The 72,089-nt window shown below is 25.5% G+C and overlaps 3 protein-coding genes and 2 long non-coding RNA genes across 9 annotated transcripts; 2 read left to right on the top strand and 3 right to left on the bottom strand.

The window, feature by feature from the left end:
- Window positions 1–11,845: 11,845 nt before the first annotated feature.
- LOC135923829 (uncharacterized) lies at window positions 11,846–16,130 on the top strand. Its single transcript, XR_010571278.1, has 3 exons — window positions 11,846–13,303; window positions 13,361–13,422; window positions 15,807–16,130. It is a non-coding gene; the product is annotated as an uncharacterized LOC135923829 (long non-coding RNA).
- A 3,764-nt stretch (window positions 16,131–19,894) lies between these two features.
- Window positions 19,895–22,922, bottom strand: LOC135931182 (uncharacterized). Of its 5 annotated transcripts, XM_065468108.1 has the most exons (11): window positions 22,785–22,922; window positions 22,565–22,742; window positions 22,451–22,510; window positions 22,299–22,358; window positions 22,147–22,206; window positions 22,048–22,092; window positions 21,947–22,006; window positions 21,866–21,895; window positions 21,788–21,826; window positions 21,684–21,743; window positions 19,896–21,640 (listed from the first exon to the last, which is right to left on the bottom strand). In XM_065468108.1, exons 1-11 carry the CDS (start codon window positions 22,845–22,847, stop codon window positions 20,919–20,921), a joined length of 1,377 nt encoding a protein of 458 aa, XP_065324180.1. In that variant the 5' UTR covers window positions 22,848–22,922; the 3' UTR covers window positions 19,896–20,918. The 5 variants fall into 5 exon arrangements, with proteins under 5 accessions (XP_065324181.1, XP_065324183.1, XP_065324184.1 ...); XM_065468109.1 differs by lacking the exon at window positions 22,048–22,092 and having other exon boundaries at window positions 19,895–21,640; XM_065468111.1 differs by lacking the exon at window positions 22,147–22,206 and having other exon boundaries at window positions 19,895–21,640.
- Window positions 22,923–27,477: 4,555 nt separating this feature from the next.
- Window positions 27,478–30,392, bottom strand: LOC135927482 (uncharacterized). The gene is made up of 15 exons (XM_065463487.1): window positions 30,366–30,392; window positions 30,263–30,325; window positions 30,055–30,223; window positions 29,969–30,004; window positions 29,882–29,929; window positions 29,802–29,837; window positions 29,692–29,763; window positions 29,443–29,478; window positions 29,357–29,404; window positions 29,241–29,312; window positions 29,139–29,198; window positions 28,291–29,094; window positions 27,984–28,248; window positions 27,696–27,926; window positions 27,478–27,493 (listed from the first exon to the last, which is right to left on the bottom strand). Exons 2-15 carry the CDS (start codon window positions 30,305–30,307, stop codon window positions 27,478–27,480), a joined length of 1,938 nt encoding a protein of 645 aa, XP_065319559.1. The 5' UTR covers window positions 30,308–30,325; window positions 30,366–30,392.
- A 10,272-nt stretch (window positions 30,393–40,664) lies between these two features.
- Window positions 40,665–66,231, top strand: LOC135931957 (suppressor of cytokine signaling 6-like). The gene is made up of 4 exons (XM_065469278.1): window positions 40,665–40,862; window positions 40,905–40,999; window positions 52,741–53,114; window positions 65,904–66,231. Exons 1-4 carry the CDS (start codon window positions 40,772–40,774, stop codon window positions 66,004–66,006), a joined length of 663 nt encoding a protein of 220 aa, XP_065325350.1. The 5' UTR covers window positions 40,665–40,771; the 3' UTR covers window positions 66,007–66,231.
- On the bottom strand, window positions 53,712–57,405 carry LOC135922574 (uncharacterized). Its single transcript, XR_010570962.1, has 3 exons — window positions 57,377–57,405; window positions 53,892–53,958; window positions 53,712–53,821 (listed from the first exon to the last, which is right to left on the bottom strand). It is a non-coding gene; the product is annotated as an uncharacterized LOC135922574 (long non-coding RNA).
- Window positions 66,232–72,089: the final 5,858 nt, after the last annotated feature.

Here is a 72,089-nt window from a genome sequence, read left to right as displayed (position 1 = left end):
TTTATTATTAATTAAAATAGTTTTTATATTTTACTATTTTCGACTTCCAACTTGAGTCGTGACTCGTGAATATAATTATATAGTTGAGTCGACTAGAGGACGAATATTTCTATGAACTTAAGTCATCGACTAGAGGACGAATATTTCAAATTTGGTATTATTAATTAAGATATTTTTTGTATTTTACATTTCCTACTTTAGACCTTTATCGTTAAGTTATTATAAATTATATAGTTGTGTCGGCTAGAGGACCAATAGTTCTATGAACTTGAGTCGACTAGAGGACGAATATTTGAAATTAGTTATTATTATTTAAGATATTTGTTCTTATTTACTTTTTACTTTATAGACCTCCAACTTGAGTTGTGAATACAAAATATATAGTTGTCGACTAGAGGACGAATAGTTCTCTGAACTTGAGTTGTCAATTTAAGTCTACTAGAGGACGAATATTTCAAATTAATCATTATTTATTTAAAATATTTGTTCTGTTTTTTACATTTTTTTACTTTAGACTTCTGATTTGAATTGTGAAAACTGAAAAGAATTATATAAATGAGTCGACTAGAGGATGAATATTTCTATTAACTTAAGCCGTCTACTTGAGTCGACTAGAGGACGAATATTTGAAATTTGGTATTATTAATTAAGATATTTTTTGTATTTTACATTTCCTACTTTAGACCTTCATGACTCGTTAAGTTATTATAAATTTTATAGTTGTGTCGACTAGAGGACCAATAGTTCTATGAACTTGAGTCGACTAGAGGACGAATATTTCAAATTAGTTATTATTTAAGATATTTTTTGTTTTTTACATTTTTTACTTTAGACTTTCATGAGTCGTTAATATAAATTATTTAGTTGTGTCGACTAATCAATAGTTCTATGAACTTGATCGACTAGAGGACGAATATTTCAAAATAGATATTATTATTTAAGCTATTTGTTCTGTTATTTACATTTTAAGACTTCCAACCTGTGTCGTGAATACAAAATATATAGTTGTCGACTAGAGGACGAATAGTTCTTTGAACTTTTGAGTCGTCAATTTAAGTCGACTAGAGGATGAACTTCTAATTAATTATTATTTAAGATATTTGTTCTGTTATTTACATTTTTTTACTTTAGACATCCAACTTGAATCGTGAATACCAATTATTTACATAATTATCTTATTCCTCATTTTATTTTATCAAATAAATTCTTATTAACATTTTTTGATTGAATAATAATCTGAAATAATAAAATATTTTGCAGGTATCTGAATATTTTGAAATTATATCTCAACCGTATTTTGAATTTTATATAAGACAGACGTGTGATAATAATCAAACTATGAGATGACGGGTGAATCTTCTTTATCACTCCTCCTCATCTGTATTTAATTTATTTTTAGTATTTCTAGTCCTTCTTTTAGGTAATTATTTTTTTTTATTTCAAATTAATTATTATTTAAGATTCATATACTTCATTATCTTATTCCTCTATTTATTTGATCAAATAAATTCTTATAAACATTTTTTAAATGAATACTATATTCTCAAAAAATATTTCGCAGGTATCTGAATATTTTGATTATATCTCACCATTATTTAAATTTTATATAAGAAAACCATACGTGTGATAATAATCAAAATTACGAGATGACGGGTGAATTTTCTTTAAAACTCTTCCTTAGCTGTATTTAATATATATTTAGTATTTTTATAGTCCCTCTTTAGTCATTCTTTTAGATAATTATTTTATTTTATAATTAATGGTTAATAGCTTTTAAAATATTTAAAAAATCACCTCTTTAGTAAAGAATTATCTTATCTTAATCTAATCAAACAACAATTACATAATTTACTTTATTTTTCTGTTTCTAAATAAGATATAATAATATAAATATAACATAAGAAAAAAATATTATATGGTATAACATAAGAAAAAAATATAAATATTATTGCCATATATCGATATCCCAGTTATTCAAGGATAAACAATGCTTTAAGGTGGATGGTGACATCCTATTTCTTTTTTTCGTCAAGAAATCCACTGTCTTGCTAAAGGCTCTCTCACTCGGCACACTTGATGATTGCTGGGCAAGAAAATCTTTTGCAATCAGCGACAATGTAGGATCCGAGTTAACGCCGCGCCGAGTTTTCTGCGCCGAATTGTCGTGCGCCGAATTTTCCGCCGATTGACGTGAAACTTATAATTTTACTTCCGAATAAGGGTCTATATCATCAGGCATTAGGTTAATGTCGTTCACGTCCTCATTTTTGTCAAAGTTACTAACATTTTCTGAGTCATTCACAGAGTCGAATAAGAAATTAATATACGCCGCAGTCATATAAAAAATAAATCTTCAAGCTATCAATACAAAATATGGAATTTTAAAATACTTTTAATTTTATTTTTAAGTTAGAATTTTAATAAAATAAATATTTAAAATTTAATTATTATTGTTTATTTTTTTTATATCAGTATTTATTCGAATAAGATTAAAATTAATATATGCTGCAGTCATATAAATAATAAATCTAAAACAAAATATTAATACAAAATATGGTATTTTTAAAATACTTTTAATTTTATTTTATATCTTAGAATTTTATTAAATTAATTATTAGATTAAATATAAAAAAGATTCAATACCATGTATGGTATTGTATAAAATATATACAACACATGCATTTTTTGTTTTTTTTATATTTAAAATTTTTTTAAAAAAATGTCATAAAATTGACTCAACTTCAACACATGAGGATCGATTGAATCAATAAAAACACACAATGCCATCCCAGATAAAAATATTTTGTTTAAAAATAAAATATATTTTCAATCTAATCTAGTAAATAATCATAATAGAATTTTTTTTCTTATTTTTTATATTTATAAATTTAAATATAATAAATCTTCTATTTTTTGAGTTTTAAAATAATTTCCGGTATTAGAAAAAGAGGATTCAAAACAACAGACCGGTCATGACACCTTCATTAAATGTGTCAGTATGTCTAGATTTCATAGTATCGCTATATCATAGTTCAGAATTAAGTACGAACTTTCTGGCCAGATTTGTTTAATTTTATCGCTATTTTTTAAACACGTATATTTATTTTTTTCTTCTAATTTTATATATGTATCTTGGACAAGTACATTTGATATTATTAAAATATTTTAATAGTTATTAACCATTAATGACTAAATAAAATAATTACCTAAAAGAGGGACTATAAATATACTTAATATATAGTAAATACAGATGAGGAGGAATGCTAAAGAAGATTCACCTGTCATCTCATAGTTTTGATTATTATCACATGTCTGTCTTATATAAAATTCAAAATATGGTTGAGATATAATTTCAAAATATTCAGATACCTGCAAAATATTTTATTATTTGAGAATATTATTCAATCAAATAAATGTAAATAAGAATTTTTTTGAGTATTCAATCAAAAAATGTTAATGAATTTATTTGATCAAGTAAAATGAGGAATAAGTTAATGAAGTAAATAATTGGTATTCATAATTCAAGTTGGAAGTCTTAAGTAATAAAATGTAAATAACAGATCAAATATCTTAATAATTAATTTAAAATATTCGTCCTCTAGTCGACACAAATTGACGACTCAAGTTGAAATTTTTAAGTACAAAAATGTAAATAATAGAATCTTAAATAATAACAATTAATTTGAACTATTCGTCCTCTAATCTACTCAACTATATATGTATTCACGACTCAACTGGAAGTCTAAAGTAAAAAATGTAAAAACAAAAAATATCTTAATTAATAATATTAAAAATATTCGTCCTCTAGTCGACTCATGTTCATAGAACTTTTCTTCCTCTAGTCGACTCAACTTCAAATATATACTTCTTATTCACGTCAAGACTCAAGTTGGAAGTCTAAAGTAAAAAAATATAAAAAACAAAAAATATTTTCATAATAACTAATTTGGAATATTCATCATATAGTCGACTCATTTATATAATTCTTTTCAGTTTTCACAATTCAAATTAGAAGTGTCATGTAAAAAATGTAAAAAGCAGAAAAAATATTTAATAAATATTATTAATTTGAAATATTCGTCCTCTAATCGACTTAAATTGACGACTCAAGTTCAGAGAACTATTCGTCCTCTAGTCGATAACTATATATTTTGTATTCACAACTCAAGTTGGATCTAAAGTAAAAAGTAAATAACAACAAATATCAATAATAATATATCTGAAATATTCGTCCTCTATTCAACTCAAGTTCATAAAATATTCGTCCTCTAGTCGACTCAAGTTCATAAAATATTCGTCCTCTAGTCGACTAGAGGATGAATATTTTAAGAACTTAAGTTTACGACTTGAGTCGACTTGAGTTCACAACTTGAGTCGACTTGAGTTCACAACTTGAGTCGACTTGAGTTCACAACTTGAGTCGACTTGAGTTCACAACTTGAGTCGACTTGAGTTCACGACTTGGGTCGACTTGAGTTCACGACTCGAGTCGACTTGAGTTCACGACTTGAGTTTGAGTTAGTCGACATATTTGACTAACGACTCGAGACTCTGAGTCGGAGTCTGGTGAACTCGACTTTTTAACAACACTAGTTAGCACATTGTAACATTATCTTATATTTAATTTAGATTTATTAGATTTACGAAATACATATTACATTATACTTTATTATTTATATATATACGTATATATATTCATAGTTCATATTCCTTAGTTTGCATATTTTAGGTTGGTTTCTAACTGTCCATTGGATTTTATATAAATATAAATCCCAAACACAACGTTAACATTATATTATGTATATATTATTTTATATTACGTATATTAGACTATATATATATATATTTGTTTGGACCCTGAATATCGTATATATTTTATACTATTACATATTCTGTCTATTTATTAATTTTATTTATGTTTTTCTTTTAATATTTTGTCTTGGCTAAATTTATTTTTAATATTTCATATTTTTAACTTTCTAGGCGCCACTGTTATATTAATTCGTTTGTTTCTCTTAAAATAAAAGTTTTTCTAATATTGGGCGCCATCGATCTATCTTTTCTTAACATTTAAATTTTTCTCTTTCTTGCTTTTTGGAAATGTCTTATACAACTTGTTATTAATATTTGTATTTATTTATTTAGAGCTTAGTATAATTTATAATTTTGGCTATTGTAAAGTGATTAGGTTATCCCACCCTGAATTTTTCCCCCTTATTATTGTTTTTACTTATTTATTTTAGATTTATAGTGTTTTCAGATTTATAAAATCGTCTGGAGAACTAGAGAAAATGTAGGAATAACAAGTCTGGAAAACTAGTGAATATGTAGGAATGACGAATTTATAAATACTTTTCTTTGAATTACAATGTTAGAATAACAATTTTTTTCTTTTTATTTAATATTTTCTCAGAATTATAAATAAAAAATTTTTTCTTTTCCTTTCATAATTTGATTTTTTACTGAAGTTTATTTACATTAGTAAGTTTATTAAATTTTCCTATAATTATTTTTCAACCTTGATGTTTTACATTTCCTTTCATTTGTAATTCTTTTACTGGCCGATTTACCCGAAGTATCTTTTATTATTATTTATCCTTACAAATCCCCTTCTGAAGTTTACTTCTATTCTATTTCGATTTCCTTTATTTTAGAATTTCCTCCCTCCCTAAGTATAATAATTTTAACGTCAAGAGGCTTTCTGTAATTTGCTACGTCATAATTCTTTAACGTTAAGAAACTTTCTGTAATTATCTTTTAAATTTTAAAAATTTTCTGTTAAAATTTTATTTCCCCCATTTCGTTGCCTACCCAACATAGTCGGATCGAAACAGCAAAGCTCATGCATAAACTCAAGGGATCACTACTTACTACTTATTTCTTCCCTAAATATCAATGGATTATGGAATAAACTCGCCATTTTACTTAGACTAATGACAGATGAAAAAATCGACATAATTGCTCTACAGGAAACCCATGCCACAGGTAACGTTACGGCAACATTTAATCACTATATTCTATACTGCTCTGGAACCACTTCAAACAGCTGGTCAGGCGTCGGGTTTCTGGTAAACAAGAAAATTCACATTCATATAAATAAGTTTACACCTATCTCAGAGATGCGGGCTACTATACATCAACACAAACTATAGGCAAACAATACTGGTAAACATCTACGCACCTCCAAATAGGAGAGACAGGTTACTCTTCCTTGACGATCTGGAAAACATAATCAATACCTTACCCAGAAGATATAACATAATCTTGTTAGGTGATCTAAATACCAGGATTGGTTTGGAGGAGATCTATAAAAGGAACAACATTATTGGAAATGCAGCCCTCGCACAGCCCAATGGGGATGACAGTCGGAAATTGCTTTACTTATGTAGCAGTAACAATCTTAAAATCGAAAATACTTTCTTCTCTCATAGGGAGATAAATACACTCACCTTTAAAAGGGGAAATTACATTTCGCAGATAGACTTCTTTATCTCAAATGTCCACGGCTGGTTCAAAGATGTAATAGCCATGACGAATGTTAACTTTTCCGATCATAAAATGATCAAAGCAAAGATTTTGGTGAAGAATTTATGGGGTACCTTAATCAGATCAAATAACATTCTCAACCAGCCTGCTACACTCCGAAGGCGAAATATTAATTACTTACAAATACCAGAGATCAGAGAACTTTTTGACCGCAGACTATATGAGAAGGCTACAATTTTTGAAAGCATATCCCAGGCTAAAACAGTGGAAGAATGCTGGATGATCTTTAAATGTGACATTCATGAGGCAAGCAAGGTATTAGCAAGAAACAACTCTCTCGGAAGGAATGAATGGATATCCACCACTACTATGATAAAAATTGAGGAGCTCCGTTTAAAAGGCCACTTTGATAAAGAATTGTGGAAATCTTTACAGAGATAGCTTAGAAGTGACAGAAGAATTTTTACGGTCAGGAAAGCACACGAGATTGATGCAGATATGAGAGGAAACAGCCTACAGCAAACTCAAATATTTTTGCAAATCCAAAATTTTCAAAAAACTCCCTTCCATTCGATTGGAAAATAACAAAGTTATAATCGACCAGGATGATCAATTGGCGCTCTGGACAGACCACTACATTAGGATCTTCGAATCCAGGAAACCGACAAGCGTACTATCTGATTTCCAAGCCACACCTCAATATACCTCTCAGTTCTCACTAACCGAAATTTCCTGCACTTAAAAAACTTAGGAATCACAAAGCTCCTGGCTAGTGTTGTTAAACGGCTCGTTTTGAGCCGATTTTTAAAAACGGCTAATTCAATATTTTAGCCAGAAAAATATTGCCTAAGCCTCAAGATTTCTATAATATATATCTGGACCTTTGTACCTTCTATGAGCAAAATCTTCAGGCTTGGGTAATATTTTTTCTGGATGAAATATTGAGTTCGCCGTTTTTAAAAATCGGCTCAAAACGAGCCTTTTAACAACACTACTCCTGGCCCAGACAATAATACTGGTGAACATCTTAAAGCAACATCAGAGGCAGTACCACGTTTCCTGCAAACCATCTTTAATAAAATTTGGTCCACAGGGGTGACACCGAAGGACTGGAATCTATCCACCCTCTGCAACTTCCCTAAAATTCTAAATCCCACTAAATTTGGAGATTACAGGGCAATAGCACTCACCTCTACTGCTTCTAAAATATTTATGATCCTCCTCAAGTTTCGCATTTTACAAACATCGCAAAACCTCTTCGCCAAGTATATCTGCGCCTATCGCCCAGGCAAAAACATTATGGAGCCTTTTCTTGCTCTTAAAATCACATTCAAAAATGTGATAGATATAAACTACCTTTCTTTTTCACTTTTATCGATTTTAAACAGGCGTTTGATAATGTTAATCATGATGCGCTTTGGAAGATTTTATCAGAAGTTGGGGTTGACACAAACATAATCAAGATATTACGGCACCATTATAACAATTTGCTTACCTCATGCAGAATAAACAATAAAATCTCTTCAACGTTTAGGATAAAAAAAGGAGTGAAACAAGGCTGTGTTCATTGGCCAATCCTCTTCAATATAGTTATGAATAAGATAAAAGATACTTTAGACGCTGCAAACCTGCTGGAACTAAACTTATATCCGAATAAGTACAATCTAGAGAACAGGATTATATCCTACGCCGATGATGTGGTAATCATCACCAAGGATTTAGAGGAAACCTCCAATCTTATTCATTTGTTGAAATTGGTGAGCTCGAAAGTCGGGCTTGAAATAAACTTCAAGAAAACCATGATTATGTTAGCAAGACACACGTCTCCCATAGAAAGTATCGATGTTGGGTCTGAGGTGATTAAGGTGGTTACCCAAATAAAATATCTAGGAATTACCCTAGTTAATAGAGGGGGCTGTAAAGAAGAACTCAGGGTAAGAATACAAAAAGCTAGGGTAGCTTTTTACAAGTACTTCAAGTTATGGAAGACAAGGGAGATACCTGCCTTCACTACGTATCTTTAATTCCACTGTGATTCCCATTCTATTATATGGCTGTGAAACATGGGAAATATGCAAAGCTGATAATAGGAAATGTCAAACGTTTATCAACAAGTGTTTAAGGATAATTAACGGCATTTTCTACCCCAGACTAATATCGAACGAAAGGTTATGGAAACAATCAAAACATATTCCTTTCCATATCATACTAAAGAAAAAATGAATTAATTTCTTAGCGCACGTTCTGAGACACCCCAACTGCAATTTGGTTCATGATGCTTTAACTTGGCTTATTACCTGTAAAGGTAAATCATACAGCAGATACAAAACATTATGGCTCCACCGGGTATTGAAAGACGTTGCTGACCTGAACTTAAACTGGAAACAGTTCACCAGACTAAACAAAAATAAAAAATCTATCAAAAAGCTTCTTAAGGTAAAATCTGGGTACCTGAGATGATATCCCCTATCCGTTACTTCACCCTTACCCACAACTATACCCTTCCTCTCCCTCAGCCACCTCAAGAGTACAAGTTTTCTTTTATTTAAATAACATATTTTTTTTTATTAAATGCGAATCTTTAAACATTAACTTAAACGAGCCTTCCCCTATCCAATCATAGTTAGATAAAATTAGGACAGTAGGTATGGGTGTGGGCTGTCTTATTTGGCCCTGTCTCTTTCTCAATCAGCCCATAGACGTTTAAACGATAATCCTTGGACTATTGTGCGTACAAGTACCTACGGCTTGCCCACAAACGTGTAAAGGGCTTCTTATATTTTCTTCCCCACCTTAATAAATCCAATTAGATGGAAATGAGAAAAACCTAGCATAGCTCTGTTGTTCCTACAACGTTGAGAGGGCGAATGCGCTTTATCACGTATCACGTAAAATTTAACAGTGGTATTTTGAACTTGGCGATTTCGTGTGGGAACCAATTCCACAAGGAGATTCACAAATCACTTCCATAAAACCATACCACATCACTCTATAACCATATCATTACAAAATTCAGATAAGGCCACTTCCAAACACGACGTTTTTTCAAAGCGATAAATAACAAATTAAGCTTAATAGATGTGTGCTTCCAAACCAAACGATTTTTTCATGCATACGATTTTGCGATTATTTTAATAACAAACTAGCTTGATTTTTTTTAACGATTAAATGGCGTCTGATACAATTGAAATGAATAAGTAATTTTTTTATTCAATAAATGAAATGATTTTAGAGGAAATTTTGTATCTGAATTGATAAATTTTGTAGAAGATCATGACGATTTATGGAACCAATCTAATGATAATTATTCTAATAGATTATTAGTAGATGAACTATGGACTTTATGTGCTAAAAAGTAAAGACTTTATATTGAAAATATTGACTATTTTATAATAATAATTTTTAATTAACAGACTTTTTAATTAGATACTTTATTAGTAAGCATGGAATATGAATTTTAATAATTTATATCTTTATTTAAATAAAATTATTTTTTATCCTTTATTATTTACCAGGCTTGATTCATCCCCAAATGTCTGTAAATTAAAATGGAAGAATTTGAGGGATTCTTATTTAAAGGAAAAGAGAAAGAGAGAAGAAGTGCATTCAGGGGATGCTGCAAAAGCTAGCACTCCATGGAAATGGTATGATTCACTATCATTTCTTACTACTTCCACCACACCAAGAAAGACACTATATAATATCACAGATAATATAGAGAATGTAAGACCTGTAAAAAGGGCTAGAGTAACAAAAGACCCAATGGAAAGATATTTTGACAAAATGTTAGAAATTGATAATGACCCAGATAGATTATGGTGCCTGTCTTTGGTTGATAATGTAAAGAAGGTGCCAAATGAAGTTAAGGACGCCATGAAAATTAATGTGCAAACTCTTATTTATAATTATATAAATAATATTATAGTAGAAAATGATGATGTTTAAATAGTTATGTATTATTTTATAAATTTAAATTAAAATAAATGATTTATATACACATACATAAGTGATTTATATACACATACAAAAGTAATTTATTAATTTATATACACATACAAAAGTAATTTATTTATTTAATATATAATGATAAAATGTTAAATTAAACATATATTTAAGAATTAAAATAGTCTTTAAATAATTCTCTAATTTCTCTTGAATTAGAACTTGAAGCATTTAAAGATCTACTATACAGATCTCTTTCTTTATAAATTATACTTACTTTTCGTTTTTTTTTATAATGTCTCATAATAAAATATCTAGTTATAAGACATTTTTAAAAAATCAGCTGTAAAATATAAATCGTTGCTGTTTGGAAGTAAAAAATATTGCGAAAAACGTGCCTCGGAAAACGTTTTGAAAAAACGTCGTGTTTGGAAGTGGCCTAACGGATAAAAGTTCCCTTGACATTGAGAGCATGGAGGTTATTTGTTTTGATGATTTTATTTTATATTTTAGATACAAACATTAAAATTTTAAGAATTCCATTATTACTGCCAAACCACTAAATAATTTCAATATGTAAAGGCAACTGAATTATGACAATGAGTTATCCTTTATATCAATACTAGATGAAATTAGAGGTTGGACAAAATTACTTAGATTTCTTTAATTTCAATCACAAGTTGCTTTCTTTTTATGATGATGATTTCCTTAATTTCAGTCACAAGTTGCTTTCTTTTTATGATGATGATTTCCTTAATTTTAGTCACAAGTTGCTTTCTTTTAATGTTGATATGATACTTTACTTATAATATCTTTCTTTTAATTTTATTTTATTTAGTAGCCTTTTTATTTTAACTTTATTTTGATATTATTTTAATTTTTATTATAGATGATTTAACAAATAATAATTAATTTTAATATTTATGAACCTCTAATATAATTTATTTTAATAATTATTATTTTTATAAATTATCTGGAAGGTACTATTTTTATATCTTTATATTTTACTTCTTTCTTTGCTATATTCATTAACTTATTATGAAACTTACAGCTCAGGTATAGTTTCACCATCTTATAACTTCATAGTTTCTATTAAATTTTATCTTATTCCATTAAATTTTATCTTATTTTATTTTATTAAATTTTATCTTATTCTATTAAATTTATCTTATTCTATTAGATTTTTTATTTTTATGATAGACGTTTTCATTTTATATTTATTATTTCTGTTTCATAAAATATATTTTTTTATAATTTTTATAGAATATTATAACTTTTATAGAATTTTTGTCTAGATAAACAAATAGAATATATTTACTTTTATATTATAGAATTTTATATTTTTATAATATTTAACTTCCCGATAAATATAATTAGTAGACAAAATATTAGAAATCTACAAATACCAGAAATTAGAGATAGGTTTAACCATAATTTTTGTGAAAAGGTCATTAGATTTGAGGACATAGCCCTATCTAAAATGGTTGAAGAATGCTGGTTAATTTTTAAAGAAGATATTCAGGAAGTCAGCAGGGCCTTAACAAATAACAATGCCCCGATTAGGAATGAATGGATATCAATGACAACTTCAATGATGATTGAGGAGCTTCGCTGCACAAATTACTTTGATAGAGAACTATGGAAAACCATCTAGAGGTCCTTAAGGAGTGATAGAAGAATCTTCATAGCTAGGAAAGTCTTCGAGGTTGATGAAGATATGAGAAAAGGTAGACTATTTAACAAACTCAATAATTTCTGCAAATCAAAAAAAATTTTTTTGAGAATTACCATCGATACGGTTAGAAACAGCAAAGTTATATATTTTCAGGATGATCAAATGTCCCTATGGACAGAATGAATGTCTTTGAATCTAGAAAACCCACGATAGTTTTTCCGGAACAATATACTACCTTTCAATCTGTCCCATTTTACACTGGCTGAGATATCTGCTGCCCTAAAGAAACTGAAAAATCATAAAGCTCCTGGACAGGACAATATAATGGGGGAACAACTGAAAGCTGCATCAGACGCGATACCACGTTTTCTGCCCATTATTTTTAATAAGGTATGGTCTTCTGGGATAACTCCTAAAGATTGGAACCTATCAATGATGTGCAATTTTCCAAAGATCCCTAATCCCATCAACTTTCGAGATTATAGGGCTATAGCTCTCACCTCTATTGCGTTTAAGGTCTATATGGTCTTACTTAAGACACAAATTCTACAAACATCACATAATCTTTTCGCGAAATACATCTGTGCCTACCATCCAGGCAAGAATATCATGGAGCCTTTCCTTACTCTCAAAATTATAATTCAAAAATGTGATAAATATAAATTACCTTCTCTTTTTACCTTTATTTCTAATTTCAATTGATATGAACACATTCTCAATTATTGATAGTAATTATCAAGGCTTACATTAAAAATGTTAAACTTAAAATTAGCCACCACCCACCCTTAAAGTAATTAAATTATTTTTGCAGTTCTTGGGTATAGGCTTTTGTTTTGCCCATTTCTTTTTGTCTATTAGCCTATAGACGTTTAAGTAACAGTTCTCGGACTGTTGCGCGTACAAGTACGTGCGGCTTGCCCACAAACGTGTGAAGAGCTCTTCATTTTTATCCCCTTAATTAACTATCCAGTTTGATGGATTTTTGAGGAAAACCTAGCGTAGCTCTGTTGTATCCACAACCAGAGGGCGAAAACGCTTTTATCACGTATCACTTGTTTTTTGTAAAGCCCGTTTAATGCAGCCTATAAAGGGTATCGGTCCGATCCGTTTGTCCGTCTTTTGTCATTATACCATTTCGCTTCAATATTTCGAAAAATTTCCTAGAAAATTTACATAAAGTCTTTACTTCAATACTGCATGGTAAATTATTTAATATGCAAGATTTTAATATACAAGATGTAATTTATTATTTTCTAGATATTTGCAAGTATTTGACTGCAGAAGTATTTTAGGGATCAATTTTATCAAATCAAAATTTAGTTAATATATTTTATTTTTAATTTTATTATAGTTAATCAAAATTTTGTTAATATATTTTCTTTTTAATTTTATTATAATTAATCAAAATTTTGTTAATATATTTCTTTTTAATTTTATTATAGTTAATCAACATTTTGTTAATATTTTCTTTTTAATTTCATCATAGGTAATCAAAATTTTGTTAATATATTTTCTTTTTAATTTTATCATAGTTAATCAAAATTTTGTTAATATATTTTCTTTTTAATTTTATCATAGTTAATCAAAATTTAGTTAATATATTTTATTTTTAATTTTATTATAGTTAATCAAAATTTTGTTAATATATTTCTTTTTAATTTTATTATAGTTAATCAAAATTTTGTTAATATTTTCTTTTTAATTTTATCATAGTTAATCAAAATTTTGTTAATATATTTTCTTTTTAATTTTATCATAGTTAATCAAAATTTTGTTAATATATTATCTTTTTAATTTTATCATAGTTAATCAAAATTTTGTTAATATATTTTCTTTTTAATTTTATTATAGTTAATCAAAATTTTGTTAATATATTTCTTTTTAATTTTATTATAGTTAATCAAAATTTTGTTAATATATTTTCTTTTTAATTTTATCCAGGGATGTGAACCCGGACCCGGACCCTGAACCCTCCTGGACCCTCGTATTTTGGCTGAACCCGGACCCGGACCCTTTTAAAAAGTGAAGAATCCAAGGGTTCAGGGTGTTAAAAATTTTTAACTTAAATTTTTTTTTTTAATTAATGTAAAAATATAATTTTTAAAAAAATATAAAATTTTTATAATTTTATTAATTTAAAAAAAAATAATATAAAAATTTTTATAATTTTATTAATTTTTTTCGTGGAATCTCCCTAAAAAATAGTCACTTTAAAACTATAATTGATAAAGCAAGGGATGTTGTAAAATATATAAGAACTCCCACAATTGTTAGAATATTAAAATCCATGAAAAGGTAAATGGCAATTTTAGAATGCACAACACGTTGGTCCTCTATGTGTATGATGCTAGAGCGATTATTAAGTTTGAAAGATTTCTGTAATGATTTTATCATAGGAGCATGTGAAATCATTTTTTCAGAAGATGATTGGAATCAAGTAAAAGAGCTTACTAGTGTGCTGGTTCCTTTAAAAATAACAACAGTGCATATGTTTATCGGATTTTTATGGCATATGGTTAAGATGTCGATTAGAGTTAGGGAGATTAACAAGTTCTTTTTCAAATGAAGTATTAGAAAATACGAAAATAAGAGCAACAATATTTAAAAAATAGTGTTGTATATGCTTCGATATATTTAGACCCGCGATATCAGGTTTTATTAAGTAGTGAGCAAAAACAAATGGCTATAGACCATCTTGAAGATTTATGGCATACCCAAAACTCTATTATTTACAATACATTGGTGGTTACAACAATATCTACTGGTTGTAGCGATAAATGATAACGATATTGATGATCTGGAAATTTTACTATTAGATAGAGAAAAAAATTAAATTATCATCTGATAGAAAGGAGCAAAAATATCTATTGTATCTTTAATAGAAAAGTTCTCGGAATTTATGCGAATAAATAGAGATGCAAACATTTTAAAATTCTGGGAGAAAAATTCTTCAATATATCCAGAATTATATACCTTTTCTAGAATCGTCATGGCTGTACCGGCGACACAAGTACAATAATTTATGTATTATAAAAATGACTATCTATTTTAGGTAAGCGTAGAACGTGGATTTTCACGTGGAAATCTGAAGGATGATATTTTAGAAGATATCATGATTGTACGATTGAATATAATATTTAAAATATACATTATCTCATTTCGAATTATAAATGTGTATATATTGAAGTATAATAAAAAATGAAGAAAAAAAGTCTTATTTTGAGTCATTATTTTTATGTTTCCTCTGAACCCGAACCCTGGACCCGGGTCCTTTTTAAATTTATTACCGGACCCGAACCCTGATCCTTTTTTTTGTCGAAGGGTTAACATCCCTGATTTTATCATAGTTAATCAAAATTTTGTTAATATATTATCTTTTTAATTTTATCATAGTTAATCAAAATTTTGTTAATATATTTTCTTTTTAATTTTATTATAGTTAATCAAAATTTTGTTAATAATTTCTTTTTAATTTTATTATAGTTAATCAAAATTTTGTTAATATTTTCTTTTTAATTTTATCATAGTTAATCAAAATTTTGTTTATATATTTTCTTTTTAATTTTATCATAGTTAATCAAAATTTTGTTAATATATTATCTTTTAAATTTTATTAAAAATAGTTCATCTAAATTGTGATATAATATTATCCTTTAACTTTATTATAAATAACAAATTTTTTTAAAATAAATTTTTCCTTAAGTATCTGGCAATCAGGCTGGTGATGCAGACATGAATGTGGTGATATCTGGGGTCTTTTTGGAAGAAGTTCAAGATCCTTTAATCGAATCTTAGAACTACCTCTACATTTCCCATTCTTAGCTGAAAGTTTTATAGATGAAGAAGATGTAGTAGATACCTCCATTGCAGCTAATAGCTCTGATACTTTTCCAGTAATAGTTAATAGCATTCAATCTTAAATATCGAACAACCATATAATTTATTTTTATAATGTGTTACAGTTTGAGAAAATTAATATTAACATTGTATTGTGTGAAATTAAATATTATATTTTATTAAAAGATATTTGTAGCTTTTTAAATTTATTGTTCATTTGAAAAAATTGATAATTTGCGAAAATTATATTTCATAATAAAACTATTTATACATATATTTTTGTATCATATCTAAACAAGTGTATGGGTGGAGATAATAAAGGAAATACAAAATATTAATTTCTAATCCTTATTTTATTCAAATAATCAATTTTGATAATATATTTCTGACGCGATATCTTTTTTAACTTAAAAAAATTGATTAATTAATTAATAGACTTTTCTTATGTCTTGCTCAATCATAGGTTTTAATTAAATAGGTTAATGGTAAAATTAAATCAGCCATCGGCAGGTGCTCAACCCAAAGTATGATACGAACAATAATTATAAAATCTCTTTCAAAAAATTATGAACAAACCTAATCTAAACGGATTTAAATATTAGCAATTATAAACATAGAAATAATTAAACATTTTTGATTTAAGATATTAATATAAAATAATTTTTTAATGTGATTTATTGGATGATGTTAACTTTGCAAAATTTATCTCTCCACAGTTATAGATCTACCTAAATATATATAGACATTCCTCTATCAATGTAAAGTTTAATATAGCTTCGAATCGGAAGGGCTTATAAATTTAAACTAGTTTAGTTAGATATTGCCTATCGAGGGAAAGCAACTTGCCGACGAGATATATATTCTAATTAAAAAAAACTTTAACTGAAGATCATAATTAAAATATTTGGGTCTAAAGCGGACACATAGTATATGAGGAGAGAGAGAGAGAAAAACTAAATAGATAAGGTGCTGTAAGATACTCAAAATTTATCAATCGAGCAGATTAAAAAGTATTTTTTGAAATGACTTTTCCCCTCTATTAAGCTTTTACAGAAAGTTTGGGTCATGTTGGGTCTTTTAAAAAAAGATTTACCAAGCATCAAGATAAAAAAAAGCTTGCAGGCATCTAGTTATTATGTTATAACAGAAAAACACTCTTATAATCAAAGTTGGCCATACCGCGAATACTTGTATCTAAGATACAAGTTCCTTTTGTATCTTGTACTCAGTATATTTTTAACAAGATACTAATATCTGTATCTAAGATCCTTTTTTCTGAAAAGAATCTTGTATCATTTTCAGTTTCTTGGCAAAAGATACAGATTCTTTTCAATATTCATGCTCAAAATTTCTCATATAAAAGTATATATATTATTTTCTTCGAGAATCTTGTATTAATTTCCTTATTATTTTCCGCCATGTTTTAAATATATTGACAACCAAAATTAGCTGGGAAATTTACAACTCATAGGTAGATAGATAAAAAAATAATAATACCAACACAAAATAAATAACGATCATATTTTTTATATAAATGTAAATCGATAGAATATCGTTACCAATTTTATATGATATTTTTTAATTTGTAGGATGATTAACACTCATAGCAGTGAAGAAGAGGGTAGTGAAATTTAAATTTTGGTAATAAGTTCCCCTGAATCAAATCCCAATCTTAAAATTATTTAAATTTTTTTAAAATAAAAATTAAAAAAAGACAATGTACAAGCTTTATGTAAAAACCTGTATAAACAAAAAAATGATATAGGGTTAAACACAAATTAATTTTGATAAACATATGAAAGTATATTATTTATGAGCTTAAAAGGGGCATAGGTATCTTAAAAAATCAAATTTACAATGTTTTCTACCTTTAATAACAGCTGCCCAAGATGGTATGGGCAAAAATTTTAAGAAAATATATTCCTATGATAATAATATAATGAGACATTTTATCACATCCATATTCTGAGAACTTATGGATTGAGTCGGATGCAATGATATATATAACTATAGATTGGCGATTCATTCATTCAATGCATTATAAAAGTGTCCACATATTGTAATCAGCTGTAGCGCCATTTTGTAGTTTGATTATCCATTATTTGTCAGCAAGAAATATTAATATATAGAAAACAAGGGTTAGGGTCCGCCAGATCGTATGAACATTTATGAAAAAACGTCAAATGACCTAAAATGGCCACAAATATATTTGAAGCGATTTTAATATTTGTATAATTTTGAAATGATGTAACAGATTAGACAAATAAATTAAAATATACTTTTTATTTTAAATAAAATTAAATATAAATGTAAATTGCTAAATGGTAATTAATATAGATTATATACAATTAATATTATAATAATTGTATATAAAATATATGATCATATTTTATATTAATAATAGAAAAGAATATATTAAAAAATTTAATTAATTAAGATAATATATTATAAATTGCAGATAATTTACAATATTTTAGAAAACTCTTCTAGATCTATTAATATATAACAGACAGCATGATTATACTATAAATATATCTTTAAATCAGTGACGAAGCAAAATAAAAAAATGCTTATTTTTTTTATTATATTTTTTTTCCTTACTTAATTAATGTTTAATAATTGTAATTATGTTATTGAAAATTTATTATGATGATCAGAGTTGTATAAAAAGTATATGCATCTATATACTATTTCAAAGGTATCTGTTTATAGATACTTTTTAAGATATATTTTGATATACTTTTATTTAACGCCTTTTTATCTAAAAAATAAAAATATTTAGATGCAAATTTTATGTTATATGTATGAGCATATAATTTAAATTAATATATATTATAAAAATATTAAGACAAATATAATAAAAAAATATATATATAATATTAAAACTCATATATAGAAATTTTTTTCCCATTATCTATAGATATCAGTTCAAGATTGTGAAGGATATTCTTATCATGCAAAGGAATTTATAAATCCTTGCTTAGACATGACGCCTATTAATTATAAACAATACCCAGAGTTGGGCAGGTCATCCGGAAAAAGAATCTAGATACAGATTCTTTGTGAAAAAATGAATCTTAGATATAGATACTAATATCTTTTTCAAAATATCAAAAAGATACAAGATAAAAGATACTTGTATCTTTTATACTTCTAAATTATCATTACCAATTAAATTAGAATAGTTTGTAAAATACAGTTTTTATTATTTATTTGTGAAGAACATAACATTCATATAATAAGAATGAATATTTACAATAATTACTAAAATATCTAATGATGAGTTGATTATAATAATCAGGTATTTTAATATTAGTATTAGCCCATTCTTAGCATAGATGAAGGGAGACTAGTATTTTTAATGGGAGTTGAAATATTAATTTGCAAAAGAGTATTTAAAATAAATTCATTATTTTATAAGATAATCAAATTTTTCAAATATTTATAATTGGACTTTTGCCGTTTCGGCATACTTAACATTGTGCCAAAACTAAATAACCTTTCAATTGGAGCTGATGAAGGTATTGCAGTATTATATTTATAAAAAATTTCCCATTATATTCAAATCATACTTATTAAAAATTTTAAAAAGATACTGAGTACAAGATAAAAATATTTTTGACTTCGATTGAAAAAAAGTTATTAAAAAATTTAAAATCTAGCAATAACTATTATAATTCTGTGTTTGATCATTTTACTCAAAAACAAAAACGAATTATACTTATTTATATATTTTAATCTTTTTATGGTTTGACTAAAAATAAAAATTCTATTGCTTCCCTAGTAGTGAATTTGACGCTTCGTCACTGCTTTGAAACTATATAAATATTGAAGTTTATCATAAGTACTCTAAAATTTAAGTGGCACGCTTTTACCTGGTAAGAAAATTCAACTTATTTAAGAATGAACATAAAGTAGTAATAATAATTTTAGGGATTTATTTATTATTTATGTCATAAAAAATTTTAAATATATAGTATATATTTTGTAAACAATATTAAAAATAATATATTTCCATTGCGATTATAATAAGTTAACATATTAGTATAGCGCTATATAAATATGATTAAAACATGGTATGGAAATTTATTAAAAATGGTTTAGTGCGTGTTAACTATATAAATAAAATGTCGATGACGAAACAATATGATAAGGTATATGTAAAAAAAAATTAAAAACTATAAATTTTGAAAATGACGTATACCACCTCTGTCAAACCCGACTATAAATACTCGGATTAATAGTAATGTTATCCTTTATTGACAATATAAAACAATATAGTTAGACAATGGCAGAAAAATTAGAGTGATTTGATTTTTTTGAATATAAAAATTTTGATATTTTTTCCAAATATTCTATAGGGGTAAAAAAACCTCCACAGTATAGTATTATATTTTCCTTAATTTTATCGTCTAATATACAATATTTTTTTTTTCTTTCCGTAACCTTTCTGCCATCATCTAATTGGATTAATTTCAAGTCCATATCTTGTTCTATAATTTTTATGGTGTCAATAAAGAGATAAATATTAGGATGCGAATAAGGAATGTATTCCCTTAATGAACGATGAAACCCTTCTACATGGTTATTCGTCCTCACGCCCCTAATATCAAATGTATTCCACATTTGATATTTAAATTTTGCATTAAAATTAATCCAAGTATTTTCAAAATAGTTTAAAAAATCATGTATTGAATTTATTCTAAAAACTTCAGCTTGTCGCCGAAGATCGTTAATTAAAAATTGCACATCCCTTTCTAACAAAAAAGGAATGGCCATTATAATTCGAAAAAATTTTTTTATTTCAATATTTTGTCTAAATAGTCGGGTTAGATGACTATCTTGAATGCGCCTAATAACGCACTGACAGAAGTGGAAATAACAGCCCTTAACTATAATAGTGAGAAAAACAACTTTAAGGGCTAAGTATACGCCAATTTCAAAATCAATAGTGGCAAACGGGGGGAAAAAAATAACCCTAAAGATAAACAATGATTTTTAATAATAAAAACATATTTAAATAAGTATTTTTATATTTATCTGGCAATAAAATATATACACAAATAATTAAAGTATGATTAATTAAAATAGAGATAGTATAAAATTGTTTAAATAATTTAGGAGAGGCATTAAAAGTACCGTCTAAAAAAATTTTTTCAGCCAAACATAGGCGTGATAAAAGTTTATAAGTTGTAAAAATAAATATTTTATTATCTTCACTATTAAAAAGTAAAAACTGTCTCCGATCAATTGTTAATTTGTGTTCATCATGTAAAATAATACTGGAATTATTTATAGGGAATGAAGGTCTAGTTGACTGAACAACTCGACCCATTATAGATTTCACCGCCAAAAATGTTGGCAAAGTCTTTGGATGATTTATACAATATAAATCTAATTTTCTTGTCCTCATGACTTTTTGATAAATTTTTAGAATACTCAAATGAGTATCTATATTTATTTGGTCTTTTAGAAGATTTATTGTTACAAGAAAGTGGTAATACTCCTCATCATCGAGGTGGTTATGTGTTTGGGTCACAGTAAAATGTGACCCAAATTTACCCCTACCCTTACAAGTATTCTTTCGGCATTTGTAATATAGGTCGCCGAAATCATGGCTGTATAAATATTTGTTATAATATATCATTTTTTTGTTGTTTTTTGATGTTATAAAACTATATTGATTGTTTTGAATGATAGCTATGTTTAAAAATGATATAAATATCTATAAGATACTATTTACTTGGACTATTGATAATTCTGTTATGGGCATCTATTTCTTCCATTACCTCTGGGTTCATAACTTTGTTAAAAAATTGATAGCACAAATATATAATTGAAATTTACTTGGACTATTTGTGATGTCCAAAACTTGTAGATTAAGAGCTTTAAAAAATTATTGTAAATATATATATGATATTTTACTTTGGCATTCTGCAGTGCATACATTTGATGCTATAATATAAATACACATGATTCAGTAATTAAGTTTTTAATTTTTTATACTTGGTGAAAATAATGATATATTTGTCTGTGTAGAGGCGTCCATTAATAGAGCATTGTCAGCTAAAATATATTTATATGAAATATTTAGCTATAAAAATCACTTTGTGTTGATATCGATATATATCTTTTCTTAGGGCAATCAAAGTCTTAAAGAAATAAAAATTTGAGCATATAAGATAATATAAATCACAATTATTTACCTTGAACAGGGAGTTTCATAGATGGACCTTGAAAGTCAGAGGTTAGACTTAGAGAATCATCTAAATTGGAATATTAATTGGATAATATATGGTAAAATATTTATACCTATAATTTGAGTATTTAAAATAATTTATAAATCACAATTATTTACCTTGAACAGGGAGTTTCATAGATGGACCTTGAAAGTCAGAGGTTAGACTTAGAGAATCATCTAACTTGGAATATTAATTGGATAATATATGGTAAAATATTTATACCTATAATTTGAGTATTTAAAATAATTTATAAATCACAATTATTTACCTTGAACAGGGAGTTTCATAGATGGACCTTGAAAGTCAGAGGTTAGACTTAGAGAATCATCTAAATTGGAATATTAATTGGATAATATATGGTAAAATATTTATAACTATTTACTTTGAATTGGCTTGCATGTTTCTAAATGTTTTACAGTGATACTAAATTCAGTATTACTAAATTTAGCTCTTCCTCCACATCTTCTTCTGCATGTGTAATATATAGCGTTCTTTCCATATTTATGGAAGATATAATCATATCCTGCATAAATTATGCAATCTTTATTTTTACTAGTTTTCTAAAAAAATTAATTATTATATGCAAATTAAATAATATATACTTTAATTTCCAATTTTCTTATTGATAATTGTTGCGATTTAGCATTAATCTCTTGGATTTTCATAATTATTTTGGGAACAAACTACTTTGGGGGTTCCCACACGAAATCGCCAAGTTCAAAATAGCCAAATATTTTTGTACGTAATTTAAAACACCACAAGTAACATAATATTTCCTATATAATAAAATACAAATATATAATATAGTGTAATATAATAAAATATATAATAATAATATAAATTAATAATATAAATTAATAATATAAATTAATAATATAAATTAATAATATAAACTAATATTGTAATACACTATAATACTAAAATAATGTAATATTATAATGTGTAATATAATATAAAATATACAATAATAATTTAAAACCAATATAATATAATACCATTATAATATAATACCAATATAATATAATACCAATATAATATAATACCAAAATATAATACCAATATAATATAATACCAATATAATATAATACCAATATAATATAATACCAATATAATATAATACCAATATAATATAATACCAATATAATATAATACCAATATAATATAATACCAATATAATATAATACCAATATAATATAATACCAATATAATATAATACCAATATAATATAATACCAATATAATATAATACCAATATAATATAATACCAATATAATATTATACCAATATAATATAATACCAATATAATATAATACCAATATAATATAATACCAATATAATATAATACCAATATAATATAATACCAATATAATATAATACCAATATAATATAATACCAATATAATATAATACCAATATAATATAATACCAATATAATATAATACCAATATAATATAATACCAATATAATATAATACCAATATAATATAATACCAATATAATATAATACCAATATAATATAATACCAATATAATATAATACCAATATTATTATGTGTAATATAATATAAAATATATAATAATAATAATATAATACAAATATCATATAATACCAATATTATAATGTGTATTATAATATAATACCAATATAATATAATACTAATATAATATAATACTAATATAAAATAAAATAAAACTAATAATATTATACTAAAAAGGTACTACATTCTAATACTATAATTAATCTTCTAAATATACATAATATAAAATAAAAAAAAAAATCCTAATATAAGTATAATATAATAAAATATATATAACTAATAATGTATTACACTAAAATATTATTTAATGTAATATTATAATATAATAAAATCCTAATATAAGTGTAATATATTATAAAGTATATATAATTATATAATATAATATATTTTAATATAAAATATTTTAATATAAAATATATAATAATAATATAAATGTTTTAATCAGGCGTCTTCAATAATATTTGAAATGTAGTGGATGGTGGTCATATTGATTCGGAAGTATATGAAACTCACTTGTCTTACTAGAAACTATAGGAATAAATTTTTTTAAAGGTTTATATTGATTAATAAGTATATGTAACTCACTTGTATTACTAGAAACTATAGGAATATATTTTTATTGATTCATAAGTATATGTAACTCACTTGTCTTACTAGAAACTATAGGAATAAATTTTTTTATTGATTCATAAGTATATGTAACTCACTTGTCTTACTAGAAACTATAGGAATAAATTTTTTTTAAGGTTTATATTGATTCATAAGTATATGTAACTCACTTGTCTTACTAGAAACTATAGGAATAAATTTTTTTATTGATTCATAAGTATATGTAACTCACTTGTCTTACTAGAAACTATAGGAATAAATTTTTTTAAGGTTTATATTGATTCATAAGTATATGTAACTCACTTGTCTTACTAGAAACTATAGGAATAAATTTTTTTAAGGTTTATATTGATTCATAAGTATATGTTAATCACTTGTCTTACTAGAAACTATAGGAATAAATTTTTTTTAAGGTTTATATTGATTCATAAGTATATGTAACTCAATTGTCTTACTAGAAACTATAGGAATAAATTTTTTAATCGATTCATAAGTATATGTAACTCACTTGTCTTACTAGAAACTATAGGAATAAATTTTTTTAAGGTTTATATTGATTCATAAGTATATGTAACTCACTTGTCTTACTAGAAACTATAGGAATAAATTTTTTTATTGATTCATAAGTATATATAACTCACTTGTCTTACTATAAACTATAGGAATAAATTTTTTTATCGATTCATAAATATATGTAACTCACTTGTCTTACTATAAACTATAGGAATAAATTTTTTTTAAGGTTTATATTGATTCATAAGTATATGTAACTCACTTGTCTTACTAGAAACTATAGGAATAAATTTTTTTTAAGGTTTATATTGATTCATAAGTATATGTAACTCACTTATCTTACTAGAAACTATAGGAATGAATTTTTTTATTGATTCATAAGTATATGTTTATCACTTGTCTTACTAGAAACTATAGGAATAAATTTTTTTTAAGGTTTATATTGATTCATAAGTATATGTAACTCAATTGTCTTACTAGAAACTATAGGAATAAATTTTTTAATCGATTCATAAGTATATGTAACTCACTTGTCTTACTAGAAACTATAGGAATAAATTTTTTAATCGATTCATAAGTATCTGTAACTCACTTGTCTTACTATAAACTATAGGAATAAATTTTTTTTTAAGGTTTATATTGATTCATAAGTATATGTAACTCACTTGTCTTACTAGAAACTATAGGAATAAATTTTTTTTAAGGTTTATATTGATTCATAAGTATATGTAACTCACTTATCTTACTAGAAACTATAGGAATAAATTTTTTTATTGATTCATAAGTATATGTTAATCACTTGTCTTACTAGAAACTATAGGAATAAATTTTTTTTAAGGTTTATATTGATTCATAAGTATATGTAACTCACTTGTCTTACTACAAACTATAGGAATAAATTTTTTTATTGATTCATAAGTATATGTTAATCACTTGTCTTACTAGAAACTATAGGAATAAATTTTTTTTAAGGTTTATATTGATTCATAAGTATATGTAACTCACTTATCTTACTAGAAACTATAGGAATAAATTTTTTTATTGATTCATAAGTATATGTTAATCACTTGTCTTACTAGAAACTATAGGAATAAATTTTTTTATTGATTCATAAGTATATATAACTCACTTGTCTTACTATAAACTATAGGAATAAATTTTTTTATCGATTCATAAATATATGTAACTCACTTGTCTTACTATAAACTATAGGAATAAATTTTTTTAAGGTTTATATTGATTCATAAGTATATGTAACTCACTTGTCTTACTAGAAACTATAGGAATAAATTTTTTTATTGATTCATAAGTATATATAACTCACTTGTCTTACTATAAACTATAGGAATAAATTTTTTTATCGATTCATAAATATATGTAACTCACTTGTCTTACTATAAACTATAGGAATAAATTTTTTTTAAGGTTTATATTGATTCATAAGTATATGTAACTCACTTGTCTTACTAGAAACTATAGGAATAAATTTTTTTTAAGGTTTATATTGATTCATAAGTACATGTAACTCACTTATCTTACTAGAAACTATAGGAATAAATTTTTTAATCGATTCATAAGTATATGTAACTCACTTGTCTTACTAGAAACTATAGGAATAAATTTTTTTAAGGTTTATATTGTATCATAAGTATATGTAACTCACTTGTCTTACTAGAAACTATAGGAATAAATTTTTTTATTGATTCATAAGTATATATAACTCACTTGTCTTACTATAAACTATAGGAATAAATTTTTTTATCGATTCATAAATATATGTAACTCACTTGTCTTACTATAAACTATAGGAATAAATTTTTTTATTGATTCATAAGTATATGTAACTCACTTGTCTTACTAGAAACTATAGGAATAAATTTTTTAATCGATTCATAAGTATATGTAACTCACTTGTCTTACTAGAAACTATAGGAATAAATTTTTTTTAAGGTTTATATTGATTCATAAGTATATGTAACTCAATTGTCTAACTAGAAACTATAGGAATAAATTTTTTTATTGATTCATAAGTATATGTAACTCACTTGTCTTACTAGAAACTATAGGAATAAATTTTTTTATAGATTCTTAAGTATATGTAACTCACTTGTCTTACTAGTAACTATAAGAATAAATTTTTTTATTGATTATATTTTCGGATTATAAATTTATTAAAAAAACAAAAGTACAATTGCATATATACGTATATCTTTTGTAAATATAAAAAGTATAATAAAGTACAATTTCATATATACGTATATCTTTGTAAAAATAAAAAGTATAATAAAGTACAATTTCATATATACGTATATCTTTGTAAAAATATAAAAAAGTATTAATATTTATTATATTTTTGGATTATAAATATATTAAAAAACAAAAGTACAATTGCATATATACGTATATCTTTTGTAAAAATAAAAAGTATAATAAAGTACAATTTCATATATACGTATATCTTTGTAAAAATAAAAAGTATAATAAAGTACAATTTCATATATACGTATATCTTTGTAAAAATATAAAAAAGTATTAATATTTATTATATTTTTGGATTATAAATATATTAAAAAACAAAAGTACAATTGCATATATACGTATATCTTTTGTAAAAATAAAAAGTATAATAAAGTACAATTTCATATATACGTATATCTTTGTAAAAATATAAAAAAGTATTAATATTTATTATATTTTCGGATTATAAATATAATAAAAAACAAAAGTAATAATGCACAATTTAATATATATATATAATTTAATCAGAATAACTTGAATATATATTAGATGATTGAAAATTAACTAAAAATGATATTTTATCTAAAAAGAAAATAAATTTAAAATTTCTCTATCATACATAGACGTTAAATTGTCTATTTTATGATTCAATCTTTCATAAGTGCGATTTGCCCGCCGAACAATCGATCCATTATGAATTTGTATCAATTTAATATCGTTCGAATTCTGATTTTCGATCAATATTTTTATTAGGACGTACACATTCGGATGTGCACTGCTTGTTTTTCTTTTTAGGGCATGATGGAACCCCTCGAGATGGTTATTTGTGCGGGGCCCATCTACATGATACCTAATAAATATTAGAAATATTAGAATGATTGATTACAATTATTTTAAGTTTTTATACCTTGTCCATATAGTTTGGGGAAATAAGGCAGTTTCACCAAGCCACGTATGATCCATATACTCCATAAAACGAAGTAGGGATGGATTGTTAGTTGCCATTGAGTAGCAAGATAAAAGTACCTCGGCCAAATGCTCCTCCTTGCAAAATGGTAAAGTTGTCATCCGCCTAACAACTATATGGACATGGGAGTCGTTCAGGTAGTCCCTAACTAAACCCAAAGCTTGACATTTCCGCCATAAAGCTTGAGAATAATGGAAGAAACATCCTAAATATTTTAAATTATAATTTTCATATATTATAATTTAACCTTTGATCACTATATTTGGGAATACAAATCGAAGAGCAGATATAGCTGCCGCCTCAAAATCTGTTTGGCCAATTGGAGGATTGAAATTAATACCTTCACGGGTACAAAAATTTTTGACTATATGAAAAAGTTGAATATATGTCTCCCTTGATTTATCTGGAAGGAGAGCATATACAACTGGTATCATGATGTTTTCATACATCACGTGTATGGTATAGAGCTGACAATATAATCTCGGGACTATGTAGAAAGTTCCGTCCATATATATTGTCGTAGCAGCTCCCAACAATTTTAACATATCCGTAGTCCCAAAGACCAATATCCTATTAGATTCAGTAGGGATGTGAAATCTTTGAGATCTGGTAGAGGTTGCATATACAGGCGTTAATATTATATCCTCAATTGAATGAGGCATGGAAGGCCTATATTTCTTTAGAAGTCTGTCAATATGACCCCTAATTGATATAAAAGGAGGGATTGCCTCTGGATAATTTTCGATGTGAGTAGTCTCTAAACATCTAATATCGATAGTTTTTTGATAAATATTCATCCTTGTTTCGGTAGGATTTTGGGCAATAGTTCTTTCAAGAACTTCTCTTGTTTTGAGGACCTCAAAATACCCGACATCAGGTTGGTGTTCATGTACACCTGATGAAATGTAAATATGGTCATATTTACATTTTGCAGGACAGCCTTGTTTTCTGCAACGGTACTGAACTACATCCCCCCTTTCATAGTGAAAACGATAGAGATATTCTCGATAAAAGAGGAATGGTTTTCCCTTTTGACCATTAACAAATTGACCTTTAATAACATATATATATTATATCATTATATTATATTTTTACCATAAATGTTTTGATTTATGTCAAGCATAGCATATGCCGCATCTATTATTTCAAAATCATCTATAGTTTATTTAATTTTATTCAATAAAAATATTTAATTACCATCTACATTAGGCAATAAATTTAATGGTGGGCTTGAAGAAGAATGCAATTGTAAATGTGTTACTGTAGCATCTTTAAAAATAAATGATATAAAATAAAATATTGTATTATTATACCTCCTGTTGTCCTAATTTGAGGTATTTGGGGGATAAGATTATTATTTGCTAAAAAAATATTAAGTTTAATGAAAATTTTAAAATACATTGTAAAGGAACAGGGAGCCTTGATACTGTTGCATCTTTAAAAATAAATTATATAAAATAAAATATTGTAATAATATACCTCCTGTTGCCCTAATTTGAGGTATTTGGGGGATAAGATTATCATTTGCTAAAAAAAATATATTAAGTTTAATAAAAATTTTAAAATACATTGTAAAGGAACAGGGAGCCTTGATATTGTTGCATCTTTAAAAATAAATGATATAAAATAAAATATTGTAATAATATACCTCCTGTTGCCCTAATTTGAGGAAATTCGAGGACTCTAATTTGAGGTATTTGGGGGATAAGATTATCATTTGCTAAAAAAATATATTAAGTTTAAAAATTTTTAAAATACATTGTAAAGGAATAGGGAGCCTTGATACTGTTGCATCTTAAAAAATAAATGATATAAAATAAAATATTGCAATAATATACCACCTGTTGTCCTAATTTGAGGTATTTGGGGGATAGGATTATTATTTGCTAAAAAAAATATTAAGTTTAATAAAAATTTTAAAATACATTGCAAAGAATTAGGGAGCCTTGATACTGTTGCATCTTTAAAAATAAATAATTTGTTACAATATATGAAGAAGATATATTCTTACATTTACAAGTGTCAATATGTTGTTTTGTAACAACAATATCTACTAGTGAAAGCTTGGCTCGACCCCCACATTTACATCTACATATTAGGTAAATGTAATTTTGACCATTGCCCTTGATTAAATATTCATAGCCCAAATAGACAATTACATCATTGTTTTTTTGGGTTTTCTAATAAAAATATATAATGTAATAATAATGGTAATTTACTTTAAATTGAATATTTGGTATCCTGGAATAATCTTGTAAATTCATATTGATGCAAAAAGGTTTCTGTTAAATATTATAAATAAAATAATCCTTTCTAAACAACTTTGGCTTATTTTTTAAATTTTAGCGGCCATTTTTTGAAGCTCTTTTTGGGGATGTTTTGAGGGTGTTATTGGACGTTTTGGCGATTTTGAACATGGCGATTTAGTGGTTATACGACTTTGGGAACGAACTATTGCAAATTGGCTTTTTTTTGGGAACGAACTATTGCAATTACGACAAAAAACCTATTTCCTAAATTTTCATACGAATTAGAGGGACGATACCAAAACGAGTCTACTACGATAATTTAGTTTTAAAGGTTTCGATTTATGATATAATATTTTATAGTATCTTTTATTCTTAAATTTTCATAAGACTTTTTTTATGAAGGTGGTCTAGGTGATTATATTTAAAAAATAAATCTAAGACTAACCCACCTTTTAATTTTTAAAAATATAGTTTAACCTAATCCTGCATGGACTTATAAATCTTATGTTAATGCATCTTAGGATACATGCAAAACAGATCTTTTAATATCACTTTTATTATTTTATTTAGATAATGGGAGTGTGCTGTGTTCATAATTGTAATAAAACAAATAAAATAGAATCTAATACACATATTTCTTATCATAAGTATATATATTATTTTTTATATGCAACATATTTATTACATAAAGCATTAATAAGCTACAAACATTGAAAAAAAATCCTTATTTAGTAAAAATATAAAGTTTTCTCATTTTTATTGCTAGGACAAATAATGCTTCTTCCTCTTGAGTTGATAAGATTTCTATTTTGAACTTTGCCTAAATATTTTTCTGGATAAAATATTGAGTTAGCCATTTTTAAAATACATATTTACTATGATACAGTTTCATTTTAAATATTTGTAAGAAATATGTAAACCATATATATATTAATAGAGGCTCTGCCAATCAACAAATTTTCACTGATTCATAACTATATTACTAATAACTGATCTGATATTTATATTGATTTTTATATACTATCTATCTTTGTATCAATGTCATAAATATATCTTATATTTTACTCATTATTATTCACCTATTTTTAAATATAGATTTCCATTAAAATCCAAATAATTATTGGAAAAATGGTTACAGGCTATAAATAGGAAAAATTTTATGCCTAATAAATATAGTATTATTTGTGGAAGGCATTTTAAAAATACTTGTTTCATTCATACTTTATCCGGAAAGATTTTATTGAAGGAAGATTCAATTCCATCAATATTTAGTATATCTAAGCCACTTCATGATGTATGTTAACAATATCATTACATAGTTAAAACAATATTTTAAAATGTATACTTTTTAGAAAACGAATGTTTATTCAAATAACATACACCATTAAAAAGTGATATATTATATGAAAATGATCCAATTATACATATAATAAATGATCATAATTATTCCGCGACATATGAAACATTAAAAAGAAAAATTATTTACCACAAGGCTATTATTAAACGCTTAAAAAAAGGGCACATGCTTATTATAGGAGCTCAAAAAAAGGAAAAAATAAAATAATCAATTTACAAACAATAATCACTTCACTAAAAGATGAAAATTTGTTATCAGATGATGTCGAAAATATTATAGACAGGCAATTTACAGGGACATCTTCTATATTCCTTAAAACACATATACACAGTGGAGGCATCTCAAACCCACAAAAAAATATATACTAGTGAATTCCGTCAATTTGCATTGACTATGCATTTTTATTCACCTAAGGCTTACAGATATCTCAAATCACACTTTTGTATGCCTCCGGAATCCACATTAAGGGCATGGAGTCGCAAGATTGAAATTATGCCAGGTTTATTATAATAATTTAAAAAAAATAAATTAAATTAAATAAAGGTTTCCTTTCTATTTCATTTACTTAAATTAAAAGCTACCAAAAAAAAATCAGAAAAGCAGTTGTATTGTGTACTTAGCCTTGATGAAATGCATATTAAAACTCAAATAGATTATGACCCCCACAAAGCAGAATATCATGGTTATGTTGATTTAGGTGATGGGACAAAATCAACAAAAGAAGATAAATCTTGTCCAGAAGCAACAAAGGCACTGTTTCTTATGGCTACCTGTCTTAATAGCAGCTGGTAAATGCCAATAGCCTATTTTCTAGTTTCACAAATGAATTCAGATATCCTAGCTATTTAGTGAGAGTTGCATTGTTCAATCTAAATAAAACAGGAATTATCTGTAAGGCCATAGTATGTGATGGATGTGCTGTTAATAAAAAAATGAGCAAACTGCTTGGTGTTAGTATGGATCAGTGGCGTAGCTACGGGGGTGGTTTTTAGGTTTGGACCCCTCCCAGAGCAAAATTTTTTTTTAGATTTTACGTTCTAAAGACTTAAAAGTGACTAATACCATTAATATTTATATTTTTCAGGTTTTGATGTTTGTGGAAGGATATTATATTACTATTGAAATTATTCTGGATAGTATTATTATAAAGTCATTGAGAATAATCGACTAAATTATAATAACATATTATTGATGCATTTAAAAAATATATTTATTATATATTATCGAAGATATGGTTATGATTTTGCATTTTATATGTATGGACCCCCTCTAAGAAAAATTCCTAGCTATGCCACTGGTATGGATCCTGATAATATCATTCCATATATTGAGCTGGAATTTTATAAATCGGAAAAAATATATATGTTACTAGATGTTTGTCATATGCTCAAATTACTTAGAAATCTATTAGCGGAGTAGGAAATTTTAATAAATGAATCAAATGGAGAGGTAGCTAGCTATATTAAATTTGATTAAATATTTATTTTGTATTTATAGATAATAGATTGGAAGCATATACAAAATTTACATAAATTGCAGGAGTGCGAAGGTTTACGTGCTGCAAATAAATTGCACAAAGCACATATTGCTTTCCACAAACAAAAAATGAAAGTTTGATAATAAATATATAATTATTAAATATTTTTTAAAGGTATTCGATCTGCTGTTCGCATTTCATTAATGGCGAAATTGGATACTACAATTACAGGAAATTGCATTTCCTTAGATAACACTCAATTAATATGTTCAAATTTTCAAAATAATCATGACGATGATTTTAATTCTATCAAAACTATTTCAAATCCAATAATACCCCAGGCATTATCTTATTATTTTAGCCAAACAAATCCTCATATCCCGAAATTATCATTATATTTAGATAATTTAACAACTTATATTTTGGGATATATAGTACAACAACTTATTAAAGAAAAAAAGGTACGATGTGATGTTTGCATTAATGCAATGGTCAGTGATTCATATATTGATAATAATATAAATAATATGCTCATAAATTTTAAAAATAATGGGGGGTTAGTGATTCCTTCTTCTAGTATGTCATGCAGAATTTGTGAAAGTTCATTTAGAACTTATCAAAATGATATTAAACATAAAAATATTATTAAAAAAATGGAAGTGTTGGTTTTTTCCACAATAATTGGTACAAATATTTTTATTGATCTTACTGAACATATTAATGATGAGATTGGTTACAGCCATTTTCAAATTCTTGTAAAATTAATTGTTCAAAGGTAATCATTTATTAGTTTTAATACTATTTTTTTTAAAGATATTTAAATATTAGATTTTTTCATTTTGCTGACTTGAGAAACCAGGAATTGAGAACTGGTGTGAGGCAAAATCTTACAAAAGCATTACAATTTAATAATCATTAAGTCATGTAAATTAATATTTATATCTTCTTTTATTTTTTAAAAATTATATTGTATAAAGAACAGGCCTGATATAAGACATATTATAAAAATTATGATATTATATATAATCTATGCTAATGTAAATATATTTTATTTTTTATAGGTAATGATAGAATCAAAAAGGATGAATGTTTATAATCAAAGATAATATGAATGTGAATCATCACATTATTAAAAATACATTTTGTTTTTTAAAGTGTAGACATTTATATTTTTATATATTTTGTATAAACCTTATTTAAATGATTTATATAATAATTTATACTCATGCAAAAAATGTTATTATTACACTATGTTTTTATTGAAAAAAAAAAAAGATGTTTTCATTTGTCATTTATAATTAAGATGAAATAATTAAAACAAAAAAAATTATAAATGATTATTACAATAAAAATTAAGTGAGATGAGCTCTCAACCCATCTTTTAAGATGGTTTAACTTATTTCATCTAGAACACATAATCCAAAAATTTTTTTAATTGACAGGATTTTTTTTTATAAAATCTTATTTTCTTAACGTAATTAATTGATCTTCATCTACTTTTAGAGTATATCTTTGGTTCATCCTTTATAATAAAATCAATAAATACAAAATAAAAATAAGTTAAAAAAGTAAGAAAAAAATTAACATTGATTTCTCTTATTAGTAAAACAAAATTTGTAGATTTTATTTAATTATATCTATACAGATCTTTTATATAAATTTTGATTATTATTTTAAGGTATAAATTACTTACCTAAAATTAAAAGTACCAGCAACTACAATAAATATTGGTGCATCATTTTTATTTATTAATAAGATATGAATCATAAAATATTATTATATTTAATAATAAGGATTCCATAAATGAACAATAAGTGGATAGTAAGATTTTTTTTGAAACATCAAGTGAATTTGATAAGCTATAAAAACTAATTTTATTAGAAAAATTAACAAATATATATAAAAAAATAAATGATTTTAATATTTGCAATTAATATGTATAAAATAAATTAGACTTTCTAATAAATGATTGGGGGTTAAATGGTTGAGGAATGTTTAAAAATAAATTTATTTTTATAATAATATTAACTAAGTAGATACTTTAATTAAAACTATGATTGAAAGAAGTATTTTCTTGATTGAGTCAAAGGAATCTGTGTCATAAGTTTTTTTGGCAATTATATATAGGCAGTGGACCTTATTTGGTTGAATATTTGAGGGTGTATTAGATATAAGTATGGAATATTTTGTATGGGTATAATTTTGGTGATTTTTGCTTCAGTGATATTGTAGCAATCTATGTTTCTGAATAATTTCTGGGTGAAAGTAATTTAATGATATTATGTACTATTATTGTATTAAATGTTGAGTTTTTTTATTTTAGAGAATACCAATGTAATTTAATTGAAGATCAGTTGAGGTTAGGATTCATTTAATTATTTTACATAATTACATTATTAACAAATTATTAGATATAAAATTGTTAAATTTTTAAAATTTATTATTATTATTGAGGATTTGATCAACGTACAAGCTACAAAATGGCGCTACAGCTGATTTCAATAGGTGGACGTTTTTTTATGCATGATCGTCAATCTATAGTTATATATATCATTGGTCGGATGATAAAAAAAAATACTTTCAAAATATATTATTAAAACAATCCCTAAATATAGTACCAAAGAATATAATCAAGCTCAAACTATAACACCAATAGATTTGACAACTAATAAAGAAAATGATGATTATTTTTCTATTGGTGAAACAAATGTTGCTGAGTTTAATAATACAAACGGGAGGTTTTGTATTATATTCAGAAAGTCGAAATACATTATAAAAGCGAAATTATTATCCTTCAATTAAGGAAATTTTTTATAATTATAATACTGCGATACCTTCATCAGCTTTAATTGAAAGGCTATTTAGTTTTGGCACAATGTTAAATAAGCCGATACGGGAAATGTCTAATGATAAATTATTTAAAAAATTCGATTATCTTATAAAATTATGAATCTATTTTAAATACTCTGATTATTATAATTAACTCAGTATTAAATATTTTATTAATTATTGATTTTCTTATTATATGAGTATGTTCTTCACAATAAATAAAAAAAAAGTGTATTTTATAAACTATTCTAATTTAATTGGTAATGAATTTAAAAGCAGGGATGTGAACCCTTCAACAAAAAAAAAGGGTTCGGGTTCTGTAATAAATTTTTAAAGGACCCGGGTCCAGGGAACATAAAAATAATGACTCAAAATAAGACTTTTTTTTCATTCATTTTTATTATACTTCAATATATATACACATTCATAATTCAAAATGAAATAATTTAATATCTTCTAAAATATCATCCTTGAGATTTCCACGTAAATTAGACAATATGTATTTCAAAGAAGAAAATCCACGTTCTACGCTGACCTAAAATAGATAGTTATCTTTATAATATATAAATTATTGTACCTGTGTCGCCGGTACAGCCATGACGAATCTAGACAAGGTATACAATTCAGGATATATTAGAGAATTTTCCTCCCAGAATGTTAAAATATTTTTATCCCTATTAATTCTCTTAACTTCTAAGAATTTTTCAATTAAAGATACAATCGATATTTTTTTCTCCTTTCTATCTGATCCTGATGATAATTTTATTTTTTTTTCTCTATCTAATAATAAAATTTCGAGATCGTCAATATTACTATCATCATTACTATTGCTACAACCATTAGATGTTGAAGCCTCCAATATATTGTTAATAATAGAGTTATGGTTATGCCATAAATCCTCGAGATGGTCTATTGCCATTTGCTTTTGCTCAATACTTAATAGAACCTGATATCGAGGAACTAAATATATTAAGGCATACACAACACTATTTTTTAAATATTGTTGCTCTCGTATTTTCATGTTTTCTAAAATTTCGTATGAAAAGGAACTTGTAAATTTTTCTAATTCTAATCGACATCTCACCCATATGCCATAAAAATCGGATAAACACAACTGTTCTGACTGCAATCGTAATGTAGTAATTTTCAAAGGAACCAACGCCCTAGTAAGGTCTTTGATTTGATTCCAATCATCCTCTGACAAAATGATTTCACATGATCCTATAATAAAATCATCACAGAAATCTTTTAAACTTATTAATCGCTCTAGCATCATACAGATAGAGGACCAACGGGTTGTGCAATCTAATATCGCCATTGCCTTTTCATGGATTTTAATATTCGTACAATTGTAGGAGTTCTTAAATATTTAGCAACATTCCTTGCTTTGTCAATTATAGTTTTAAAGATATTATTTTTGAGGTAATCATTAATAGCTAATTGTAGTGTGTGGGCTGCACATCTGATACAGTATATCTTCGTGAAAAAATCTTTAATTATCTCCGGTATGTCAAATTCACTTATGTCCTCAAAATTATTATCATCATTATCTATATCTATATCATCCATTTCGCCCAATGAACATTCATTTAATAATTTAATAGATTTGACTAGATTAGCACCATTATCCATAGTAATGGTATAAACGTTTCTTAAAGGAATATGGAATTTATTTAAAGTTACTATTATCATTCTTTTTATATTTTCAGAAGTTGAACTTTCTTTAATCTCCTTCATTGCTAAATTTCTTAAGATTATATTATTTCCTTTAATATATTGTATATTTATTCCTAAAATATTTCTCCCTAATCTTTGGGCGGAAATTTGTTTTTTGTTTCTTTTATAATTTTTGCTTGTATTTTTTTCGATTCATCAACCACTAAGTCCTTAATTTTAAAACGGTTAATTGATGTTCCAATTGCCTTACTAATAGGATCAATAATTTTTTTTAAAACCAGAATCCTCAATAATATTGAAAGGTCTTCCATTTATTGTAACAAGCTCAAATAAAGCATTCATCAAATTCTCCTCAGACATTTGAATATGAATGCTTTTTTTAAGCAAAATTTTTCAATATTATTTTGATCCTTCTTTACAATACTGATAGTAGTAAACTTTTTAACAATGTCTTCTTCCAAAAATTTGGTTTTTCTATTTAAATATTCCTCAAAGATTATAGAATGATGTCTTTTTAAATGTCTTTCCAGGTTAGTATTGTGTGAACCTTTTATCATTATGTGGCAGATTTTGCACTCAGAATCCCCTTTAGTTGCATTATAGTACTCTAACAAAATATCTTTTACTTTCATACTAAAAAAACAAAATTTAATTTGTTTAAAACTTAAAAGTATAGACACATAGGATGCATATATTTTTTATTAAGGCTGCATCAAAATCTTAAAAATATAAATAAATTTTGAAGAAAAAATTACATAATCTATTTTTAATGTAAAAATAAAAAATGTGTTCAATTTCATTTTTATAAAAATTTTACAAATTGAAATTTTTAAAAAAATTAGTAAGTACAATTTTTCTTATTGCTGTTAATTTGTATAAATTTACTACCCAAATGATTATAGCCTATTATATTAATATATTTTAGTGTCAGAAAATAATTATGGAAAGCATAAGAGTGCACAGGAACCTCTGGTGCAAAAATGACTTAAAAATTAGATATTTTGTAGAAAATAGGAAAATTTAGGAGGAAATAGGAAAAAGAAAACTTGAATTATGATCAAGTGAAAAAGAAATTTTAATATAATCTGGTAAAAATATAAAATTATAATTTAAAAGGTGCTGGAAAATTATATTATTTCAATCACAATTTTATTAACTCAAATATAATAATTATATATATATATTTTATAGAAAGATTATCTTTCAAAATAGGTTATATTATTGGTTTTCCAACTGTTTATTAAATATTGATATAATTATTCACAACATAGTATTTATTAAGTATCTAAATAAAATATAACTATTATCAAATAATAGGTTCTTAATAACTGAAAGGTAATATAAAATTAAATATTTATATAACTTTTATTTTAATTATACTAATATTTGAATCATATCAAGCATTTTGAATATTTTAATTTTTTTAAAACTTAAATGTGTCCAAGTGTTTTGTTATTAATTTGTGAAAATTTTAAAGATTTTTTCAAAATATTTTGGATGCAGCATATAACTAATTTTTTGATATGATTAGAATATATTTGATAACTTATAATAAAATATATATTTGCAAAACACTGCCAATTTTGATTCATTTAAATTTACTGCTTAAAAAATCATAAGATATTAATAAATTAGCCTTTAAAATTAAAATATTATTACTTGCAGTACAAAATAATTCCAAATATTTCACTTTCAAATCAAAATACAAGAATTTCTAATAAGAGCAAATAAATTATCACAATTAAAATATTATTACTTGCACTACAATAATTCACTTTCAAAAAAATCAACGTATTTCTATAACATAGCATATTAATAAATTTACATAATAAAATATTATTACTTACACTAGAAAATAATTTATGGTATCAATCTCTAAATAAAATGAAATGAAGTCCAGGAAGAAAATCAAAAGAAAAGCGCGAATATAAAATAAATGATTCCACGAAAAAAATTAATAAAATTATAAAAATTTTATATTATTTTTTAAAAATAATATTTTTACATTATTTAAAAAAAATAATTTATATGTTAAAATTTTTACCCTGAACCCTTGAACCCTTTACTTTTTACAAGGGTTCGGGTCCGGGTTCGGGTTCAGCCAAAATAGGAGGGTTCAGAGGGTCCGGGTCCGGGTTCACATCCCTGTTTAAAAGTAACTTCTATTTAAGATACTCTAATTAAGAAAGTATCTTTTATATTGTATCTTTTTGATATTTTGTAAACGATACTAGTATCTGTATCTAAGATTCATTTTTTTCACAAAGAATCTGTATCTGTATCTAGATTGTTTTTCCAGAGGACCTGCCCAACTCTGCTTATAATTAAATGACTTATTTTATTCGAGTATTGCATAGATTCCAATTTATTTACATTTAGATTAGCTCTAATGTTTTTTTAATCATCAGCTTTTAAAAATATAGTATTGTATAAAAATTAATATTATATCACATCATAATTTTAAATCCTTATGTCTGTCTTCTGACATTTTTGGCATAAGACTTTTTTTCACCTGACAAATCAACGTGTATGACAGATTGTTTATATTCTGGTATTAACGAAAATGATTTATATAATTTATTTATTATTGATGCTTATATAATTAAATATTTTTTCTCTATTATATATAGTTATTGAATATATTATATATAATTAAATATTACTTTATATAAAATTAAATATTACTTTATATATAATTATTGAATATTTTATATGGTTTACATAATTAAATATTACTTTATATATAATTATTAAATATTTTATATATAATTAAATATTACTTTATATAAAATTAAATATTACTTTATATATAATTAATTATTTTTATATTAGTAGTTAAATATTGCATAAATTTACAAATTTGTTTTTAATTATATTAATATCAACAAATTTTATAATATATTTTACTTTTATTTATAATTAAGCTTTTATATTAGTAGTTAAATGTTGTATAAATTATCATATAAATATTTTATTAATTTAATAAAATTGAATAATATGTTAAAAATGTCTTGTTTGTATTCACCATCTTTCTTTTTTATGTCGCGAATTCAGCTGTGGTAATATTTAGGCCCCGAACCGGTTTACCGATATTTCGGACCAGATGTAACAATTAACTCTATTTCGGATAAATCATTATATGCTGCAAACGAATAAAAAGAATGGTAAAAGTTTGTGGTATACCATATGTCATTCTCAAATTTTCAAAAATAAAGATTGTGAAAAAAATAGTAATCTTACTAATTTAATAAATGTAATATTCACTGGATTAGAGAGTTATGATACAAATTATCAAGCTAGTATGCAAGTGGATACTTCTATAAAGAACTCTAACAAAAAGTTACATTCTTTGAAATTTTTAGATGAGGTATTTTCATCCTATAATATATTTATCTTTATTATATTGTATATTTTTTATTAAAATATCTTATACTATGTGCACAAGCATCAAAAAAAACTATACATACAGATAGATTGGATTCATTATAATGACTGATCTCCATTCCATAAAATTAATATAGCATTTAAAATGTTATTATGTTCATTACAATTTAAGCTATTTTGATGAGATTCACATTTAATGTAATGGAGCTAACACTAATATGAATATAAATTAAATACACTTTATTTTTCTTTAAAATAAATAAAAGATACTTCTAAAATATGTTTTAAAAGATTTAAGAAATATATAAAATAAAACAAATATTTTTTATAGTAGATTCTTTAAAAAAAATCTAGTTTTTCTTAAACAGAATTGCTGTAATTGGGTATTATATTTAGATATAATTTTATTAATGCCAGTTATAAACATCCCCTTTTAAACCCACAGGTCCTGGGTTTAGAACTAGCTTGACCAGAAATTCTACAGATAAATCTTTTTTGCTGAAATCAATCTAATAACACCCTTTCCCCTCCAGTTCTCAAAGTATTCATTTAAAAAAAAATTCAATATTTAAACCTTTGGGTGACCAATATCCAAGGATCCTTTTTAATCAATAATTTATATTTAATTTAAATAAAATATAATAAAATATTGGAGTGGGTATGTAAATCAAATAACTAGGAATATTCATGTTTTGATTCAATCAATTTATTTAAATTCAAAATCTTTTATATATAATATTTAGCATTAGTTAAAATATCAATTACATTTTATACTGATCATTATCAACAATTCAACATCATTCATATATGATATTAATCTAATATGAAATAAAAGAATAATCATTTTACAGTGTTAATCATCTTAAATCATTTGCTTACAGTGTTAATAAATAAATATATCAAACTATTAAGCCAAACAATAATAGAAATCAGTCCGTAAAGTAATATGTTACTTTACTGTAAAATTAAGATAGGTTTTTTATTTTATTATTCATTTTATTTTTAAAACGTAACATATCAACATAGTAACTAAAAATAACTTGCAACCTATGTATTAAAAAAATCATGAGAAATATAATTTAAATGCATATCAAAAACATTAATAAAAAAGAAGTTAAAAAGGGTCATATACATCCAATGACATATAATAATACCTAGACTTATGATGCATTCATAATAATGCATTTTAAAGCATCATTATACACTAATTATTCACATATATATAAAACGACTATTAAATTGATAACTTATTTCCTTATTATCTCGATGATCAGGCAATTCTTTAATAAGGTTGTCAGACGTAGGAATAAATTGGCCTCATTTTTAATAATGATATGGGTAACCAAAATGGCGTCCCCAGCTGTTTTCATTGATGTACACTTTTAATGAATGCATCGTCAATATAGATATTTATGTCGTATACATCTGGCAATAGCCAGAAATCTTTAAATAATTTAAAATTATAATGTATAATTTTAAAATTGATTTGTTGTTTGATCAAAAAGCTCTTGAAATTGTTGTTTTATGGCTTCTATTTGTTTTAGCCTGTTTTCCGACCAGTTTGTTGATACTCCGATTAGATTTAATATACACGGACACTCCCTTTTTTTCAAAAAAACATTTCTTAATTATAAATGATAATGCTAAACACAATGCATACTTTGAGATTTTATAGAATTATTAAAATAATAAATATAATTTATGAAATATGTCAATCTATCCTTTTTTTCTTGTATAATAGTGCGCACAAATTGACCGTTTCAAACGCTGCGTTGCAAACGCAAATAATGCATTTCAAATGACAGCGTGCAAATGGTAAAATTACCGTTTGGCGTTAGCAACCATTTAAATAATGCATAGGGTTTGCCTTTTTTTAATACTTTTTTAATTTTTAAATATTATATAAAATGTAAAAATTTAACTTACTTGATTATATCTAATGGAATATCTAGAAATTAAAGAAGGCAGACGATAATATAATTTTCAGACAAATCCTCTTAGAACTTAGGCCTAATTTATAGGAACATTGTTATGTTCGGGCGTTTCATTATTACAAAAATAAGCCAATAAATAGGTATAAATATAAATATGAAGCATGATGATAACGCTATGATAAAATTTGAAGCGATGCGTTGATAAAAAAATATGCAATACGATTATAAAAATAATAGCAAATTCGATAAAAAAGATATATGATTATTTCTTAAATATTATATAAAGTAATTATCTCTATAGCTTTATATTAAATTAGTTTTTAAAACTCAATCAGCTGTAATAACGCTGCGTTAAATATTGCAACGCTTGAACATAACCCCTTTACTATAAATTAGGCCCTAGTTAAAAAATGAATCGACCATATTTATAAAGACCACCATTTAAACAAGGGATGCGTTACGTTTTTTTAATTAAAAAATTATGTAAAAACACACTCAATTTGTGCTTAAGATAACACCTAGCAATCAATGCCAATTTTGATTATTTCTTGCGAAATTAAGGGCCATATTTTACCTATTTTTTTCTAGTTTGTAAGATCCAAGGACAAAATATAGCAGGCACACCTGATTTGCCTGAGTAATATTATTTTGTTTATTTCATATAATAAACATTAAAAAAAATTATTTACTAATCATTCATTGATTCTATTAAATTATAATATTAGATCATCCTCAAAATCATTGTCAAGATTATTTAACTCTAGACCATATTCAGTAAATATTGGAGGCGTTATCTTTAACTAGCAATTGGTTTATCAGAAATCCCTACTCTATATACTTCTTCGAATAACTGGAATTTTATCAAATGAATATGGTCCAGGAATTCTTCTATATGCCAAGGCTCTTGCTTGCCTTTTAAGGGTTTATCGTTTATTCTTTAAAAATAATTTTAAAAATATATATTACCCATTGAGCAGTTATTCCCATAAAACTACTGGATTTTTAGACCAAAAATCTGCCATGATGCAGATATATGATTAATAAGATACTTTTTAAAGTATTTACTTTTCTCAAAGTTTTCTTCTATTCTGTTTTGCAGAGACCTCTTAAAATTTTTTTAAATGATTCAACAATACTAAGAATGGCTAGTATATCATATTAATATTTATTTAATTATATAACTTTCCATCATTGTAACTAATTCTAGCTGTTCAACTAGGCTCATAGGGTGTAAACCCTTGACATAAATTCAGGCTGTTCAACTAGGCTCAAAGGGTGTAAACCTTTGTCATTGTGTGATCATTGGTTTTATTTCATTAATGCCATTACAAAGAAAAATAAAAATATTGAAAAAGTAAACTCCGTCTGGCTATAAAAAAGAAAAGAAGATCCTATTTTTGACTTTCGATCGGATAATAAAATATAAATTTTAGCCAAAAATAGAATTAATGAGGCTGAAAAAAGAATTTATGTCCGAAACATTTTGACGAAGTTTTGTATCTCTTATTTTCAAAATCATTTATTGATCAAACATTCATTTTAATTCTTATATTTTTATTTCGGAAAGTATTTGCTGAATTAACATGCTATATTATCAAAAAGCAAATTTTTAAATATAAATTTTTTGGCGAAAAGACTCAGCTCCTTCACAAAATTTGGAAGAGGTCTAAAAATAAAAAAAAATAGCTTGAAGGGCTAGTCTCCCCCTACTCATTACACTCCTGGTCATCAAGCATCTTTTAAGATGTTAAAGTTAGTGTTGTTATACTGCTCAATTTGAGCCGATTTTTAAAAACGGCTAACTCAATATTTTATCCAGAAAAATATTATGCAAGCCTAAGTATTTTGCTCATAGATGACACGTAGGATTGAACATCTATTGGCGAAATCTCGACGCTTAGGCAATATTTTCCTGAAAAATTCTATCATTCTGATAAACATTTTGTAGTAGAAGGCCTAATTTTTTTGATTTAGTTCAATTAATTGTTGGGAATGCTTTCTCTGTTATATTAAATATTTCTTATTTCTTTAATTAGGATTATTTTTATAGCTTTAAAATATAACTTAAAATTATAAGAGGAAGCTTTGCTTACACTAATTATTTTATTTTTTGTTTTACTTAATTTGCACATAATTGACATAGTTTCTATATCTGGATTTCCTTTACCTTTAAACATAAATTACTTATATTAGTTAAAATCATATTCAAATATTTCAGTAGCTAGTCTTGCACTTTCTATCTCGAGCTCCCCCCTTTTTTTTATATTTTTCAAAATAAAATGTTTATATTAAATTTAGTATATTTATGATTAAGAATAAGATGCCATTTTCTAATATTTAAATAAATGAATGAAAGAAGTAAAAGTAATTGAATCAATTTAATTTTTCATAAATAAAATAAATTAGTTATCGTCATTTAAAAATATTATTAATTAGAGCTGTGCCTATCCACAAATTTTTCACCAATCCGATTATATTGATTTTTATTTACCATCTATCTTAATATCAATGTTATAAATATATCTATATTTTCTATTTTAAAAACTAACTTTCACGAATGATTAAGAGTATTTTATTTTTCATAGTTAATATTCTTATTTAAAGTATTTGCAAAGTTTATGGGTGAATGTAGTGTTGTTAAACAGCTCCGTCAATTTTTAAAAATGGCCAAGTCAAAATTTTTACCAAAATATTGCCTATGCCTTGAAATTTAGCCAATAGAAGTCCAAACCTTTCTGATATATGTGGGAAAATTAAATGACTTCTTCTCCGTTTAATGGCGATTTCCAGGTGTTTCCCCTCCCTATAATTTTACTTTTCCATTTTTGAGGTCCTGAGCATCAGTATTTGTAAGTTTCATCTTTTTCATATCCGCCGTCCTTCCATTTAGATATTCCAGTTGTTTTTAATACCACTACCATCAATCACCATTTATCTTTCTATATTTTTCAAACATTTAACACCTACCACATCCTGCCTCTTTTTTGCCATATGCTTTGCCACCCGGACCATATTTCCCATTCCTTTCGCGCATTCTGTTTCTTTAGCAAACTATTGCTGCCTTTCTTCTTCTTTGGCATTTCTTTACGTCACCTTGTAAATATCGTTATCATTATTTTCTTTACTATTATACCATTCTTTGAAACACTTCCGTTTCTCGTCCACAGCTTTTGCTACCTTAGGATTCCATTACCATGTCTCATATGTTTTGGCCGCCATTTGTCCATACACATACCTCCTCAGTTATCCTTACCCAGGCTTTCTTCATGGCCTCCCACTTGTCATTTACGTTATATGCTTGTGCCACCTCCGCCTCTCTTATCGCCAATGTCATATTGAATTCACGTCTAGTACTCTCCTTCAATTTCCAAACCTTCAACCTTATAACAAACTTTTTTTTAGCGATACTGGCTCCTTTAAAAGTGAGATCTCCTATAACTAGTCGGTGCTGATTGTGGGAAAAATCAACTCCGCCTCTCTTATCGTCAATGTCATATTGAATTGATGTACTCTCTTCCAAACCTTAAACCTTGGCACAAACTTTCTTTTAGCGACTGGTTCCTTTAAAAGTGAGATCTCCTTTAACTAGGTGGTGCTGATTGTGGCAAAAATCAAGTATGGTTAATCGTTTTTAAAATTGGCTAAATCGAGCCGTTTAACAACCTAACTGAATGTGATTAGTTAGAGTTTTAAAATCTTCTTTTTTTCAAATAATATGGCAAAAAAAAATCGTGTAAACTTTATTTAACCCTTCAATACTCCGGTGGGGTGTAGGAAACCCCAGGCATGCTGGAAATGCTATTGCATAAAAACGGTTAATTATCATGATCTGGATTCTTCAGTAGCTTCATCAAATATATCTTAGAATCTATATTCCAAATTTCACATATTTTGGTTGAGTAGTTTTTAACATATAAGCATTTTGTGACTGCTTGGGGTTTGTGAGACCCCACCGGAGTAAATTCGTAATTTTTTTTAAAATTTTTTTTTTAAAACTTTTATAATTATAAATATATACCACTATATTATAAAATTTATTAAAACGAAATTTGAATATAAGATATTTTGAATGAGATATATAAAATTGAAAACACAAATATTTTTTCTGGTGGAGTTATTTTATGTTTTTTTTCCCCAACAAACTCATTTTTAAATTATTTCTATCATCTACTATGATTTTTGCAGATTCTGAAAGTAAATATAAAATATATAAATGTAATATTTTTTTTGAGGTGATTTGGATAATATAATTAATAGTGAGGATGAAGATTTTATGTATGATAGTGATCATGATACACAATCTGAATTAGATGAAGAAGAAGATATATTAGCTGAAATAGATAATAAGCTTAAGTATTATTTAGGTAAATATAAAATCATTTATCATAGTATATTTCTCTTTAAAATTAGCTAAAAATAAGGTTACTCAATGGAAAAAGTTGTAAGTCAAAGTTATAATCAATATGAAAGTTCTACAAAAGAAGTTGATATAACTGAATTCAAAGCATTATTGGGAATTCTTTATTTAGCTGGAATTTTTAAATCTAACTATCAAAATATGTCTGATTTATGGAAATCTGATGGGTTTGGAATTGATATATTTAGAGTAACAATGCCTCTTAAAAGATTCAGATTTCTAATTCATACAATGAGATTTGATGACATACTAACAAGAGAAGAGAGAAAGGTGGTAGACAAAGCAACACACATTAGAAATAAATATTTTTGTCAAATATGCAAAATAAATTTATGTTTAGAACACATTAATATTTTATGTAACAAATGTTTTGATTGTCAAATTTAACATATTTCAATGTTCAATATTTTTTTTATATTTGAATTTATCAGTGTAATTTTTTTTTAATATTGAAGAATAAAGATCCATGTTATGAATTATCATGGATAAGTTATTTTTTTAATTTTTAATATCCAATTTAAAAAAAGTAAGCTTTTTTTTAGAAAATTTTGGCACAAATTATAATTATCCTCACCATCTTTAATCTAAACTTAAGAAATAAAAATAAATAAATATTTTATCAAGTTTAAGGTTAGTTCTATCTTATATTCAAATATTAAATCAAAATAATAAATATAACTGGACATATATACATTTGAAATTGGGGTCTATTAAACCCCACCGGAGTACTAACATCATTATTTTCACCGGAGTATTGAAGGGTTAAACATTACAACAAATAAATTGTATATTAGTTCCTTTCATTTATTTATTATTAAGAAATTATTTATAAAATAAAAAATTATATGATTATATATACAATTATAAAATAACCAAAACAATAAAAAATATCGGATCGGATCGGGTTTTTAAAAAAGATTGGCCCGACCCTATATTTTTTGAAAACTTTAAATATCGGTACAGATCCGATATTAAATATCAGCATGGCCCTATTATATAATTTTTTTTAAATTTTTAGCTCGAAAAAAACAGCGGTATTAATTGGTACTTTTTTTTATAAAAGTAACGTCGCTACTAAGCCTAATGCGAATTAGGCGATTGGATTCGTATTTTTAGAATACAAGTAGCACAATTATTCGATTCGAATATGTCAAATACGTGTATTAATTTAAAGATAAACAGTTAATTTGAAATATAAAATTTGTAAGTATAATTGAAATATTTAAATTGTAAAAGTAATTGAAAGGTTTAAATTGTAAGCAAATTAAATGACAATTGTATGAAATAATTATTGATGGTATGTAAATTTTAGTAGTATAAATAGTGAGATCGAAAATGTAATAATTGAAGAAAAGGAAAAGTTTTATAATTTTTACTTTATATTTGTTTTATATTTTACGTTTTAGTTTTATTTATGTTATTTTAGAATGATTTGATTAACTATATTATTTTAATGAATTAATTTGTCATCTTCAATTCTTGTTCATAATAATCACGACTTTAAACAGAATAGAATATGAATAATAAGAAAAAATATTCGTCGAATAGTAAATTTTTATTACTAGTGGATTTTTTCTTTTTTAAAAATTTTTCATTTTTTTTAACTTCATAAAGAAGTAAAACATTTAATTATTGATTCCATGTCAAAACAATCACTTTACAACCCGACCATCTCAAATTTTGTTTAAATTTGGTGTTTAAGTTAATAAAGTATTGTAATTGACGAATCCAAAATATTATAGTCTTAACTCTATTAGAACCGGAGATATAGGGCTTCAAAGTGGGTCAACTTGGTCATTTTTCGAAAAAAATGATTTTTTAAAATTGAGATAACTTTTATATTAGATGCACTATGTATATCTATTATGGCTCATTTTATAGCCCTAAGTAAACTCTTGAACGTATGTTAAATAAAATTAATTTTCAGTTTATATATTTCTTTTAAATTGCGGTTAAAAATTTGTAATTTTTTAAAATGTTAGACTAAATTTTTTTCCCCAAATTTCAGATATTTTGTAAAGAGTACTAAGAACTGTTCATATAAAAAATTTCAAAGTGTGGGGGGGGGCATAAAATTAATTAGAAAAATCTCATTTTAAAAAAATCCGCTAGATGGTGCAAGAAATTTAAAATATTTATTTTAACAATATAAAATCTAAGAAATTTTTTTTTATTCCATAATAAAATATTTATCGAATAATTAATAGTAAGCATATAATATAAATATTTAAAATAATTTTAATTAAATTTCCTTGAATGATAACCACCATTCATTATCATATAAACATGTAACATACCCTTTAATATCTTTAGTTGATATTTCGCTTTGTATTTTGGATTTTTTCTAATTTGGCTTCAATAGCACTAGAATATTTTTTTGTATTTATTTGTGATAAATTAACAGGATAGACTGCATGAATTTTTTGAGTCCCATATATTGAAAAAGCTCTTGAAAATCGTTCCTCTAAAAATTCTTGCTCATCTTGGTATTCTTTATGGGATGTATGGCGAATTTAAAGAATTCAGAGATTTTATTTGATTATCATAAGGACGTTGTACGGTTCCCCCTATTCCATCGCAAACATTTCCCATGGACAGTAGGAAAAAAATGCCACTCTGCTGGGATGGCGAAGTCCACAAATTTATAAAAATTTTCCTATTTTTATATTGCGCCGCGGACCCATCGGAATAATAATAAATGTATTTTGGCTCAGATAAAAAGTAATTTTTTAGAAAATTTATCATTTTTTTTGGAATAAATGAAATAAACAAGTGTTATGCACCAGCGACTCGGATATGGCCACATAACTTATATGATTTAATACATTATTTACTTTATAATATATACCAAATGGATGTAGGGTAACCTGGAAAGTGGCCCAGTGATAACTTTGGACTTCATCTTGAAGTATAAAAGAATAATTTCAGAAAAATGCAGATAACCAAATAATGATCTAGCTTTAAGTTGTTTTTAAGAATCTGATGGAATCTATTTTGCTGTTCAGTAATAAAAGAATGGCGAATCAAAATAAATATTTTTTCAAATAAGAAATTAAGAAATTCGTCAGCAGTTTGTGTTAGGGTGTCTAGACTGGTTCTATTTACAGTTTTCCATTGCTTGAACGTTATCCTGTATATATCATGTGTTAATAAATTTTCTAATTTAGCCCTTAATACCATGACATTCGCTAAAATAACAGGCTGGCAGTGGAGGATTGCAAATCATTTTTGGAATTATGTCTTTGTAAGTCTATCTCAAAATCCCTATTTTTTGTTAAAGTTGCTAAATTGCTACCTATTATTAGCAACTTAACATTCTGATGGATTAGGTAGACACAAACCGAGTGAGTGCCACTTGAACCTGGCATTATGCAATTTTTAGGGCGCAATGAGGCAAATTTTGAAAATCCGATTTTAAGAGAAGGGTAGATAGTTTTAAAATTTATATAGATTTCTTTTAAATTATTAAGAATTAACCGTTTTTGAACTTTAATCCTTTCATCATTTTCAATTATAGAAACGCAATCTTTTTTTCCTGGCAATAATCTACTAAATTCATCATTTAAATAGAAACTTTTTACAACGTCAACTGTGTTTTGATCTATGGTTTTACCTGCCTTGGGATTAGGAGTTGAAAGAATCCCCTTTTGACTATGAATGTATTTTGAATTACTGATCATATAAAACGAAGCGTAAAATTGTTTATTAATTTTGTGAATGCTCCAATTTGGAGGTAATGTCGTTAATAATTGATATTTTTGTGTTTTAGATAATAATGGATAATTATTTTTCATATGAATTATCCAATCATCGCTATCATTTTTATTCATCTTTGGTCGAAGAATTTTGCCAATAGCTTTTGAAATTCTGCTGAGCTTTTTCTTGGGATATTTTTTCTCTTAGTCTCTTTTTTTTTTTTATTGGAGAATGCCCCATTTGATTTAAAGTAGAATTTAAGGATTCTAAAAAAGTGTAGGTAGTTGCGCATTGTCGTCATTAATTGGATAATCATTGGAAAAAATATTCGAAAAATTGATAATTCAATTAATTTCAAAGAAATTAAAATTATTTTAAATATTTATATTATACGCTTACTATTAATTATTCGATAAATATTTTATTATGGAATAAAAAAAAATTCTTAGATTGACTTATTTATATTGTTAAAATTGATATTTTAAATTTCTTGCGCCATCTAGCGGATTTTTTAAAATGAGATTTTTTCTAATTAATTTTTTTGGCCTCGCTTTGAAATTTTTTATATGAACAGTTCTTGGTACTCTTTACAAAATATCTGAAATTTGGAAAAAAAAATTTACTCTAACATTTTAAAATTTACAAATTTTTAACCGCAATTTAAAAAAATATATAAACTAAAAATTAATTTTATTTAACATATGTTCAAGAGTTTACGTAGGGCTATAAAATGAGCCATAATAGATATACATTCATAGTGCATCTAATATAAAAGTTATCTCAATTTTAAAAAATCATTTTTTTCGAAAAATCCAGTTCTAATAGAGTTAAGACTCTAATATTTTGGATTCGTCAATTACAATACTTTATTAACTTAAATACCATATTTTAACAAAATCTGAGATGGTTGGGTTGTAAAGTGATTGATATGGTAATTTTTTAAATATTAATAATATATATATTTGTTTAGATAAGGTTATCAAATCATTGGGTTTTATTTCGCTTGTCATTTTCTGTAAATTTTTATACACAAATTACAATTAGCTTAGTTTACTAGAATCCTTAAAGCTGTTAATTTAAAACCATATCTCTTTATAATTTTTTTTGCAAAATTTTTTAAAGATTTTATAATCTCAGAATCATGAAAGATTTAGATCAAGATTTTAACCAAAAATTTAAATTACAAAAGATTTTGTTATATTAATAAAAATTCTGAGCAAAATCTTTAAAAGGTATTTAGGCCTCATTTAACCTTATGACAGCTGACTCAGTTTTAAAAACTAATTTTCTATAAATCTAAAATAAAAATAATTATTTTATACAATATTTAAGAAAAATCATATACCCTTTTATCGAATTTGCTATTATTTTTATAATCGTATCGCATATTTCTTTATCAGCGCATCGCAACATGTTTTTCAAATTTTATCATAGCGTTATCATCATACATTTCATATTTATAAATTTATACCTATTGGTTTAATTTTGTAATAATGCTGCGTTAAATAACGTAACGCATTTACTATAAATGATGCCTTACTCGAAATTTTTTTTAATAAAAAGTTCTTCAAATTTTATGTTTTTCGAAAATCTAAATTATATGTAGATCTTCAAATAATAATTTAAACTTATATTATAATTTATTTTATATGAAATCTTGCCTCTGCAAATTACAAGTTTGGTTGGTATTGGGGTCCTTTGACATGGATTGAGGCTGAAAAACAATTAAAAAACAGTTCGGAAGGTTCTTTTTTAATCAGAGATAGCACCGATGACTACCATTTATTTACTCTTAGCTTTAAAACCAATGGAAAAATTTTCCATTTTCGATTGCAAAATTTATATAATTATATGGATCTAATTAAAAATGTAAAAAATTCAATATGGGAATGTCTTCTGCTTGGCAATGATGATAACAATTTGTTTTACAAGCATTCTATTAAAGATCTTCCTACCGATATTTGTAATAACCCTCCTATCCCTTTAGCGCTATATCTTGAAAAGCCACTAAATCGGTTTAATAAAGCATATTCTCTCAAATATGTTTGCAGGTAAAATAATTTAAATATAGTAATTATATGAATAAGTATTGAAAGTTTTTACTCAAATGGAATAATTATAAATGTTATATGACAGGAATATTTAACTGCGGTTACCGCACGTCTTTTGAGGAGAGAAATCCGGAATTCACGGGCATTGTCATAAATTTTTAGTTATTTGACAAATAATTAAGATTAGTTGTTTATTTTTAAGGAATAGGCTAGTGACCAATTTTTATTAATTTTGGATTTTGGTATATGGATATAAGCAATTTGTATTATTATAACTTAATTTAATGAACTTATTTTATTTTTCCATAATTTGTTTACTAGAAGTTTATTGTTCATTTTACCTCCCCCTAAGCAAGAAAGGAAATCCATATCAAGATTAGAAAAACAGGAAATAGAAATCATTATTAAAACAAGTTAATTCAAATCAAAATTTTCAACAAATGGAATTCTTTATTTTTATTTTCAAATATAATAAAAATAATAAGATAAGATATTTTGACAATTTTTAATTTTTTTGTATTGAAAATAGAACATGAAAAAATATTTAATTATAAAAGAAATTTGATAATGCATTAATTTAGGGGAAACCTGATATGGCAGGTATTTTGTTTTGCTATTGCGATAAAAATTTTATCAAAGATCTCCAAGCATTATTGCTGAATTTAGGGTATTAAAAGCCCAATTCAGGTAGATTTTTTTAAAGAACCCTAGCCGAAATTGATAAAAATTATAAAATTTTTCATATAAAAATTAATCATCTCAGTAAAGTAATAATACCTAAAATGCGTCACAACTATATCTAGAAAGCACTTTTCCCAATCAAACATGGCCTCCACTGCCTGCCCTTTATTAAATTTAAAAATAAATTTCAAAGATTATTGAATATTTAATATAAAATTTATATAACAAACTACGTTATTCTGCTACTTATGCTACAGGAAGAAAAAAATCAAAAAATGTCCTACAAGATTGAGCCTTCGACATCAAGCTGTTACAACATTTTTTGGAGCTGGAAAAGCCTCTTTTGAGTGCCCTTGGATAAATATCAGAATGTTCTTATATTTCATCTGAAGCTGATACATTATTAGATTTAATATGGCTGCTTATGTTTTTCATTGGAATGTATTAATTAATTTACACAAATTTTTGCAATATTTTTCAAAAAAATCATATGGATTTGGCTGAAGTTATGAGAATCGGAATATTTTTATAATACAACTAAGAAAACTAAGAGATAATATCGACCAAGAATTTCTCCAGATTTATGTGATTGTTGAGGTGAAAACAAAATTATATGATTCTGAGATTTGCAAGCCTCGACTCATCGACAAACAATCGTTCCAATATTAACGTGGGCTCAATTGAGGATTACATAAAATAACCGTTTTTATTCCACTTCTGGATACAACTCAAATCAATGAACGATTTGTGATTCATTAAATGGCTCTATCCAATTTACAAATACTATATTTTATAACTCCATCTATACCTACAAAAATACGAATCGAATAATTCATTATTCGTATTCGTTTAAATCAAATAATTCATTATTCGTATTCGTACGAATAATAAAATGATTATTCGATTCAATTCGAAAATTTTATTTAACCATAAATTAAAAAAGATAGAATATTAAATTTATTTTGTAAAATTTAACTATGGAATAAAGACACAAATTTTATTAGTAAGATAATATAGAAAATATATATGGTGAATTCCATATCAAATCAACAAAAAAAGTCGATTTTCTACCCGACCCCCTTTAATTTCTCTTAATGTATACTGGTAGTATATACTATAACTAAGAAAAAAATGAAATTTTATTTTCCAACACAGTTTACCCGCTAAGATATGGCCGTTTAAAGCCCAGTAAAATGGTACATTTTTGACAAAATGCCTCATTTATTTTCAAATATCTCGAGAAATAATTATGTTAGAAAAATAATTTAAATTTTGTTTTGTAGCTTAATAGAAGTTCTTTAAAATGACATAAAAATAAATATCATGGACATTTTATTAATATCGAAAAACGGATGTGTAAAACCTGAAATTGCCATAGAAAAAAAAATCAAATTTTTTTTTCTGTAGATAGATATCATACTGCTTTATATTTATAAAAAATCTTAGACTGGGATGAACATGGGTTTAGGAGTTATCACTCTTTATATGGCTAAAATTGAACAAATTTAACATTAATATCATCTATTTTAATTTAATGAATAGTTATAAAATAATGTTAATTTAAAAATTATGTCTATATGATAAGCCCTATAAAAAATAATTTGAGAGGTGGCTGGGATAATGAGCTGTTTAAAACTTTAGTTAAATTTTATCTCGAAATTAAAATTAATTGACAAAATAATTTTTATTTTATTTAGCTAAAAATAATCTACCAAAATTGAAATTCAACAATAAATTTTCCCCCATATATTCAAAATTAAAAGAAAGGCTTAATATATTATTTGACGAGAATTCTATAGATTTTAAAACATTCAAACAATGTATAGCAGTTGATCGAACTACCCTCGAAACATTGACAAAATCCGCTGACGAATTTGTAGATTATTTAATTGAATAATTAAACAATTTAATTCCTAATTTGTTTATAGCTTCACGATAATCATTAATTCGAAACTTTTTAAAATTCAGTTTAAATGTTGGCGAATTCTTAGTTATTGCAGACTTTTCAGAAAACTATGCATTTGTAGTGCAGAACCATGCACAAGGATTTAATCAGACTAATAATCAAGCCACTATCAACTCTTTTATAATTTATTACCGTGAGAACAACATAAAAAAACAATGTAAATTTAGTGTTATATCAGATTGTTTAAAACACAAAGCATGTGCATTTTATTTATTTTAAAAATTGATCGTATGCTTGAAGGAAAGATTTAATAGTGTTGCTAAAATTTATTATTTTTGTGATGGAGCAGTAACCAATATAAAAATAAAAGATTTCATTAATCTCTACAATCATGAAAAGGCTTTTGGGATAAAGGCTGAGTGACATTTTTTGAAACCGCACAAGGTAAAAGTCCATGCGACATTTTGGGGGCCGTTACTAAACGGTTAGCAGCTCGAGCAAGCTTGCAACGTCCATATGAACATCACATATTGACAACAATGGATTTATTTAATTATGCAAGAAATAATATCGATGGGGTAAATTATATATTTGTGAGCAATAATGAATATATGAACATAGAAAGTCATCTTGAAAGCAGATTTTTGAGAGCAAAGAGAATTTCTGGAACACAAAATTCCAAGATTTTATTCCCCTAGACGAAAACAAAAGTCATAATTTATTAAAATTCCTTGGATGATTATAATATATGATATATTTTAATTATAAATTTTTGATTGTATTATATGTAATGCAAATTAAGGCAAATAAATTTATAAATATGTTTAGAATTATTTTGTCAAGTAACTTCGAGACAAAATTTAACTAAAGTGCTAAACAAAGCTCATTATCCAACACCTCTCAAATTTTTTTTATAATAAAAAAAAGTAAGGGCCTATCATTTAGACATAATTTTTAAATTAACATTATTTCATAACTATTCATTAAATTAAAATATGATGATATTAATGTTAAATTTGTTCAATTTTAGCCATATAAAGAGTGATAACTCCTAAACCCATGTTCATCCCAGTCTAGGATTTTGTACAAATATAAAGCAGTGTGATATCTATCTACAGAAAAAAAAATTTGAAAAAATACCTTTTTTTCTATGGTCATTTCCGGTTTTCGATATTAATAAAATGTCCATGATATTTATTTTTATGTCATTTTAAAGAACTTTTATTTCTCGAGATATTTGAAAATAAAGGAAAGGTGCATTTTGTCAAAAATGTACCATTTTTCCGCGCTTTAAACGGCCATATCTTAGCGGGTAAACTGTGTTGGAAGGTAAAATTTCATTTTTTTCTTAATTATAGTATATACTACCAGTATACAAAATTTAAGAAAAACTGAAGGGGGTCGGGTTGAAACCTTGGTTGATTTGATATGGAATTCACCTATATAATTTTTAATATATAATGTAGTAAAATCAATATAATATTCATATCATGTAGAAGACAAATATACCAACAACAAATTTTTTAAACAAAAAGATTTTGCAAAAAGTAAAATTTATGATTTCTCCATCATCAAACGACGGAGAAATATCTGGTTTGACCACCATTCTTGACTGGATGGCTACTAGTTTATTATAATTGTATATGTGTTATAAATTGCATATAAAAATAAATACTTTCTTCGTCCATCATATAACAATTTTCGGAAGTTAATTTTATATTATGAAGTTATTCGAATAAAAACAGCCGTTAACAACAATTTTTGAAATATAAAATGTTTCATCATTATTCCACTAGGAAATTTTATTAAATAGGAATAATTGCAAATAATTCCTACTAATAAGATATGATTATTTTTCAATATTATTATTTTAATCGAATAATAGATAAAAAATTATTCGACGAATAATATATTTTCCTTATTCGAATTCGATTCAAATTTTCGAATCGAGTCGAATATCGAATAACAAATAGTTCGTTTTAGGTATAAATCCATCTAATCAAATCTTGATATGGAAAAAATTAAATATTTAGCTAAATTTTATTCAGAGGATATAAATGTATCTGAAGGCTTATTTAATTTCAAAATTTTATAAAAAATTAATTAGTATAATCCTCTAAGAAGCACAGTGAAAGCATTGCATACTTTAAAATATATTTATGATTTCCTTGTGATGTAAACGTTACCTCAAAACAGAAACGCGTTACTCGTTACGTCAAAAAAAGGAACGCGTTACCGTCACTGTTACCTTGTGAAAAAAGGAACGCACGTTACTGGCTATTCAGCACGTTCGTTACTTAAAAAATTAAATAATATAAAAATTTCCTAATATAATATAAATAAAATTATACAAAAATAATATATTATAAGATAGGATATTTTTATTGATTTCCAAAAAAGATTGTGATCAACACATCTTTCACTGTGTTAAACACACGTTTGGCGCAAAGCATGGGAGGATTGTATTGTGTTTGATAATAATCATTTTAATTGGGGGGAATTAATTAAAAATTAAAGAATAATCCTTATTTTGAAAATAACTATAGATCATCTTCAAAAAAATTTTCATTTAGATCCCAAATTTTTATTTTTATCAAAAAATAATCTGGTATGTGTTTTAATTTTTAAAGGAATCACAGTCAGTTTTTTCTTTGTCATTATTTTATCAAACGGGAATAATTCAAGCTTTCGCTGACCTATAAATTTATCCAGGGCTAATTTAATTAGTGGGTGAATTATTGATTATACTATATATTCATCTTTATAGATTTGTTCGAATCTATTGAAAATAAATATAATCAAAATATAAATTATAAACAATATTTTAATGAATACCTTTTATCTATGTCTTTCAGGATTGCCTTAATAGGTGGCTTACAAAACTTGAAATTATTTAAAGTAATTTTTTTAAGTTTTAATATTATAACAGTTATCATGGGAGTGAGATATTCCAAATTTTCTAAAATCGAAGAGCCGTAACAGGGTCTATAACATTCATATATATATATATGTCGTAATTTTTAAAGGGATCATGACTATCCGGGATCTTCACGGGATTTAAAGGGATCCCTTTAAAATTTCAATTTTTTAAAGGATAAAGAACTATACGGTATTATCACTGGGGCAGAGATTGACCTCCAGTTGAATAAATCTTTTGATTAGCTATCGAATGATACCCTATACTAAACATATCTTATATCATAAGGCCAAAAAAAACAAAATTGAAAATTAAAAACGCTACGAAACTCGTAGAAAACGCTTTTAAAATAAGATTCCTCTTTATCACGATTAAAACGTGATAATCCCGTATTATCATTCCTTAATTATCAACCCTAATTTTTTAGTTATCCCTTTAAATCCCGTGAAGATCCCGGATAGTCGTGATTCCTTTAAAAATTACGACATATACATATCATATTTTTTAATTAATCCTAACCATACAATATATATATGAACGACCTGTTGTTATCTGTAAATCTCTGCAATTTGTTCGCAAGAGATGTCAATGGTTATTCTCATTAATAAGACCATTAATTTCACGGAATTATAAAAAACTTATTATAACCGGTTTAATCGGATGACTGCCCTTATTTATTACACAATTGAGGAAATATTTGAGTTGCACTTTGTACCCTTAATTTTTTTATTGGCGTAAAAAATATTTCATATTGGGGCCAGGGCAGGTTAAATCATCTTCACCTGAGAAATATGTACAACTGACATAATATATATAAATTAACATATCTTGATTGATTCAATATTATATTAATTAGTGTAACAGTTTTGACTGAAAATTTAACAACAAAAATTTTAAATAAAAACGAAGGAATTTGGTAGTTGATCTTATTACTCGGCTTAAATTATTTATAAAATTTAAAAAATAAATAAAAAAATTTTTATAATACAATAAAATATGTTTTTTCCATAATTTTTTAAGAAAAATTTTAAAATAACGAGTAAAGACGTTACTTTACATCACATTTATTCCAAATATATTAAAATTACATTAAATTTTGGAAATGATATCAATTAGTACAATCACAAATGAGAGGACCTTTTCTTCATTTCAGTGAATAAAAACTATCATATATGTATATCGAAACATTAAACAATATTCTTTATTCTTATCAATATCATAATTGTATATTTTCTTTATTTTCAAAACAAAGGCTATAATAATATTCTCAAGATTCCATTTAAATATAAATATATCTTATAACATCTATAATTACCGTGTAATATTTCATAACACCTAATTTAATAATCTTTTTATAAACAAAAAAAATTACATTATATAAAAACAATAATCCTTTCTTCTCGAAAAAGTATATTCAAATACGTCCATATCTGTCAATGTCAATTACAATCGACAGATACAACAAAAACCTATCTCAAAATTACGAAATCTTAAAATCGATTGAATGGACTAGCTTTACTTAATATACGTCGAGATCTAATACCTAACACAACAAATTATTAAAAAATACCCAATATCAAAGAAGATTAAATTATTTATGAATGATATTTTGATTAACTTTTTAAATCATTATAAAATGTTTAATTTTATATTTTATTGTGATTTGCGTACCGGTTTATATCTGGGTTAACAAGACGGTCAATTGACCTGAGGAGTATTTGACATAGTCAAATATGGTTGAAAATAGAATTAATACATGTGATTACAATGCTGCTTATTTATTGGGTCCTCAGAAGTTAATAAAGTATGAATTAATTGTAAATTATATGGAAAGAAGTAACTTCGAAACAATCAGATTCCAGCCTCAAATTAGTGGAAATGGCTTTGCTCAACATGCCCATTAAGAGAAGTGACATTACTAATAATTCCTAGTTCTGCTTCTTCAGAAAGAAATTGGTCATCGATTGAAGTCTCAATAACATTAAAATTGATTGAATAATCAAAACAAGACTCTGCCACGGATAGCGAAACATTAGTTATTGATTGACAATGAATTTAAAAAATATATAAAATTAATAATATAGATTCATTTTACTATTATTTACAAAATAAAGTTAATATTGTCTTAAAAAACATTTATTTAAATTTAACCATATTTCACCGGTCAAATAGGTCAATTAACCGAATCGTATTTGATCGGTCAAATACACAAATCTGATTTATATAGCTATGATATTTATTAACTGTAATTCGCTCTTAAATATTTTGTATTTTCCAATATTTTATTCGAAATTATCATATTTTCAAATATGTTTGTTTCCAATAAATTTTATAAGATTAGTTCTAATAAATTTTTAATTCTTCAAAAAAATCATTTCAAATTTAGGAAAAAATTACCCCCCCCCCCCTAACCTTAGAGAACTCTGGCTACTCGCCTGAGTTGTTTATGTGTTGTTATAAATTCAGGTAATGTACAATTTTGTTTTGTCTTTTATTTTGATTCAATGTTTAATTTTTGAAATCAAGGAGTAGAAGCTTTATGAAATAAACAATAAAAAATAAAATACTTATATAACATTACCTACATATCGCTAACAGGAAATCTTAGGTAATTTTTTTAAACATATTTTCCTTAAGATAAAATTATAACTCCACTAGTTTCGAATTCAGTACGAATTTCTTAATTAATATTATCAAACTATAACAAGATTTCTTACCAAAATTAAAAACAATTTTGGCAAATTAGCTTGATGTGCTTGGACAAACGAATTAATAATTCACTATTATTCGTCACTAATTTAGTCGAACTCTGACTAGTATTAATATATTTTTAATATTATTTTACTATGGCTCTGTTACATTTGTATATTACAGTATAAATTTGATTTTTGAAACATTGACGAATAAATAAAAAAACATATTTGTATTTTTTTTTAAACTTTATAAAAAAATCAAAGCTTGTAAACTATTTTTAAACTATCCCCGCAATCAACTCCATTGAAAACTTCTTTGGTTTTAAATAAAATCAATATCAGTTTATATATCCTAAGCCAATTAAAAAATCCAGGTAATGACAATTATCGAAAAGAGAATCATATCTGTTCCTTTAAAAAATTTAATAGATAATTACCAGAGTTGTTAAAAGTTACTTTTTAAATGGATCCTAGATACAGATACATCGTCTAAAAATGTATCTAGATACAGATACAGCTTATAAAAAGTTATCTTGATACTGATTTGAATAAACCTAAATTAGGATTCTATTGTGAAAATTCAAGAAATGATCTAAAAAATTTATTGACTCGATATCACATTTATCAAAATATAACTAAAATAATGATTTTTAGATATTAATATAATTTATGATTAATATAAATAATTATTATATATCATTAATAAAATAATATAATATATGATTAAATGATTATAAATAATTATTAGATTTCAGTAACAACCACTGTCTGTCGGCAAATTATATTTTTTTGTGGAGCTAATGTTTTGATCATTTTTATAAATGAAGGATTTTCAACAATTGAAAATGGTTGATTGCTATCTATAATAAAATCAGTTATTAAATCATCTAAAGTGGTTTGGGTTAAAATCTGAGGTCTCGGAAAAAAAATCAATGGACGATGAGCCTAGTCCAATATTTTCTTTAATAGATTTTTTTCTTCTTCCCCTTTTTTATTTAGATTAAGAGTGTTTGATGTTTTCTCTTAAAATTTAAAATTAAAATTGTAAACATTTATTTAGTATCTATACCCTTAAATGTTTTACAATTTTGCAAGTTACAATTTTGCAAGTTGAGATAATGCTAACTGAAATTTGCATATTTTTCGGTAGACATGGCAAACATTTTACTAACAGATTTGTTTTCTTTATTTTGAGATATTATTTTAAAATATGGTCTATAAATTGGCCATGGAAGAATGTCATTTTCGTCATCAATATTAATCTTAAATCAATATAATAGAATAAAATAAAACACCAATTCCATTGCAATTAAAAATGGCAAATTCCTTGAGATGGATTGTAATATCAGAATTTGCTTGTTATTGATAACTCGGACATAATATTTAATTAATATTTATATGTTCTTTTTTATATATAAGTTTTAATATTTTACATATATGGTGAATTCCATATCAAATCAACCAAAAAAAGTCGATTCTCAACCCGACCCTCTTCAATTTTTCTTAAATTTTGCATAATGGTAGTATAAACTATAACTAAGAAAAAAATGAAATTTTACCTCCCAACAAGGTTTACTCGCTAAGATATGGGCGTTTAAAGCGCGGAAAAATAGTACATTTTTGACAAAATGTGCCTCATTTATTTTCAAATATCTCGAGAAATAATTAAGTTAGAAAAATAATTTAAATTTTATTATGTAGCTTAATAATAGTTCTTTAATATGACATAAAAATAAATATGATATAAATTTGATGAATGTCCAAAACCGGATGTATAAAACCGGAAATGGCCATAGAAAAAAAAGGTATTTTTTTTTTCGAAATTTTTTTTCCGTAGATAGATATAATACTGCTTTATATTTGTGCCAAATCCTAGCCTGGGATGAAAAAGGGTCTAGGAGTTATGACTCTTTATATGGCTTAAATTGATCAAAAATATCTTCATTTAATGAATACTTATGAAATAATGTTTTTTTTAAAATTATGTCTAAATGATAGGCCCTAACTTTTTTTTATTTTTAATTGTTAACATGTTGTGACTGAAAATTACTTGATAAAATAATTCTAAACCAATTTATAACTTTATTTTTCTGAAATGCATAATTACATATAATATAATAATTCATAATTATGTTTACAATATATCATATATTAAATTATCTAAAGAATTGGTATAAATTTTGACTTTAATTTTATTTTCATCAAGGGGAATATAAGCATGGTATTTTTGTGTTCCCGGAATTCTTTTTGCTCTCAAAAATCTGCTTTCTAGATGATTTTCCATATTATTGTATTCATTAATGTAATTTACTCCATGTATATTATTTGATGCAAAGTCGAATAAATCCAATGGTGTCAAAATATGGTTTTGATATGGCAGTTGCAAACTAGCTCGAGCTGCTAGCCGTTTTGTAATACCTCCTAAACTGTAGTACGGACTTATTCCATGAGCTGTAGCAAAAAAATGCCACTCGGCCTTTATACCAAAATCACATTCATGATTATAGAGATTTATGAAATTTTTTTTATTTTTATATTGGATTACGGCCCCAATCAGAAAAATAATAAATTTTGGTCAATGTATCAAATCTTTCTTTTAAAAATAAGATCATTTTAGTTTGAAATAAATAAAAGGCACAGGCATTGTGCTTTAAGCAATCTGATATCACCACTAAACTTATATGTTTTATAGTGTTGTCCTGACGATAATAAATGATAAAAGGGTGAATAGTGGACTGATTATTTGTCCAATGAAATCCCTGTGCATGGTCTTGCACTAAAAATGCATAATTTTCCGAAAAGTCAGCAATAACTAAGTATTCGCCAACATTTAAATTAGATTTTAAATTGTTTTGAAATAATGATTGTTGTGATGCTATAAATGAATGTGGAATCAAATTGTCTAATTTCTCAATTAAATAATCTAGGAATTTATAAGCTGATTTTGTCAGCGTTTCGAGCGTAGTTCTATCAACTACCAACCATTGTTTAAATGATATATAATCTATTGAATTCGTATCAAATAATATAATAAGTCTTTCTTTTATTTGGGATGATCCAGGACAAATTTACATTTATTGAAGTAACATCCAGGCTGGGCAGGATTGCAAAGACTTTGTGCAATACAATGTTTATAATCGTTTATTGGAGGATAATTATAATGATCATTATTGTTTGTAAGCTGTTTTAATTTTCCCCCTATTAAAATAAGCTTAAAATTTTGGTGTAGTGTGCAGATACACATGGTATGTGTGCCTGGACCACCTGCTAAAACACAGTTTTTGGGTCGTAAGAATGCAAATCTATTCACTCACAATATGTTAACAATTAAAAATAAAAAAAAGTTAGGGCCTATCATTTAGACATAATTTTAAAAAAAACATTATTTCATAAGTATTCATTAAATGAAGATATTTTTGATCAATTTAAGCCATATAAAGAGTCATAACTCCTAGACCCTTTTTCATCCCAGGCTAGGATTTGGCACAAATATAAAGCAGTGTTATATCTATCTACGGAAAAAAAATTTCGAAAAAAAAAATACCTTTTTTTTTCTATGGCCATTTCCGGTTTTATACATCCGGTTTTGGACATTCATCAAATTTATATCATATTTATTTTTATGTCATATTAAAGAACTATTATTAAGCTACATAATAAAATTTAAATTATTTTTCTAACTTAATTATTTCTCGAGATATTTGAAAATAAATGAGGCACTTTTTGTCAAAAATGTACCATTTTTCCGCGCTTTAAATGCCCATATCTTAGCGGGTAAGCCTTTTTGGGAGGTAAAATTTCATTTTTTTCTTAGTTATAGTATATACCACCAGTATGCAAAATTTAAAAAAAATTGAAAGGGGTCGGGTTGAAACCTTGGTTGATTTGATATGGAATTCACCATATATATAATTTTTTAATATTTATATTAATATTAAGTTATATGCTCATATGAAATAAAATAAATTTTACATTCAAGTATTTTTATTTATAATATAAAAAAGCAATAGAAGTATATCAAAATTATCTTAAAACAAATACAGATACCTCTAAAATAATATCTAAATACAGATACTTTAATCAAAAATCTATCTAGATACAGATACCACATTTTTATATCTAGATACAGTATCTATATACTTGTATCTAGATACTTTAACCAATTACCCATGGATATATTTTTTTCTTTATATTATAATCGTGCAATGCAAATAGAAAAGTAAATGTAATTCATCTTTGATATAGAATAAATATACATTTAAATAAAGATTTAACAGATTCATTTTTGAAACTATTATATAAAAAAAAGAAAAGTTAAAAAATTATCATAATTTCAATAATAATTTTTCTATTTTTAAATTAATTAGAAAGGTTTTCCAATTTATAGATAAAAACTTATTTTGAAAAAAAAATCGGTCACTTAACAAACTTTAAAGAAAAAAAATTAGTTGTTTTAAATTTTAAAAGTTTAAATTTAAATTGTAAATGTGTTTTTTTTAATAATGCTTGCAAAAAAATAGCTTTATATGGAGAGGCAGATTATTAATAATGATTAAATGTAAAAAATTTATTATAATATATTTAATTTTAAGGTACAAAATACTATCTATGATTAATAGAGATCAATTACATGAATTGAATATTCCTGACAGACTGCAAGCTTATCTGCGTGATCCGAGATATTTAATTGAATAATTTATATCAAGAATCTGGAACAAACCTGAGAAGAAAATCATCAAGCTATCACATTTTTGAAAATTAATACCAAACATGTGTTATTTAATATCATCCTAACAAGCGATGATATAAAAAACCTTTACTTTTGTTCAGTTCAATTTTATACTTTTAATTTACTTTAAGATTATAAAATTCTAAATTGTTTTATATATTTCATCGTAATAAATGACAAATGGATTTCAATGCCGTTCGTAATCTAAAACATTACGTAAATTTATTACATAATTATAAATACAAAATTTATTATTTATCAGAGATCGTACCATTTGCACGGCCCGAATTTTTTATTTTAAAAATATATTACATTTATTTTTAATTTTATAGCTAACGATTTAAAAGATAAGGTCCTGCCTTGGTATTTTTTTAAAAAAAAATTTTAAGCCCGGCAAGGGTATTTTTTTTTTTAAATTTTTTTAGGCATGGCCTGGAAAAATTTAAAATACTAGCCGGGTCGGGTCTGCAGGTCTCTGTTATTTATAATAGCTTCTAAATATTCGTTTTTTTGCTTCTCTATTAATTCCAGTTAGCAGAGTTGTTAAAAGATACTTTTTAAATGAATCTAGATACAGATACATCTAAAAATTTATCTAGATACAGATGCAGCTTCTAAAAAGTTATATATACAGATACAATTTAAAATGTATCAGGGTACAGATACATTTTTTATTACACTCTTAGATAAGATTTGAATAAACCTAAATTAGGATTCTATTGTGAAAATTCATGAAATGATCTAAAAAATTTATTGACTCGATATCACATTTATCAAAATATAAATAAAATAATGGTTTTTAGATATTAATATAATATATGATTAATATAAATAATTATTATATATCATTAATAAAATAATATAATATATGATTAAATGATTATAAATAATTATTAGATTTCAGTAATAAAATATTTTCAAAATTTTGGTCATTAAGACATCCTCGTTTATCTGTAAAGACATTTTTAGCTATACTAAAAAGTCTTTCAACAGGGGACCTGGAAGGGATTGTGGTGTTATATTTAATGAAAAACATTTTTATATCAGGATATTGTTTAAAAATAATCTCGGCATTCATTTTTGGAAAAACTATTTAAAATTTGTTGATTATCAGAATTTAAATCATTTACAATCATATCTCCTGCTGTGGGATAATGAAAAAAATCGGATATTAAATTATTGGTTTTTTTTTCACAGGTTAATTTGCACTCATTTGAAGACTTTGATAATTCCTCAACTAATCTTTGTATTAATTTTTTTTTTTTTAAATTTTCATCCTTTTGCAACCATGTCCAATCTAGTTTAAAAAAAGGATGAAGCATAGTTGCCAAAATATTTTCATCTTCAAAAATTGTCCCAATAAACCTAGAATTATTAAATATTGATTAATTTATTATCTTCAATCCCTTTAAGTAAGTCATTTAAGGTAGTAAACAAAATATCAGGTTCATTTGTTTAAAATTTTTCAATTTAATAATGAGCTGGGAATAGTTGCATAGTAATAAGCTGTGAACATATATTTATCTCCATGCAGGATATCAAGTGAACTTGCTACTGGCTTCATTAGCTAATTTAAAATAATGCTGTATATACAAATTTTATTTATAACTTACTAAACAATATTCATGAATAAAATCACATTCATTAGATAAAAATCTAGGTAATTTTATTACATCGCAAATTTTGTCCAATTTTTCAAATTTAGTCTTAATAATTTCTGACATTAATTGTAAAGCATTATAAGTGGAGTTCCATCTAGTTATATTGGGACATATAAAATATCGGCCAATATTTTTTATAATCTCAGCTGAATTTTGAGATTAATTTTGTCTATTCCATATATTTTGGCATTTAGACAATGTTGTGCTATATATCTAAGGAATAAAATATTAAATATTATAATTAAAATTATAGTTTTACCCCCTGATTTTGTTTACACTGCAAGGCTTCATTTGCATCTACAGTGGGAACAAGATTCAATGCGTGACTGGCACAACATTGATGAATAGGTAAAATATATGATTCTGATATTTCAAAATCCTGAGCAGTAGTATAAACACCTGATATTGATATTTGTGCGACTGTTTCTTCATCTTCCAGATCATCAATGGATTCACTAATATTTTCAATTGGCTTGAAAACTCTATCATAAATAAGTAATATTATATTTATAATAAAAATAAACCTAAAAGACTTAATAAAGTTTTTGGCATTATCAGTAAAGGTCTTTGAGATTTTATTTTGTATGCAATAATCCTTTGCTATATCTTGTAAATTTTTTGCTATTTTATCATATGTATGACTACCAGTCATTCTTTTACAAGCCAACTTTTATAGTCAAAACAATAGATTCTTTATTATAAAATTGTTTCCTATATATAGTCTTTTATAATTCATTTAACTTCTACTAATATGCAATTACATTGACCTCCATAAGATAATATAAAATGTAAGAAATATATAATTCAAATAGCGTAACCTTTTAAAATATATATAAACATTCAAATATAACATATCTTCTTTCCCACCCAGTTAAGATCGTCTATCAATCTTTATATTGCCAAGTTCAAGTTCATCTATTAATCTTTTTGTTGGCTTTCGTCACTTGTTGGATAAAGCGGTTGCCTTCCTTTTTGATTTGGTTCAATTTGTATTATTGATTTGGTTTCGTCTGGTTCTTCCCTTATTCGTAGTCGATCTGCGTGTTTTCATACTATTTTATCTCTTCCTTCTACGTTATACGAGAATTTTGCATGTTGATTTATTATTTTTCCTTCATGCCATCCTTTTTCAAGTGGATTTTTTATCCAAACTAATTCGTTTTTTCCAAAATCTCTATGTATACCTTTGTTTTACTGGTCGTGTTTTACTACAGAGATTTCTAATTTTTCAGTAATTGATGGTTTCACCAAGTCTAATAAAGTATTTAGTCTTCTCCCCACAAATAGTTTGGCAGGTATTCGGCCCGTTGAGGAATGTTCGGAATTTCTATATGTAACTAATACTTCATTAAGGCATTTTTCCCCGTCATTTGTTTGTTCTCTATTAGCAAAATACCGATTTTTTATAGTTTGCATCTTTCAACTAATCCGTTACTTCTCGGATGGTATGGTGTAGTTTTTATGTGTTGTATATTCTTATTTTTGCACCATTTGTAAAATTCATTTGAAATGAATTGTGGACTGTTGCAAATGTTGAATTAAAGAGAAAAATAAAAATGTTTATATATTTTCAAGAGATGTCAATCAGATTATTATTCTTTTAATAATATGTTTTTATTGTAAAAGTAATAATTTATTCAGTCGGTGATTTTAAAAAATGAGTTGAATATTTATAAATTGGAATTTGAATTATTTGATATTGAATTTTATGATTATACTGTTGGAATTTATTAGATTTTGAAATAAAGTGAAAATATTGAAATAAAATTATTTGTAGTGAAATTTGAGAAATATAAAATGGACCATAGTCTATGACAATTTGACGTGGAACACCATATAGTGTAAGCCATTTTTCTAATCTATTTATTAAATTTTTACTTGTGGTATCTTTGATTCTATCGATCTCTATCCATTTTGAATATGCATCGATTCCTACCAGCCAATAAAATCCGTCTAGTGGTCCGGCAAAATCTAAATGTACCCTTTCCCAAGGTTGTGCTGGCGGATTCCATGGGTATACGGCAATTTCTGGTATATCTCTGCGATGTTTTTGACACCCAATACAGCGGTTGACTAATTTTTCGACATCTTTACCTAATTTTTCTCACCATATATAATGTCTCGTAATGGATTTCATCGATGTAATACCAGGATGACCTGTATGTAATATCTGTAAAACTCGTTTTTGTAGTGAATATGGAATTATTAAGCGACCATTCCAAAATAGGATACCCTCATCATTTTCTATTTCATCTATTCTTGTTCTAAAAGCTTGTAATTCTGGTGCTTGATTTTGTATATTTGTACCATTTAATAATATTTTTACTCTTAAAATTGGATCTTTCTCAGTTTCATCTCTAAGTTCTTTTCTTTATAGAGTTAATGTGTCATAAGTAAGATTTCGTATGTATTTCACTTGTTATTTTATTATCATTTTTCTCTATTGGGTTTCGCGATAAAGCATCTGCAATTATATTACTTGCGCCATTATTATACATTATTTCATAATCATATGCAGATAATTTATTAGCCCAACATAACAATCTTTGGTTTGTTAAGGCTTTTAAATCTCTGTTATCCCCATATATTTTTATTAAAGGTTTATGGTCCGTTCGTATTTTAAATTTTCGTCCATACAAATAGTTATGAAATTTTTTTACTTTCAGCATCTTGTAAAGTTCTCGAGGTGTAAGCTATAGGGTATTTGTTACCATTTTCATATTTTTGCAAGAGTACTGCTCCAAATCCTTGGTTTGATGCATCTGTTTCTAGTATAAACTCAAGATCCGGTTTATAAAATTGTATAGTATTGTGTTTTGTTACTATTCCTTTTGCTTTTTCAAATAACGCATCATCTTTTTTAGTCCAATTACATTTAACATTTTTACTAGTTTTATTATGTAATTCGGCTATGATTCCATGTAAGTTTGGTATGAACCGTGTATAATAGTTTAATATACCTAAAAAAAAATTTATGTCATGTCTATCTTTTGGCGTTGGATATTTTTGTATTGCTATTATTTTATTTTTATCAGGGTGTATTCAATTTTGATCTATTATGTATCCTAAATATGATAATTTTTCTTTCATAAAATTTATTTTGCTTGTTTTAACTTTTAATCCCGCATTTTGTAATTTTTTGAGGACTTGTTTTATATTTTCTATATGTTCAGTATCATTTTTCCCTGTAATTATAACATCATCTAAATAAACTGCTGTATCTTTACAATCAGCCAGTAAATCGTCCATATATCGTTGAAATATTATTGGTGCTGTAGGTATACCAAAAGGTAATCGTAATTAGCGGTATTATCCATTTGGTGTTACCATTGTTAATAATTCTTGCGATTCATCGTCAATGCTCATTTGTAGATATGCATCTTTGAGATCTAATGTTTTATATTTATTTCCATTCGCTATTTTTGCTATTAATTCTTCAAACGTTGGTAGAATGTGATAGTCTTTTAGTAGAAATTTATTTAACGTTACTTTGAAATCTCCACATAATCGTAGTTAGGCCTACAAAAAAACGAATCGAATAATTGCGTTATTCGTATTCGTACGAATAATAAAATCATTATTCGATTCGATTCGAAAATTTTTCTAAAGCTTATAAAATATTTTGCAAAAAAAATTTTACAGATTCATTATTCGTTTCGATTCGATTCGAAAATTTTTCTAAAGCTTATAAAATATTTTGCACAAAAATTTTACAGATGTTTAAAGATGACACTTTTAAGGATTCTCTAAACTAATTGTCATTACAATATAAAAATTTTAGAAAATAAACGAAATAAAACCCAATGATTTCATATAACAAATTGACCAAAATATCCGATCTTTAGAATTAGAATTGCTTAAAAAAAATATTTAAACTATTTCTTCAATCTAATATTCAAATTTTATTAAAATTTTCTAAAAATGTACAATAATCTCATTTTATAAAAATAGAAAATAATACACAAAAATATGAAATTATAGTAAATCCGAATTTGATAATATCCAATTTTTTAAGCATAAAGTCTTTCTAATAGTTTCCTCCTTCAAAGACATTCTATTTTTCATTATCTTATTTGTTCCTATTGAGAACAACCGCTCACATGAAGCCGAAGATCCCTGAATTGACAATATATCAGTTGCCATTTTCGACAACACAGGAAAACGATCCCCATGCAATCTCCACCATTCTAAGGGACTCTTATTTGAACTGATTCTTATTTCGTTAAGATATGTCTCCACCTCACATACTGATGCGATGTTATTTTGTTTAAAAATTATATCCATGTTCGAATATTGGATTAACTGATGTTGATTTGATATTATATTTTATTTTGTAATCATTATATACATCTTTAAATTTTTCTAATAGATTTGTCGTGTCTATGTTA

The sequence above is a fragment of the Gordionus sp. m RMFG-2023 genome, chromosome 1 (genome assembly GCF_954871325.1).
Source record: "Gordionus sp. m RMFG-2023 chromosome 1, tfGorSpeb1-WG-v2, whole genome shotgun sequence".
Lineage (NCBI taxonomy): Eukaryota > Metazoa > Nematomorpha > Gordioida > Chordodea > Parachordodidae > Gordionus > Gordionus sp. m RMFG-2023.
Note: the sequence above shows the minus strand (reverse complement) of the source record. Positions and strands in the feature narration are given on the sequence as shown.

Excerpts from the sequence above, each read along its gene's own strand:
- LOC135931182 (XM_065468108.1), bottom strand. The coding sequence starts at position 22,847 with ATGAAAATCCAAGAGATTAATGCTAAATCGCAACAATTATCAATAAGA. Across the intron at positions 21,827-21,865 it reads ATGCACTGCAGAATGCCAAA|CTCTTAATCTACAAGTTTTG; the intron begins GTAAAATATCAT and ends AATTTTTTAAAG. Across the intron at positions 21,641-21,683 it reads CAGAATTATCAATAGTCCAA|CTATCATTCAAAACAATCAA; the intron begins GTAAATAGTATC and ends TTTTAAACATAG.
- LOC135927482 (XM_065463487.1), bottom strand. The coding sequence starts at position 30,307 with ATGAATTTACAAGATTATTCCAGGATACCAAATATTCAATTTAAA. Across the intron at positions 29,479-29,691 it reads TCAAATTAGGGCAACAGGAG|ATGCAACAGTATCAAGGCTC; the intron begins GTATATTATTAC and ends TTATTTTTAAAG. Across the intron at positions 28,249-28,290 it reads CCCAAATATAGTGATCAAAG|GATGTTTCTTCCATTATTCT; the intron begins GTTAAATTATAA and ends TAAAATATTTAG.
- LOC135931957 (XM_065469278.1), top strand. The coding sequence starts at position 40,772 with ATGCTGCAAACGAATAAAAAGAATGGTAAAAGTTTGTGGTATACCATA. Across the intron at positions 40,863-40,904 it reads TAAAGATTGTGAAAAAAATA|AGAGTTATGATACAAATTAT; the intron begins GTAATCTTACTA and ends TCACTGGATTAG. Across the intron at positions 53,115-65,903 it reads TCTCTCAAATATGTTTGCAG|GTACAAAATACTATCTATGA; the intron begins GTAAAATAATTT and ends TTTAATTTTAAG.